The sequence below is a fragment of the Phyllobates terribilis genome, unplaced genomic scaffold (genome assembly GCF_046119375.1).
Source record: "Phyllobates terribilis strain yellow unplaced genomic scaffold, ASM4611937v1 Scaffold_2__4_contigs__length_985480577, whole genome shotgun sequence".
Lineage (NCBI taxonomy): Eukaryota > Metazoa > Chordata > Amphibia > Anura > Dendrobatidae > Phyllobates > Phyllobates terribilis.
The window spans coordinates 980,154,974-980,227,062 of record NW_027362762.1 but is presented as its reverse complement, the minus strand read 5'-3'; the positions used below and the strand labels follow the sequence as shown (position 1 = coordinate 980,227,062).

Genomic DNA, 72,089 nt, shown 5'->3' with positions numbered 1-72,089 from the left:
CTCTGTACACTATACCCCTCCTCTCCTGTACACTATATACCCCTTCTCTCCTGTACACTATATACCCCCTCCTCCTGTACAGTATATACCCCTCCTCCTCTGTACACTATACCCCTCCTCTCCTGTACACTATATACCCCTCCTCCTGTACACTATATACCCCTCCTCTCCTATACACTATACCCCTCCTCTCCTGTACACTATATACCCCTCCTCCTGTACAGTATATGCCCCTCCTCTCCTGTACACTATACCCCTCCTCTCCTGTACACTATATACCCCTCTCCTCCTGTACAGTATATACGCCTCCTGTACACTATATACCTCTCCTCCTGTACACTATATACCCCTCCTCTTCCTGTACACTATACCCCTCACCTCCTGTACAGTATATACGCCTCCTGTACACTATATACCCTTACTCCTCCTGTACACTATATACCCCTCCTCCTGTACACTATATACCCTTACTCCTCCTGTACACTATATACCCCTCCTCTCCAGTACACTATATACCTCGCTGTGATTCTACCTCACGGCGTCTATGTCGCTCTGTCACTTTCTCTCCTCAGTGTCGCGCACGCGCTGTGGAGGTGGAGTCTGTCGCTGTGGAGACGCCTCCTGTACACTATATACCTCTCCTGTGCACTATATACCCCTCCTGTACACTATATACCACTTCTCCTGTACACTATATACCCCTCCTGTACACTGTATACCCCTCTCCTGTACACTATATACCCCTCCTGTACACTGTATACCCCTCTCCTGTACACTATATACCTCTCCTCCTGTACACTATATACCCCTCCTGTACACTGTATACCCCTCTACTGTACACTATATACCCCTCTCCTGTACACTATATCTCTCCTGTACACTATATACCTCTCCTCCTGTACACTATATACCCCTCCTCCTGTACACTGTATACCCCTCCTGTACACTATATACCTCTCCTCCTGTACACTATATACCCCTCCTCCTGTACACTATATAACCCTCCTCCAGTACAGTATATACCCCTCCTGTACACTGTATACCCCTCTCCTGTACACTATATACCCCTCCTGTACACTATATACCCCTCCTCCTCCTGTACACTATATACGCCTCCTGTACACTGTATACCCGTATCCTGTACACTATATACCTCTCCTCCTGTACACTATATACCACTTTTCCGTTACCTATATACCTCTCGTCCTGTACACTATATACCCCTCCCCCTCCTGTACACTATATACCCCTCCCCCTCCTGTACACTATATACCCCTCCTCCTCCTGTACACTATATACCCCTCCCCCTCCTGTACACTATATACCCCTCCTCCTGTACACTATATACCCCTCCTCCTGTACACTATATACCCCTTCTCCTCCTGTACACTATATACCCCTCCTCCTGTACACTATATACCCCTCCTGTACACTATATACCCCTCCTCTCCTGTACACTATATACCCCTCTCCTCCTGTACAGTATATACCCCTCCTCCTCCTGTACACTATATACCCCTCCTCACGTACACTATATACCCCTCCTCACGTACACTATATACTCCTCCTCCTCCTGTACACTATATACCCCCTCCTGTACACTATATACCCCTCTCCTCCTGTACACTATATACCCCTCCTCCTCCTGTACACTATATACCCCTCCTCCTCCTGTACACTATATACCCCTCCTCCTGTACACTATATACCCCTCCTCCTCCTGTACACTATATACCCCTCCTCCTCCTGTATACTATATACCCCTCTCCTCCTGTACACTATATACCCTCCTCCTCCTGTACACTATATACCCCTCCTCCTCCTCTACACTATGTACCCCTCCCCTGTACACTATATACCCCCTCTCCTGTACACTATATACCCCTCTCCTCCTGTACACTATATACCCCTCCTCCTCCTGTACACTATATACCCCTCCTCCTCCTGTACACTATATACCCCTCCTCCTCCTGTACACTATATACCCCTCTCCTCCTGTACACTATATACCCCTCCTCCTCCTGTACACTATATACCCCTCCTCCTCCTGTATACTATATACCCCTCTCCTCCTGTACACTATATACCCTCCTCCTCCTGTACACTATATACCCCTCCTCCTCCTCTACACTATGTACCCCTCCCCTGTACACTATATACCCCCTCTCCTGTACACTATATACCCCTCTCCTCCTGTACACTATATACCCCCTCCTCCTGTACACTATATACCCCTCTCCTGTACACTATATACCCCTCCTCTCCTGTACACTATATACCCCTCCTGTACAATATATACCCCTCCCCCTCCTGTACACTATATACCCCTCCTCCTCCTGTACACTATATACCCCTCTCCTCCTGTACACTATATACCCCTCCTATACACGATATACCCCTCCTCCTGTACACTATATACCCCTCCTCCTCCTGTACACTATATACCCCTCCTCCTGTACACTATATACTCTATCCTCTTGTACACTATATACCCCTCCTCCTGTACACTATATACCCCCTCCTGTACACTATATACCCCTCTCCTGTACACTATATACCCCTCCTCCTGTACACTATATACCCCTCCTCCTCCTGAACACTATATAACCTCTCCTTTACACTGTATACCCCTCCTGTACACTATATACCCCTCCTGTACACTATATACTCCTCCTGTACACTATATACCCCTCCTCCTCCTGTACACTATATACCCCTCCTGTACACTATATACCCCTCCTGTACACTATATACTCCTCCTGTACGCTATATACTCCTCCTGTACGCTATATACCCCTCCTCTCCTGTACACTATATACCCCTCCTCCTGTACACTATATACCTCCTCCTGTACACTATATACCCCTCCTCTCCTGTACACTATATACCCCTCCTCCTGTACACTATATACCTCCTCCTGTACACTATATACCTCCTCCTGTACACTATATACCCCTCCTCTCCTGTACACTATATACCCCTCTCCTTTACACTGTATACCCCTCCTGTACACTATATACCCCTCCTGTACACTATATACCCCTCCTCCTCCTGTACACTATATACCCCTCCTGTACACTATATACCCCTCCTGTACACTATATACTCCTCCTGTACACTATATACTCCTCCTGTACGCTATATACCCCTCCTCTCCTGTACACTATATACCCCTCCTCCTGTACACTATATACCTCCTCCTGTACACTATATACCCTCTCCTCCTGTACACTATATACCCCTCCTGTACACTATATACCCCTCCTCCTGTACACTATATACCCCTCCTCCTGTACACTGTATACCCCTCTCCTGTACACTATATACCCCTCTCCTGTACACTATATTACCCCTCCTCCTCCTGTACACTATATACCCCTCCTCCTGTACACTATATACCCCCTTCTGTACACTATATACCCCTCCTCCTGTACACTATATACCCCTCCTCCTGTACACTATATACCCTCTCCTGTACACTATATACCCCTCCTCCTGTACACTGTATACCCCTCCTCCTGTACACTATATACCTCTCCTCCTGTACACTATATACCCCTCCTCCTGTACACTATATACCTCTCCTCCTGTACACTATATACCCCTCCTCCTGTACACTATATACCCCTCCTCCTGTACACTATATACCCCTCCTGTACACTATATACACCTCTCCTGTACACTATATACACCTCTCCTGTACACTATATACCCCCTCCTCCTGTACACTATACCCCTCCTCCTGTACAGTATATACCCCTCCTCCTCTGTACACTATATACCCCTCCTCTCCTGTACACTATATACCCCTCCTCCTGTACAGTATATGCCCCTCCTCTCCTGTACACTATACCCCTCCTCTCCTGTACACTATATACCCCTCTCCTCCTGTACAGTATATACGCCTCCTGTACACTATATACCTCTCCTCCTGTACACTATATACCCCTCCTCTTCCTGTACACTATACCCCTCACCTCCTGTACAGTATATACGCCTCCTGTACACTATATACCCTTACTCCTCCTGTACACTATATACCCCTCCTCCTGTACACTATATACCCCCTCCTGTACACTATATACCCCTCCTCCTGTACACTATATACCCCCTCTCCTGTACACTATATACCCCTCCTCCTGTACACTATATACCCCCTCTCCTGTACACTATATACCCCTCCTCCTGTACACTGTATACCCCTCCTCCTGTACACTATATACCTCTCCTCCTGTACACTATATATCCCTCCTCCTGTACACTATATACCCCTCCTCCTGTACACTATATACCCCTCCTCCTCCTGTACACTATATACCACTCCCCCTCCTGTACACTATATACCCCTCCTCCTATACACTATATACCCCTCCTGTACACTATATACACCTCTCCTGTACACTATATACACCTCTCCTGTACACTATATACACCTCCTGTACACTATATACCCCCTCCTCCTGTACAGTATATACCCCTCCTCCTCTGTACACTATACCCCTCCTCTCCTGTACACTATATACCCCTCCTCTCCTGTACACTATATACCCCCTCCTCCTGTACAGTATATACCCCTCCTCCTCTGTACACTATACCCCTCCTCTCCTGTACACTATATACCCCTCCTCCTGTACACTATATACCCCTCCTCTCCTGTACACTATACCCCTCCTCTCCTGTACACTATATACCCCTCCTCCTGTACAGTATATGCCCCTCCTCTCCTGTACACTATACCCCTCCTCTCCTGTACACTATATACCCCTCTCCTCCTGTACAGTATATACGCCTCCTGTACACTATATACCTCTCCTCCTGTACACTATATACCCCTCCTCTTCCTGTACACTATACCCCTCACCTCCTGTACAGTATATACGCCTCCTGTACACTATATACCCTTACTCCTCCTGTACACTATATACCCCTCCTCCTGTACACTATATACCCTTACTCCTCCTGTACACTATATACCCCTCCTCCTGTACACTATATACCCCTCCTCCTGTACAGTATATACGCCTCCTGTACACTATATACCTCGCTGTGATTCTACCTCACGGCGTCTATGTCGCTCTGTCACTTTCTCTCCTCAGTGTCGCGCACGCGCTGTGGGCGGGCAGAGTTCGCGCGCTCACTGTGGAGGTGGAGTCTGTCGCTGTGGAGACGCCTCCTGTACACTATATACCTCTCCTGTGCACTATATACCCCTCCTGTACACTATATACCACTTCTCCTGTACACTATATACCCCTCCTGTACACTGTATACCCCTCTCCTGTACACTATATACCCCTCCTGTACACTGTATACCCCTCTCCTGTACACTATATACCCCTCCTCCTGTACAGTATATACCCCTCCTGTACACTGTATACCCCTCTACTGTACACTATATACCCCTCCTGTACACTATATACCCCTCCTGTACACTGTATACCCCTCTCCTGTACACTATATCTCTCCTGTACACTATATACCTCTCCTCCTGTACACTATATACCCCTCCTGTACACTATATAACCCTCCTCCAGTACAGTATATACCCCTCCTGTACACTGTATACCCCTCTCCTGTACACTATATACCCCTCCTCCTCCTGTACACTATATACCCCTCCTGTACACTGTATACCCGTATCCTGTACACTATATCTCTCCTGTACACTATATACCTCTCCTCCTGTACACTATATACCACTTTTCCGTTACCTATATACCTCTCGTCCTGTACACTATATACCCCTCCCCCTCCTGTACACTATATACCCCTCCTCCTGTACACTATATACCCCTTCTCCTCCTGTACACTATATACCCCTCCTCCTGTACACTATACACCCCTCCTTTACACTATATACCCCTCCTCTCCTGTACGCTATATACCCCTCTCCTCCTGTACAGTATATACCCCTCCTCCTCCTGTACACTATATACCCCTCTCCTGTACACTATATACCCTTCTCCTGTAAACTATACCCCTCCTCCTGTACACTATATACCCCTCCTCACGTACACTATATACCCCTCCTGTACACTATATACCCCTCTCCTCCTGTACACTATATACCCCTCCTCCTCCTGTACACTATATACCCCTCCTCCTTCTGTATACTATATACCCCTCCTCCTCCTGTACACTATATACCCCTCTCCTCCTGTACACTATATACCCCTCTCCTGTACACTATATACCCCTCCTGTACACTATATACCTCTCCCCCTCCTGTACACTACATACCCCTCCTCCTCCTGTACACTATATACCCCTCTCCTCCTGTACACTATATACCCCTCCTATACACGATATACCCCTCCTCCTGTACACTATATACCCCTCCTCCTGTACACTATATACTCTATCCTCCTGTACACTATATACCCCTCCTCCTGTACACTATATACCCCTCTCCTGTACACTATATACCCCTCCTCCTGTACACTATATACCCCTCCTCCTCCTGAACACTATATAACCTCTCCTTTACACTGTATACCCCTCCTGTACACTATATACACCTCCTCCTCCTGTACACTATATACCCCTCCTGTACACTATATACTCCTCCTGTACACTATATACTCCTCCTGTACACTATATACCCCTCCTCCTGTACACTATATACCCTCTCCTCCTGTACACTATATACCCCTCCTGTACACTATATACCCCTCCTCCTGTACACTATATACCCCTCTCCTGTACACTATATTACCCCTCCTCCTCCTGTACACTATATACCCCTCCTCCTGTACACTATATACCCCCTCCTGTACACTATATACACCTCCTCCTGTACACTATATACCCCCTCTCCTGTACACTATATACCCCTCCTCCTGTACACTATATACCCCCTCTCCTGTACACTATATACCCCTCCTCCTGTACACTGTATACCCCTCCTCCTGTACACTATATACCTCTCCTCCTGTACACTATATATCCCTCCTCCTGTACACTATATACCCCTCCTCCTGTACACTATATACCCCTCCTTTCCTGTACACTATATACCACTCCCCCTCCTGTACACTATATACCCCTCCTCCTATACACTATATACCCCTCCTGTACACTATATACCTCTCCTGTACACTATATACACCTCTCCTGTACACTATATACACCTCCTGTACACTATATACCCCCTCCTCCTGTACAGTATATACCCCTTCTCTCCTGTACACTATATACCCCTCCTCTCCTGTACACTATATACCCCCTCCTCCTGTACAGTATATACCCCTCCTCCTCTGTACACTATACCCCTCCTCTCCTGTACACTATATACCCCTCCTCCTGTACACTATATACCCCTCCTCTCCTGTACACTATACCCCTCCTCTCCTGTACACTATATACCCCTCCTCCTGTACAGTATATGCCCCTCCTCTCCTGTACACTATACCCCTCCTCTCCTGTACACTATATACCCCTCTCCTCCTGTACAGTATATACGCCTCCTGTACACTATATACCTCTCCTCCTGTACACTATATACCCCTCCTCTTCCTGTACACTATACCCCTCACCTCCTGTACAGTATATACGCCTCCTGTACACTATATACCCTTACTCCTCCTGTACACTATATACCCCTCCTCCTGTACACTATATACCCTTACTCCTCCTGTACACTATATACCCCTCCTCTCCAGTACACTATATACCTCGCTGTGATTCTACCTCACGGCGTCTATGTCGCTCTGTCACTTTCTCTCCTCAGTGTCGCGCACGCGCTGTGGGCGGGCAGAGTTCGCGCGCTCACTGTGGAGGTGGAGTCTGTCGCTGTGGAGACGCCTCCTGTACACTATATACCTCTCCTGTGCACTATATACCCCTCCTGTACACTATATACCACTTCTCCTGTACACTATATACCCCTCCTGTACACTGTATACCCCTCTCCTGTACACTATATACCCCTCCTGTACACTGTATACCCCTCTCCTGTACACTATATACCTCTCCTCCTGTACAGTATATACCCCTCCTGTACACTGTATACCCCTCTACTGTACACTATATACCCCTCCTGTACACTATATACCCCTCCTGTACACTGTATACCCCTCTCCTGTACACTATATCTCTCCTGTACACTATATACCTCTCCTCCTGTACACTATATACCCCTCCTGTACACTATATAACCCTCCTCCAGTACAGTATATACCCCTCCTGTACACTGTATACCCCTCTCCTGTACACTATATACCCCTCCTCCTCCTGTACACTATATACCCCTCCTGTACACTGTATACCCGTATCCTGTACACTATATCTCTCCTGTACACTATATACCTCTCCTCCTGTACACTATATACCACTTTTCCGTTACCTATATACCTCTCGTCCTGTACACTATATACCCCTCCCCCTCCTGTACACTATATACCCCTCCTCCTGTACACTATACACCCCTTCTCCTCCTGTACACTATATACCCCTCCTCCTGTACACTATACACCCCTCCTTTACACTATATACCCCTCCTCTCCTGTACGCTATATACCCCTCTCCTCCTGTACAGTATATACCCCTCCTCCTCCTGTACACTATATACCCCTCTCCTGTACACTATATACCCTTCTCCTGTAAACTATACCCCTCCTCCTGTACACTATATACCCCTCCTCACGTACACTATATACCCCTCCTGTACACTATATACCCCTCTCCTCCTGTACACTATATACCCCTCCTCCTCCTGTACACTATATACCCCTCCTCCTTCTGTATACTATATACCCCTCCTCCTCCTGTACACTATATACCCCTCTCCTCCTGTACACTATATACCCCTCTCCTGTACACTATATACCCCTCCTGTACACTATATACCTCTCCCCCTCCTGTACACTACATACCCCTCCTCCTCCTGTACACTATATACCCCTCTCCTCCTGTACACTATATACCCCTCCTATACACGATATACCCCTCCTCCTGTACACTATATACCCCTCCTCCTGTACACTATATACTCTATCCTCCTGTACACTATATACCCCTCCTCCTGTACACTATATACCCCTCTCCTGTACACTATATACCCCTCCTCCTGTACACTATATACCCCTCCTCCTCCTGAACACTATATAACCTCTCCTTTACACTGTATACCCCTCCTGTACACTATATACACCTCCTCCTCCTGTACACTATATACCCCTCCTGTACACTATATACTCCTCCTGTACACTATATACTCCTCCTGTACACTATATACCCCTCCTCCTGTACACTATATACCCTCTCCTCCTGTACACTATATACCCCTCCTGTACACTATATACCCCTCCTCCTGTACACTATATACCCCTCTCCTGTACACTATATTACCCCTCCTCCTCCTGTACACTATATACCCCTCCTCCTGTACACTATATACCCCCTCCTGTACACTATATACACCTCCTCCTGTACACTATATACCCCCTCTCCTGTACACTATATACCCCTCCTCCTGTACACTATATACCCCCTCTCCTGTACACTATATACCCCTCCTCCTGTACACTGTATACCCCTCCTCCTGTACACTATATACCTCTCCTCCTGTACACTATATATCCCTCCTCCTGTACACTATATACCCCTCCTCCTGTACACTATATACCCCTCCTTTCCTGTACACTATATACCACTCCCCCTCCTGTACACTATATACCCCTCCTCCTATACACTATATACCCCTCCTGTACACTATATACCTCTCCTGTACACTATATACACCTCTCCTGTACACTATATACACCTCCTGTACACTATATACCCCCTCCTCCTGTACAGTATATACCCCTTCTCTCCTGTACACTATATACCCCTCCTCTCCTGTACACTATATACCCCCTCCTCCTGTACAGTATATACCCCTCCTCCTCTGTACACTATACCCCTCCTCTCCTGTACACTATATACCCCTCCTCCTGTACACTATATACCCCTCCTCTCCTGTACACTATACCCCTCCTCTCCTGTACACTATATACCCCTCCTCCTGTACAGTATATGCCCCTCCTCTCCTGTACACTATACCCCTCCTCTCCTGTACACTATATACCCCTCTCCTCCTGTACAGTATATACGCCTCCTGTACACTATATACCTCTCCTCCTGTACACTATATACCCCTCCTCTTCCTGTACACTATACCCCTCACCTCCTGTACAGTATATACGCCTCCTGTACACTATATACCCTTACTCCTCCTGTACACTATATACCCCTCCTCCTGTACACTATATACCCTTACTCCTCCTGTACACTATATACCCCTCCTCTCCAGTACACTATATACCTCGCTGTGATTCTACCTCACGGCGTCTATGTCGCTCTGTCACTTTCTCTCCTCAGTGTCGCGCACGCGCTGTGGGCGGGCAGAGTTCGCGCGCTCACTGTGGAGGTGGAGTCTGTCGCTGTGGAGACGCCTCCTGTACACTATATACCTCTCCTGTGCACTATATACCCCTCCTGTACACTATATACCACTTCTCCTGTACACTATATACCCCTCCTGTACACTGTATACCCCTCTCCTGTACACTATATACCCCTCCTGTACACTGTATACCCCTCTCCTGTACACTATATACCTCTCCTCCTGTACACTATATACCCCTCCTCCTGTACAGTATATACCCCTCCTGTACACTGTATACCCCTCTACTGTACACTATATACCCCTCCTGTACACTATATACCCCTCCTGTACACTGTATACCCCTCTCCTGTACACTATATCTCTCCTGTACACTATATACCTCTCCTCCTGTACACTATATACCCCTCCTCCTGTACACTATATAACCCTCCTCCAGTACAGTATATACCCCTCCTGTACACTGTATACCCCTCTCCTGTACACTATATACCCCTCCTGTACACTATATACCCCTCCTCCTCCTGTACACTATATACCCCTCCTGTACACTGTATACCCGTATCCTGTACACTATATACCTCTCCTCCTGTACACTATATACCACTTTTCCGTTACCTATATACCTCTCGTCCTGTACACTATATACCCCTCCCCCTCCTGTACACTATATACCCCTCCCCCTCCTGTACACTATATACCCCTCCTCCTCCTGTACACTATATACCCCTCCCCCTCCTGTACACTATATACCCCTCCTCCTGTACACTATATACCCCTCCTCCTGTACACTATATACCCCTCCCCCTCCTGTACACTATATACCCCTCCTCCTGTACACTATATACCCCTCCTCCTGTACACTATATACCCCTTCTCCTCCTGTACACTATATACCCCTCCTGTACACTATATACCCCTCCTCTCCTGTACACTATATACCCCTCTCCTCCTGTACAGTATATACCCCTCCTCCTCCTGTACACTATATACCCCTCTCCTGTACACTATATACCCTTCTCCTGTACACTATACCCCTCCTCCTGTACACTATATACCCCTCCTCACGTACACTATATACTCCTCCTCCTCCTGTACACTATATACTCCTCCTCCTCCTGTACACTATATACCCCCTCCTGTACACTATATACCCCTCTCCTCCTGTACACTATATACCCCTCCTCCTCCTGTACACTATATACCCCTCCTCCTCCTGTATACTATATACCCCTCTCCTCCTGTACACTATATACCCTCCTCCTCCTGTACACTATATACCCCTCCTCCTCCTCTACACTATGTACCCCTCCCCTGTACACTATATACCCCCTCTCCTGTACACTATATACCCCTCTCCTCCTGTACACTATATACCCCCTCCTCCTGTACACTATATACCCCTCTCCTGTACACTATATACCCCTCCTCTCCAGTACACTATATACCCCTCCTGTACAATATATACCCCTCCCCCTCCTGTACACTATATACCCCTCCTCCTCCTGTACACTATATACCCCTCTCCTCCTGTACACTATATACCCCTCCTATACACGATATACCCCTCCTCCTGTACACTATATACCCCTCCTCCTCCTGTACACTATATACCCCTCCTCCTGTACACTATATACTCTATCCTATTGTACACTATATACCCCTCCTCCTGTACACTATATACCCCCTCCTGTACACTATATACCCCTCTCCTGTACACTATATACCCCTCCTCCTGTACACTATATACCCCTCCTCCTCCTGAACACTATATAACCTCTCCTTTACACTGTATACCCCTCCTGTACACTATATACCCCTCCTGTACACTATATACCCCTCCTCCTCCTGTACACTATATACCCCTCCTGTACACTATATACTCCTCCTGTACACTATATACTCCTCCTGTACGCTATATACCCCTCCTCTCCTGTACACTATATACCCCTCCTCCTGTACACTATATACCTCCTCCTGTACACTATATACCCTCTCCTCCTGTACACTATATACCCCTCCTGTACACTATATACCCCTCCTCCTGTACACTATATACCCCTCCTCCTGTACACTGTATACCCCTCTCCTGTACACTATATACCCCTCTCCTGTACACTATATTACCCCTCCTCCTCCTGTACACTATATACCCCTCCTCCTGTACACTATATACCCCCTCCTGTACACTATATACCCCTCCTCCTGTACACTATATACCCCTCCTCCTGTACACTATATACCCTCTCCTGTACACTATATACCCCTCCTCCTGTACACTGTATACCCCTCCTCCTGTACACTATATACCTCTCCTCCTGTACACTATATACCCCTCCTCCTGTACACTATATACCTCTCCTCCTGTACACTATATACCCCTCCTCCTGTACACTATATACCCCTCCTCCTGTACACTATATACCCCTCCTGTACACTATATACACCTCTCCTGTACACTATATACACCTCTCCTGTACACTATATACCCCCTCCTCCTGTACACTATACCCCTCCTCCTGTACAGTATATACCCCTCCTCCTCTGTACACTATATACCCCTCCTCTCCTGTACACTATATACCCCTCCTCCTGTACAGTATATGCCCCTCCTCTCCTGTACACTATACCCCTCCTCCTGTACAGTATATGCCCCTCCTCTCCTGTACACTATACCCCTCCTTTCCTGTACACTATATACCCCTCTCCTCCTGTACAGTATATACGCCTCCTGTACACTATATACCTCTCCTCCTGTACACTATATACCCCTCCTCCTCCTGTACACTATACCCCTCACCTCCTGTACAGTATATACGCCTCCTGTACACTATATACCCTTACTCCTCCTGTACACTATATACCCCTCCTCCTGTACACTATATACCCTTACTCCTCCTGTACACTATATACCCCTCCTCTCCAGTACACTATATACCTCGCTGTGATTCTACCTCACGCCGTCTATGTCGCTCTGTCACTTTCTCTCCTCAGTGTCGCGCACGCGCTGTGGAGGTGGAGTCTGTCGCTGTGGAGACGCCTCCTGTACACTATATACCTCTCCTGTGCACTATATACCCCTCCTGTACACTATATACCACTTCTCCTGTACACTATATACCCCTCCTGTACACTGTATACCCCTCCTGTACACTGTATACCTCTCCTCCTGTACACTATATACCCCTCCTCCTGTACACTATATACCCCTCCTCCTGTACACTATATACCTCTCCTCCTGTACAGTATATGCCCCTCCTCTCCTGTACACTATATACCTCTCCTCCTGTACACTATATACCCCTCTCCTCCTGTACACTATATACCCCTGCTCTCCTGTACACTATATACCCCTCCTGTACACTATATACCCCTCTCCTCCTGTACACTATATACCCCTCACCTCCTGTACACTATATACCCCTCCTCCTGTATACTATATACCTCTCCTCCTGTACACTATATACCCCTCCTCCTCCTGTACACTATATACCTCTCCTCCTGTACACTATATACCCCTCCTCTCCAGTACACTATATACCCCTCCTGTACACTATATACCCCTCCTGTACACTATATACCCCTCTCCTCCTGTACACTATATACCCCTCACCTCCTGTACACTATATACCTCTCCTCCTGTACACTATATACCCCTCCTCCTCCTGTACACTATATACCCCTCCTCCTCCTGTACACTATATACGCCTCCTGTACACTATATACCTCGCTGTGATTCTACCTCACGCCGTCTATGTCGCTCTGTCACTTTCTCTCCTCAGTGTCGCGCACGCGCTGTGGGCGGGCAGAGTTCGCGCGCTCACTGTGGAGGTGGAGTCTGTCGCTGTGGAGACGGTGACGTGCTGGTGACGTCGCTGTGGCTCAGTGTATAAGTGTCCGGGCGCAGCGCAGTCCCCGTTAGTCAGGCGGCGGTAGAGCGTGGTCCCCGGAGAGGAGGAGAATCTGCTCACCGACAGCATGGGTTACGGGGTAAGAGCGGAGCGCGGCCGGGAGGTGCTCGGCCTGTAGTGCCGGGTTATGGGGAGGTGATGGCTGGAGTCTGTCATGTCAGGTTCCGCAGAAAGGGAAATAATGTGGCTGTGGGTCTGGGCAGGGTGATGGCTGCGGTGGCTGCGTGGGCCTGGGCAGGGTGATGGCGGCGGGGGCCTGGGCAGGGTGATGGCGGCGGGGGCTCTGGGATCTGGATAGAGTGATGGCGGCTGTGGGGTCTGGGCAGGGTGTTGGCGGCGGTGGCTACGGGATCTGGATAGGGTGTTGGTGGCGACGGGGGCCTGGGCAGGGTGATGGCGACGGGGGCCTGGGCAGGGTGATGGCGACGGGGGCCTGGGCAGGGTGATGGCGGCGGGGGCCTGGGCAGGGTGATGGCGGCGGTGGCTCTGGGATCTGGATAGAGTGATGGTGGCTGTGGGGTCTGGGCAGGGTGTTGGTGGCGGTGGCTACGGGGCCTGGGCAGGGTGATGGCGACGGGGGCCTGGGCAGGGTGATGGCGACGGTGGCTGCGGGGGCCTGGGCAGGGTGATGGTGATGGCGGCGGGATCTGGGCAGGGTGATGGCGGTGATGGCTGCGGGGGCCTGGGCAGGGTGATGGCGGCGGTGGCTACGTGATCTGGGTAGGGTGATGGCGGCGGTGGCTATGGGATCTGGATAGAGTGATGGCGGCTGTGGGGTCTGGGCAGGGTGTTGGCGGCGGTGGCTACGGGATCTGGATAGGGTGTTGGCGGCGGTGGCTACGGGGCCTGGGCAGGGTGATGGCGGTGGTGTCTGCGGGGGGTCTGGGTAGGGTGATGGCTATGGGATCTGGGCAGGGTGATGGCGGCGGTGGCTATGGGATCTGGGCAGGGTGATGGCGGCGGTGGCTACGGGATCTGGGCCGGGTGATGGCGGCGGGGGCCTGGGCAGGGTGATGGCGGCGGTGGCTACGGGATCTGGGCTGGGTGATGGCGGGGGCCTGGGCAGGGTGATGGCGGCGGCGGCTACGAGATCTGGGCAGGGTGATGGCGGCGGCGGCTACGAGATCTGGGCAGGGTGATGGCGGTGGGGTCTGGATAGTGGGTGCTGGGTTTTGGGCAGAAGGATGGGAGGGGGTTGATTGGTTTTCGCTATCTGGTTCCTTTTGTCTCCACTTGTTACTTAGGGTTGGAGGGTGAGGCTGGAGATCCTGTGAGGTGCGGCGGCGCCGCCTCCTCTACCTGGTTTTGTGAGATGCACCACTGCCTCCTCCTGGTTCTGTGAGGTGCACTGCCACGTCTGTATTGGTGGCGTCTTACTCTTGGGTGCCCCTCTGGGCTCTCTGTAGTGGTGGCGTCTTACTCTTGGGCGCCCCTCTGGGCTCTCTGTAGTGATGGCGTCTTACCCCTGGGTGATCCCTCTGGGCTCTCTGTAGTGATGGCGTCTTACCCTTGGGCGCCCCTCTGGGCTCTCTGTAGTGATGGCGTCTTACTCTTGGGCGCCCCTCTGGGCTCTCTGTAGTGGTGGCGTCTCACTCTTGGGCGCCCCTCTGGGCTCTCTGTAGTGATGGCGTCTCACTCTTGGGCGCCCCTCTGGGCTCTCTGTAGTGATGGCGTCTCACTCTTGGGCGCCCCTCTGGGCTCTCTGTAGTGATGGCGTCTCACTCTTGGGCGCCCCTCTGGGCTCTCTGTAGTGATGGCGTCTCACTCTTGGGCGCCCCTCTGGGCTCTCTGTAGTGATGGCGTCTTACTCTTGGGCGCCCCTCTGGGCTCTCTGTAGTGGTGGCGTCTTACTCTTGGGCGCCGCTCTGGGCTCTCTGTAGTGATTGCGTCTTACTCTTGGGCTCCCCTCTGGGCTCTCTGTAGTGATGGCGTCTTACTCTTGGGCGCCCCTCTGGGCTCTCTGTAGTGATGGCGTCTCACTCTTGGGCGCCCCTCTGGGCTCTCTGTAGTGATGGCGTCTTACTCTTGGGCGCCCCTCTGGGCTCTCTGTAGTGGTGGCGTCTTACTCTTGGGCGCCGCTCTGGGCTCTCTGTGTAGTGATGGCGTCTTACTCTTGGGTGCCCTGTAGTGGTTGGGCCCTCTGCTTGTCTGAGTCTTCCTGGCAGTGAGTCGTTGGCAGCAGTGAGAGTCTGCATTGCAGAGGGGCGATGTGCTCTAGAGGCGGCGATGCTGCCAGGGACGGAGCGTGTGCCAGCTACTTCACTCCTTTCACTTGTAAATTAGTGTTGGCGCCTCATCTGCCCCTTGACACTGGCAGCTGCTGGGGGCCGCGTGTCCCTGTGGAGTGCGGCCTATTCCCTGCCTGAAGGACAGAGGGGGCACAGACTTCACTCTGTGGAATGGGGGGGTCCTGTTCTGCATGGGTTAATGGCTTTACATCTGCTTTATCTGCAGTCTATAGTCGGGGGATGGGATCAGCCGCTGGTGCGGGCTTTCCTTCTGGTGACTATGTTCTTCCTGTGTTCCCTGTTAGGGCGCAAAGCTACAATGACCTTGTTGTGTCATTGCTAAGTTATATAGTGGAGGGCATCCCCTGCAGATGTTACTATCACCAGTGGATGTCTGTGCCATGTAGTAGTGGCATAACATGGGTGATTTGTTGTGGGGTGAGCCTTTGTTGGGGTACTCCTATTATGTGCCCCACACTTCACCTGGCTGCTCCCAGATCTCCTAACCCTAGTTCTGGGACTTGGTACCACCCAGGCACTTCTGTCCCTTGTCTACCCCCCTCTACTGCTTCTGTCCCATGACCGCCCCTTCTCTGCCACCTGGTGCTCTGTACTCTGGATAGCCTATGGTTCCTGTGGTGTGACCATATACTCTTGCTGGTGGTCTCATGCATTTGCAGCAGGCACATCACTTTTTGGGTTATGGCTTTTTCTCTGAAGGTCATATTCATCTGTAACCTAAACTTCACCCAGAGATGGTGCATGCAGCCCATGCTGTGATGCTTTAGTGTCATGCAGCCCATGTATGAGTTCCTAGAACAGAAGACTTCTGAAGCCGTTGACTGGTCCTGTAGGTGCTGTTTCCACGGTGTGATATCACCCTGGCTCCTGAGGCTGCAGTCATTCTCTCCTTCTGACCTCAGGCTCCTGGGCTGGAACACTAATTGCACACAGGAACAGTGGACGCCTCCAGTAAAATGCCCCAAGGCAATCCTCTCCATTGATGGTCAGAAAACGCTCAGACTTTTGAGTGGCAGCAATGCTGCCTGCCCCAGTAGGAGTCGTTCTGGCAGCCATTTTGATTATCACCCAGTATTCCCAGAGTGATGGATAATTTTCTTTGTTCATCCAACAAGTCACCATGGATTGAGATTTTTTTTTTTTTTTAATGGTCTTTGGCGCAATCTGTGGGAAGATGAATCTCATATTGGTATCAATTTTGTATTGTCTACGTATTTAAGATCGTTTGATTCTTTCTTCTTTTTTAGAAAGTCCAGCCTTCCTGAAAATAGCTTCTGCGTTTAAACTGGAGAGAAATTCATCTAATGTTAGCAATCACATCTCTTGTTCCTCTGCCCTTTTTTTTTTATTTAACCCATGGGCGGCGCTAGCCCTGACTAAAAGCGAGGAATCACACCCATGTGACTATATACTTATATCATACCTACTCGTTTAAAGTGCTATATACTCATGATATTAGTGCCAATTTTAATGAAAAAAGCATGTTGGTGATGCACATTGCATCACTAACACGGCAATGGAGGCTGTTTACATAGTAGACAGGACATCACGGGTTCCTTTTAAGTATTCTTCCTGGTCTTGCCCCCCTGATGTTCACTTTCTATCTCTGTATATATCTTTTGATGATTAAAGTTCTTTGTCTGCCCTAATGGCTCTCTTTAGTCTTTTACTGATGTTTGTGTCCTGCTTGTTAACGTTTTACTTTATTTGTCTTTCTTCACTAATCTGTAGGGTCTCTTCTGTTAACCCTGGCTGCAGAGGTCTCTTCTGCCTCTTGTTTATGGTCTTACTAGCTTCTTCAGTAATAATCTGAGGAATTATGGACACACATAAAAGACTACTTTCTTTCATCCATGTCTAATGATGTAAGTCGGTTGTGCAGACCGTTCTAAAAAACTTAAGGTCTGTTGGTCAAATCAAAGATGGAACCTGCCTGTTTAGTCCTTTTGCTCAGTTTGACACTAATCTTTGATGTGAAAAATTCATGATCTGTTCCACGGTCAGCTTCTGGCTCTCTTTTTCACAGTAATCATCGACTACCTCAATCTTTGGTGAACATATGTCAATCTGATTCTTAAAGGGAACCGGTCACATCCTAGTTGCTATGTACACGGCTCCCATTGCTTTGTTAGTAATGCAATGTGCATCACTAGAAGCTTTTTACATTAAAATCGGTGGTAGTATAATTATTTTATAACATTATAATACACTTTGTCCTACCTGCTGTATTCTGTTATAGGGGTGTGATCCTCTCATTCAATCACTGCTGGCGCCGCCCATGTATTTGAATATTGCTCTTAGCAAGCTTGTGTCTAGATCGGAGGTGACTTTTTTTTTTTTTTTTTTTTTTTTTTTTGTGCTCCTCACTTTAGCCTCCGATCTAGACGCTTCACTGCTGAGGAGACTAGATCGGAGTTGTTGGAGTGAGGACCTCAGTAATCCCCTCCGATGGAGAGAGTTCAGCACTGACACCGCTAGATCGGAGTTGTTGGAGGGAGGACCTCAATAATCCCCTCCGATGGAGATAGTTCAGCACTGACACCACTAGATCAGAGTTGTTTAATGGAGCAAGCATCAAGTAAAAAAAATGGGGTTTTTTTCTCCTCCAATCCCCCTCCACAACAGCACACTTGGAGGTAGCCTCCCCATCCTAATTAGGGACAGGAAAACAAGAGGTTAAATAGCCCCTACCCAATACCATCCACAGTGTTTTCCGGTCCCTATGGGATGAAGAGGTTACCTAGAGGGGCTGCGCCTCCTGTAGCTCCCCAGCCAGTGTCTCCTCTGTCCTCCATGGCAGCGTTCTGGCGTACATGCAGGATGTGCTGGAAGTCTGGCATTCCCTTATGGAAGAAGTCAGGGGAATGGTTCGGCAGGAAATGCAATCCTCCCTAGCCTCCATCTTGCAGTCATTTTTGCAAGGCAGAGTGGAGGGCCCATCTCCACTGAAAAGCGGAACGTATATGGTTAGGGATACATCTGATTCCGAAGAATTTGGATCCATCGAGGAACCTGAGGAAGGTGTTCTAAGAAGTATTACTTTTCTGCCGAAAATATGGAAGAATTGTTGTTGCAGATGAGACACTATGCAGGTGGAAGAGGAGAAGACCTGTACAGTTCAAGACAAGATGTTTGGGGGTCTGAAATCCAAGAAGTTGGTGTTTCTGGTGCATGACAACATTCAGAGTCTGATAATGGATGAATGGGAGTCGCGTGAAAAGAGGCTTGGTGTTACTGGAGAAATGAAAGATTCCCTCTGGATGAAAATATGGCTAAACTATGGACGGAAATTCCGAAAGTGGATGTGCGAGTGGCAAGGGTAGCGAAGAAGACAACCCTTCCCTTTGAAGACTCGTCCCAGCTGAAGCATCCAATGGATAGGAAGATGGACAGTCTGCTGAGGAAGACATGGGAAACATTGGCTGCTTTTCTGAAGATGAATATCGCTTCGACTTGTGTAGCACGTTCCATGTTCCTCTGGCTACAACAATTGGAAGAACATTTCTGGAAGGGTACTCCTCGGGAGGACCTCTTTGCATCTCTTCCTTTGCTACAAAAAGCCACTGAATTCCTAGCTGATGCCTCAGCGGAGTCTGTCAAGATTGCGGCAGGATCGGCAGCCTTATCTAATTCCACAAGAAGAGCTCTATGGTTGAAGATGTAGAGTTGAGGACAATGCATCAAAGTCTAAGCTTTGTTCCATCTCGTTTAAAGGAGAGTATATGTTTGGAGCAGTCTTGGATGAGCTGTTGGAGAAAGCATCTGACAAGAAGAAGTCTCTGCCAGAGCCGAAGATTTCAAGGAACTTCAGCAAGAGACCATTTCTCCGCCCTCAGCAGCAAATATTTCAGTATAGAGGCAAGGGTAAACCAGTCGCTGGAGCTACCCAAAAGGGGGAAGAGGGAAGAATATCTTTCAACGTTCAAGGCAAGACAATAACGCCAAGAAGGTAGGAGGCAGGATTGCAAGCTTCCTTCCACAATGGCAGCTGATATCTACGGACGGGTAGATCCTGGACATGGTGGCGGTAGAAGCCAAAATAGATTTTGCTACCTACCTTCCAAGAAGGGTAGAAGTAAATTCCTTACCTTCTGCAAGATTACAAAAGATCCTAATGACAGGTCTTCAGAATCTTCAAAATTCAGATGCTATATCACCAGTGCCTCGCATGGAACGATGAGAAGGTCCTTATTCTCGAGTGTTTCTGTTGAAAAAGGCTTCAGGTTCCTACAGGATTATTATTATTATTATTATTATTATTATTATTATTTATTATTATAGCGCCATTTATTCCATGGCGCTTTACATGTGATAGGGATATACATAACAAAAGCATTTACATAATCTTAACAAAACGAGTCAGCGACTGGTACAGGAGGAGCGAGGACCCTGCCCGCGAGGGCTCACAGTCTACGAGGGATGGGTGAGGATACAGTAGGTGAGGGTAGGATAATCCTCAATCTAAAACATCTCAACCAATATGTGAAATACAGAAGGTTCAAGATGGAGTCGATAAGGTCCACGATCGCGCTGATTGGGGAAGGATTTGTCATGGCAACAATAGACCTGCAAGAGGCATACTACCATGTGCCAATTCACCCGGCTTACAGAAAATCTGAGGAATTTCCTGCAAGTCAGAATCAAACGGTACTCCATTTTCAGTTCGATGTACTCCCCTTCGGCATTTCGTCGGCACCCTGTTTGTTCACAAAGATCATGGCAGAGGTGGTAGCTTGTCTAAGAAGGTGGAATATCCGCATCGTCCCCTATTTAGACTATATTTTTTTTTTTTAGTGATGGCTCCTTCAGTTCCAAGTTTGGAAAAAGACCTTCAGATGATCCTCCAGATTCTGGAATCGTTGGGATGGCTGAAAAATTACAAGAAGTCAGATCTGATTCCCTCCACCAGGAAGACCTTCTTGGGAATTCTCCTGGACTCTCAGCAGCAAGCCTTTTTTTTTTTTTTTTTTTTTTTTTTTTGCCGAAACCAATTCAGTTAAGATCGAAAGTTTATGCGCTGAAAAACCAGAGCAGAGTCTCAATAAAATTCGACATGTCCGTCCTTGGGACCATGACCTCATCTATTCAAGCTGTACCTTGGGCTCAAGTGGATTCGAGGGTCCTTCAAAACTACATCCTTTTCTGTTGGGACAGATCTCCAAGTTCCCTCACCAGTGGGATTCATCTGCCAGAGAAGGTAAAAGCATCTTTAAGGTGATGGCTCTGTCCAGAAAATCTGGAGAAAGGTTCGACATTTATTCAACTTCCCTTTAATATCCGTCAAAACAGACGCAAGCAAAATGGGGTGGGGAGCAGTAGTCTCCTATGTGGCCTTTCAAGGAGTCTGGTCACGAGAAATCACAGAACAATCCTCGAACCTAAGAGTTGAAAGCGGTGGAAGAAACCCTATGGCGGCCAATTCTCTACTTCAGGGATCACATGTCAGGGTCTACTCGGACAATGACAACTGTAGCCCACTTAAGACATCAGAGAAGTACAAAAAAATGGAAATTGCAAATGATCTCAAAGGATCTTCCACTGGGTGCAGCATCATCTATTATCAGTTGTCAGAGCCCCTGACAATATCAGGCAGATCTATTGAGAAGGAAAGACATTCATCCAGGGGAGTGGAGTCTGAACTCAAAGATATTTCATTTGATTGTACAAAAGTGGGGCTATCCAGAGGTGGATTTGTTTGCGAACCAGAAAAAATGCGAAAGCTTTTTTTTCTCCTTGGACCTGAGGATTCAGCAACAGGGATAGATGCATTTGCAAACCCTTGGGAAGTCTGACTCGCATATGCTTTTCCCCCTGATTCCATTGCTACCAAGGACCTTAGAAAAGATCAGGTCTGAAGGAGTCAAGACTAGTCTAATGGCTCTAATGTGGCCAAAAAGATCATGGTTCGGAACATTGACCAGTCTAAAAATGGAGGATCCGTTGATGCTGCATCAGGGCCCGATTTACCATCCAGCCTCTCAAAATTTGTCTTTAGCGGCTTGTCTTCTGAGACCGCCCTCTTAAGAGCCAGAGGCTTCTCAGTGGAGGTGATCCATACACTGCAGAAAACGGGTCACAAATTCCATCTATGAAAAAAATCTGGAAAGCTTTCAAACTATAGTATGACCCTCATCCATTAGATCCCTTTTGGCTGGACATGGTCAGAATCTTGGACTTCCTGCAGAACGGTCTGTCTGAAGGATTGAGACCAAGCACAATTAAGGTCCAAGTCTCTGCTTTAAGCTCCTATTTTGATACTGATTTGGCCCAGAGCAGATGGATTAGGAGACTCATGACAGCTGCTACTCGGATAAATCCAACAAGAGCTAAAATTATTCCACCTTGGGATCTCAATATACACTGCTCAAAAAAAAAATGAAGGGAACACTCAAATAACACATCCTAGATATGAATGAAATATTCTCACTGAATACTTTGTGTGATTTTGTTGTCAGCACATTCAACTTTGTACAGAACAATCATCAATGGAAATCACATTTATTAACCAATGGAGGCCTGGATTTGGAGTCACCAAATGTGGCCTCCACGTGCCTGTATGATCTCCCTACAACGCCTGGGCATGCTCCTGATGAGGTTGCAGATGGTCTCCTGTGGGATCTCCTCCCAGACCTGGACTAAAGCATCTCCAACTCCTGGACAGTCCTGTGGTGCAACGTGACGTTGGTGGATGGAGCGAGACATGATGTCCCAGATGTGCTCAATCGGATTCAGGTCTGGGGAACTGACGGGCCAGTCCATAGCTTCAATGCCTTCATCTTGCAGGAACTGCTGACACACTCCAGCCACATGAGGTCTGGCATTGTCCTGCATTAGGAGGAACCCAGGGCCAACCGCACCAGCATATGGTCTCACAAGGGGTCTGAGGATCTCATCTCTGTACCTAATGGCAGTCAGGCTACCTCTGGCGAGCACATGGGCTGTGCGGCCCTCCAAAGAAATGCCACCCCACACAATTACTGACCCACTGCCAAACCAGTCATGCTGAAGAATGTTGCAGGCAGCAGATCACTCTCCAATGCGTCTCCCGACTCTTGTCACGTCTGTCACATGTGCTCAGTGTGAACCTGCTTTCATCTGTGAAGAGCACAGGGCACCAGTGGCGACTTTGCCAATCCTGGTGTTCTGTGGCAAATGCCAAGCGTCCTGCATGGTGTTGGGCTGTGAGCACAATGCCCATCTATGGATGTCGGGCCCTCATACCACCCTCATGGAGTCGGTTTCTAACTGTTTGTGCAGACACATGCACACTTGTGGCCTGCTGGAGGTCATTTTGCATGGTTCGGATAGTGCTCCCCCTGTTCCTCCTTGCACATTCCTTGTGACATTCCTTGTGCCATACTGGATGAGCTGCACTACCTGAGCAAATTGTGTGGGTTGTACTGTAGACACCGCCTCATGCTACTGTATCTCTAGGGGTGAGAGCAATGGCAAAATGGAAGTGACCAAAACAGCCAAAAAGGATGAGAACAGAGAAATGGTCTGTGGTCCCCACCGGCAGAACCGCTCCTTTTATAGGGGGTATCTTGCTAATTGCCAATCATTTCTACCAGTTGTCTGTTCCATTTGCACAACAGCAGGAGACATTGATTCACAATCAGTGTTGCTTCTTAACTGGACAGGTGGATTTCACAGAAGTGTTATTGACTTGGAGTTGCATTGCGTTGTTTAAGTGTTCCCTTTTATTTATTTTTTTTTTTTTTGAGCACTGTAGTTCTTCGAGGCCTAGCTATGCATCCTTTCGAGCCAGTAGCTGAGGCACACCATAGACTAATTGTCTTGGAAAGCAGCATTGCATATAGCTCTGACTACAGCCAGGAGAGTGGGTGAAATCCAAGCCCTGTCTATCAGAGACTTATTGTCGTATTTTGGAGGACAGGATCATCCTCCAGTTGGAACCTTCTTTTCTTCCCAAGATGTCGTCTGATTTTCATATGTCTCGGCTCATAATTCTCCTGTCCTTTTGCCAAAAACCATCAAATGGCAAGGAAGAATTCCACGCATTGGACGTAAGAAGGACTATAATCCACTACTTAAGTCCTGATCCTTCCTCCAAGTTTCAGTCTGACTCATTTGTTCAATATGGAGGCCCCAACAAAGGGATGAAAATTGCAAAAAATGCGCTAACAAATTGGATTGAAAAAGCAATTTGTGAAACATACATAGTTCAAGATTTGCCTCCTCCGGAATCCTTGAAAGCTCATTCCACTAGAGCTATGTCGGTCTCTTGGGCTGAAAAGGCTAGTGCATCCATCGAGCAGATCTGCAGGGCAGCTACGTGGTCGTCTGTCCATACCTGTGCTAATTATTCAACATTACATCTAATCTATAAAGACCTAGCATTTGGAAGGAAAGTCCTTCAGGATGTTGTCCCTCCCTAAGATTCATTCTTTGGTATTACTCCCAGTGTTCTGTTGTGGATGGGATTGGAGAAAATAGAATTCAACTTACCGGTAACTGTTTCTAAGACCCTCCACAACAGCACGGGTAATTCCCGCCCTTTTTTTGTTGATGGAAAAATCCTTAGTGTTAATAAAATATTTAGATCATTCATACTGTGGTCCTTTGAAAACACTGGGGATGGTATCGGGGAGGGGCTATTTAACCTTTTCCTGTCCCTAATTGGGATGGGGAGGCTACCTCCAGGTCATGGAGGGTCTTAGAATTAGACTTACCGGTAATTTGGTTTCCTTTTTTTTTTTTTTTTTTTTTTTTTTTTTTTTTTTTACACTGTTATATTGGAGGCAATGGCGAGGGCTCACACCCCCTATGACTGACTGACTGGCGAGGGCTCACACCCCCTATGACTGACTGACTGGCGAGGGCTCACACCCCCTATGACTGAATACAGCAGGTAGGACAAAGTATATATACTGTTATAAAATAATTATACTACCGCCGATTTTAATGTAAAACGCTTCTAGTGATGCACACTGCATCACTAACAAAGCAATGGGGGCCGTGTACATAGCAACTAGGATGTGACCGGTTCGCTTTTAAAGGCCCCATTGGATGATATTCATGTGTAGAGTCTCCGTTTGTGATTTTTGGAAGGTGTTGATCTGTCATACAAAGTCAATAAAGCTTCCGGCAGCCTCGTTGTTTTCACAAAATGCAATGATTCCATGTTGGCTGTAGCCCATTTTGGCATTCAAGTCTCTCATGATAATGAAGTCTTGTTTTGGCACCCTCCTGGTGGTAGAGGAGTTGTTCTGTCTGTGCAATCCTGCCAGTGACCTTGTACAAGGTCATTGTTGGAGTTGGACTCTCCAGGCATTGTCTGAGTAAATTATTAACCTTTGAGAGGCCGCAGTACAGGACTACCAAGTGGTGCGGGGGAGGATGGGTTGGGACTGGCATCTGGGCACTCTCCTCCTAGAGTGCAGGGATAGAGCGCACTCTCCTAGCAAACCTCCTACTCTGCACCTCAAATAACAGGCGCATGTCCTGATGCCAGACTCTGGCCCCCACAAATCAGTCCTCCAGCACCCCAATAACAGGCAATGGACTGTCACCGGGGTACACCTATTATAGGGGTGCACTTGGGTACAGGGTGGCTCATAAGTCCTTGTTCTGCTCTGACCATTATACGTCTTCCTGGATTGGTGATTTGTACAGGACTGGAGCCAATCACAAATACCACAATCATTAGTCGTCGTCCCCCACCTATCTGTTGCAGTCCTCACTGGGGGTTATTATAGGATAGAGGGCTGCACAGGCTGTGTATAGTGGCCTCTAAGGCTTTACTCTGGGATTAACCTTGTGAGTGCTGCCATGCCATGTGACTGACTTGTGGTTAACCTTGTGAGTGCTGGCATGCAGAGTTGCGCCCCAGAGGTCTGTTTCTTGTGAATCTGTCTATCTATGGCACACTGTTCTGCAGGATGTGATCCCAGGGTTGGAGGTGTTGAGCAGCATTAACCCTGTGTTGGTTGATTATACAGTGGAAGCTGTAAGGGTACATGCCCATGATCAGGAATAGTAGCGTTTTTTGATGCGTTCTAAACATGTGTTTTGATAGATAAGCAGATTTACCTTATTTATTTTTACTCACTTATATAGCGCCATTAATTACACAGCGCTTTACAGACATCATCGCTGTCCCCATTGGGGCTCACAATCTACATTCCCTATCAGTCTTTGTAGTGTGGGAGGAAACTAGAGAACCCGGAGGAAACCCACACAAACACGGGGAGAACATACAAACTCCTTGCAGATGTTGTCCTTGGTGGGATATGAACCCAGGATCCCCAGCACTGCAATCTAGTAAAAGTGTATTGACATTAACATGCTGCGGCTCGTAAACCCGCAGCACAGGTGAGGTTACGCAGTGTTAAACGGAAGCACAGTGGGCACGGGATTTCTATAGGTGCCATCCACTGTGCTTGCATTGTAGAACGTAGCGAAAATACGATGCGTTCAAAAAGCTGCTATTCCTGATCGTAGGCATGTAGCCTTACAGGCAGAAGAACGAGCTGCCAGCTTCTTACTCTGCTGTCTCCCCGCAGGCCGGACGTGATAAGTATGAGCCTGCTGCCACTTCTGAACATGGCGGCAAGAAGAAGGGCAAAGGAAAGGACCGGGATATGGATGAGCTCAAGAAGGAAGTCACTATGGTGAGTGAGAAGTCTCCTCCATCTGACTGACGTCTCCTTGCCTGGGGCTGCAGATCATGCCCCTCACCCTCTCTCTCCTCTATAACAGGAGGACCATAAGATGAGCTTGGAGGAGCTTCACCGCAAGTATGGCACGGATCTGACCCGGGTAAGATGGTAACTGGCCAGGTGATGCCTGAAGTGTAGTCTCCCCTGTGTGTGGTTGTATCACGATGTTCTTCTGTTACAGGGGCTTACAACAGCCCGAGCAGCTGAAATCTTGGCACGTGATGGTCCAAATGCCTTGACGCCACCCCCCACCACTCCAGAGTGGGTAAAGTTCTGCCGACAGCTGTTTGGAGGCTTCTCTATGCTGCTGTGGATTGGCGCCCTTCTCTGCTTCATGGCATATGGTATTCGGTCTGTGACGGAGGATGAACCACAGAATGATGATGTGAGCGGCGCCACCTTCTTCAGAGTTCTCACGTGTCGTGCTCTGTGTATAACGTCGTCCTCTACTCTCCACAGCTCTACCTCGGTGTTGTCCTGTCCGCTGTCGTCATAATCACCGGCTGCTTTTCTTACTACCAAGAGGCTAAAAGCTCGAAGATCATGGAGTCCTTCAAGAACATGGTGCCTCAGGTGCGTCCTGTATACCATCGGCCGCCGAGCCGGTGTCTAGTAATGCGCTGGTATCCTGACTTGTCTTCTATCCCAGCAAGCCCTGGTCATCCGCAACGGGGAGAAGCTGAGCATCAACGCGGAAGACGTCGTCCAAGGAGACTTGGTAGAAGTGAAGGGTGGTGACAGGATCCCGGCCGATCTCCGTATCATATCTGCCCATGGTTGTAAGGTGAGCGGGAGCCGCTCCTCGCAAATCTTTTACCTCGCTGTTGTCAGCTGCTTCACAATTTTTTTCCGATCCTGATAGGTGGATAATTCCTCCCTGACTGGAGAATCTGAGCCACAGACCAGATCTCCTGACTTCACGAACGAGAACCCCCTGGAGACCCGAAACATCGCCTTCTTCTCCACCAATTGTGTGGAGGGTGAGTGTCTGTGGGTAGCTGTCAGGTGCAGTTTGTGACTTGCCAGGTCTGATGTGACTGTTCCAATCCTCCCTACACAGGAACCGCTCGTGGTATCGTCATCAACACCGGTGACCGCACAGTCATGGGACGTATCGCCACGCTGGCGTCTGGTCTGGAGGGTGGTCGTACCCCCATCGCTATTGAGATTGAGCACTTCATCCACATCATCACCGGCGTGGCAGTCTTCCTGGGCGTCTCCTTCTTCATACTATCACTCATCTTGCAGTACACTTGGCTGGAGGCCGTTATCTTCCTCATTGGTATCATTGTCGCCAACGTGCCTGAGGGTCTCCTGGCTACAGTTACTGTGAGTAGGGAGGGGGACACTGGTAGGACTGCTGGTCGGACCACTGGTCGGACCACTCAGCAGTTCCTCTAAACTCCTGCTTGTCTTCTATAGGTGTGCCTTACACTCACCGCTAAGAGAATGGCCCGGAAGAACTGCCTGGTAAAGAATCTGGAAGCCGTGGAAACCCTCGGATCTACCTCCACCATCTGTTCCGACAAGACTGGGACCCTCACACAGAATCGTATGACGGTGGCACACATGTGGTTTGATAACCAGATTCATGAAGCAGATACTACAGAGAATCAGAGCGGTACGATGTGTGTTTGTGTGTGTTCAGGGATGTTTGAATGGATGGTGGGGTGCTGGGAGTCTTGGGGGTGCTCTAAGATGGTGCTGATCTGGTAGTCACAACTGTAGCAAATGATACAAGTGTGGGGGTTGTCTTGGGAATGCTGTTAGAGGTAGTTGAATGCTCTGGGTCTCTGCTGTAATATGTGGTGGGGTACATCTTGTCTTGGGGACACTATGTAAGATGATACTAGTAAAATGTCCAAGGGAGCCAGCGAGTGTATTGAGGGCTCTAAGGTGCGGTTCTTGGTTTCTCATCCCCCTCTGCCTCTTCTCCCCCCCCCCCACTTGCAGGTGCCTCCTTTGATAAGAGCTCGCCCACATGGACCGCCCTGTCCCGTGTCGCTGGCCTGTGTAACCGTGCTGTGTTCCAGGCCGGGCAGGAGAACACTCCTATCCTGAAGGTGAGTCTGCATCCCAGTATGTTGTTCTGGGGGGGGGGAGGGGGGGTCTCTGGATCTGCGTCCCCCTCACCTGCCTCCTCGCTGTCCTTCTCCTGTAGCGGGATGTGGCCGGAGATGCCTCCGAATCTGCTCTGCTGAAGTGTATAGAGCTCTGTTGTGGATCTGTGAGGGACATGAGGGAGAAGAACCAGAAAGTGGCCGAGATCCCCTTCAACTCCACCAACAAGTATCAGGTGAGATGCTCATCGCCTGTGTATACCGGGTCTGTCCCGTCATCCGTACAGAGTAAGCGGGCTTACTGCTGGCTGGTGTGACCGGCTCGCTCTTCCCAAGGCCCAGATCGGATGAACGCTGCTCTGCGGCTGGGTGGAGGTTGGGGGAGGACAAGAGGCGTCTGTCAGATCTGCTTAAAATAAACCGGTAATCTTAAGTGTGAGCCGATGTGCAACGTGCTGCGGGGCTGAGCTCCTCTGCAGCCGTCCTGTGTCTGTGCATGGTGACGGCCGTCCACCTGATCCGCTGACTTACCAGACTAGCGTTCAAAATCAAACTTTATGAAAGATAATACATTGGAGTCAAGGATCTGAGCGCACACGCGGATTCTTCCTATCCATAAAATGTAGTAAATTTCACACAAAAAAATACAGTAAAAGTTGTTTTTGTAGCATAATAATAATGCTGTTTTAAAGTGCATTTTTTTCAGTAGCAATTTCAGATTTTGTTATCGTATACATATGAAATGTCCCTAACCCTTTCACCACATGCGCCGTACATGTATGGTGCATGGCATGTCTCCCGCTTTGGCGCGGGCTCCAGCGATGAGCCTGCACCTTCCCGGGGACATTACAGCTGATCTGATCATGTGCCCCTAACAGCCGCAGGTGAAATCGCCATCAATCTGACAGTGGAATTTAACATGGGTGCGGCGGAAGGACGTCGCTAGTCCTGCCCATGTCACATGACCACGGGTCGCCTATGGGTTGGCATGACAAACCAGGGTCTGCAGGAGACCCCTGCGATTGTAATTGCCGGGATGCTATGAGCGTTTATTCTTTTTGGCATGTGCGCTCCCTCCCCCATTAGCCTCGGGTGATTCTAAGTAGTTAGCCGGTCCACTCCTGACCCATAAATTGTAGGCTTTCAGCCCAGGAAAGGTGACAAAACAGGACAGGGACCCAACAATGAAGGACGCCTTGACGCTGGCTGTTGGGTACACATATATTGGCCAATCTATGCGCTAAGTGCTTTCCTTTACTGTAATTTTTCATATTAATTTTACAGAAATTGAAATCTTTCATGTGGACATTGTGAAGCGCTTTCGTGTTTCTATTGCAGTAATGCAGTTTCAGTGTCTTAGCGCAATCACTCTTGGCAATTTAGGAGGCAACTTTGACCCTTTTTTCATAAAAAAATTAATCCAATCGGTAAACGGCATAACAAGAAAAAAAATATCAAAACGCCAGAATTAAGTTGTGTTTTTTTTTTTTTCTCTTTTTTTGGTCTCCGGAACATTGCAATAATGGGCGATCCAAACATTGGATCTACCCCAAAATGGTGTCCATAAAAACGTCAGCTAGGTGCACAAAAAATAAGCCCTCACCCGGCCCCAGATCCCGACAATTGTAGAAGATACGGGTCTCAGAAAATTGCAACTTTTTTTTTTTTTTTAATAAACATTAGGATTTTTTTTTTTCCCCCACTTGTATAGGTTCTGCTTTTTTTATGTTTTGGTATCTACAAACTCTTAATGACCTGGAGAATCATAATGGCAGGTCAGTTTTACCATATAGTGAACGTAGTAAAAAAAAAAAAAAAAAAAAAAAAAAAAGTGAAATTGCATTTTTTTTTTTCTTGCAATTTCGCTGCACTTGCAATTTTTTTTTCCTGTTTTCCGATACACGATATGGTAAAATCATTGGTGTCGCTCAAAAGAACAGCTTGTCCGGCAATAAACAAGCCCTTAAATGGCCATATTGGTCGAAAAATAAAAAGTTTTACTCCTCTTCTTCCAAGAGCCATAAAACACAAAAGCGCAAAAACTTTAAAAGGGCCGTGGTGTGAAGGGGTTAATCCTTGTTTGGCAATTGTAAACCTTTCTTTTGGCACAAATGCCTCCAGTATAAGATCCATACTCCAGGACATATGCCAAATGCCCGGACCTGGGCTACAATTCAGGGAAATGCCCCTTTCTTGAGTGGAGCAGTCGTGCAGGACGCAGCCCCCCCCCCGCGGCTGTGCCGTGCATTTTGCCCATCTCGGCAAGGAGACTGCTCCCGCAGAGCAGTACATGTACGGCGCCGTGATCGGACGGGCTCACGCGGAGCACCGCCGCGATCACCTGCGGGTGTCCGCTCTGTGTAGGAGCTTACACCCCGCAGCACTGCCCATGATCAGTGCTAGCACCGATCGCGGCCGTTTAACCCCTCTGATGCCGCTGTCAGTAGTGACATCACAGAAGGAGTGGGCTCCCTCTGAGATCCCATCAGCACAACGCCGATCTGATCGCATTCAGTTGATGGTCTCCATGGTGACCTCCAATCCCAAGATGGCCGCAGGGTGCTTCAGGGTCCTGCAGGAAGGTGGCCTGTCCGCGCCTGCTCAGAGCTGAGACGCCTCCTTCCTGCCTGTCGGACGCTGATCTGATGCTCCGCACTGCAAAGCTACAAAGTAAAAAAATGAATTCTAAAAAATCACAAAAAGGAAAAAAATCTATTTATTGGCTTAATATATTCTATTTATCTGTGTAAAAAAAATAAATAAACAAACAAAGTACACATATTTGGTATCGCTGCGCCCGTAACGACCCGACCTATATAATTGTCCCACTAGTTAACCTGTTCAGTGAGCACCGTAAAAAAAAAATTAAAGCATAGGTTTTTTTTTTGCCTTGATTATCATACCGCCGAACAAAAAGTGGAATAAAACGCAATCAAAAAGATGTCTGTAAATAAAAAATGGTACCGCTGAAAACATAATCTCGTCCCGCAAAAAACAAGCCGCCATACACCTTCATCAGCCGGAAAATAAGTTATAGCTCTCAAAATAAAGCGATGCAAAAAATATTTTTTCGATTAAAAGTTTTTGTGTAAAAGCGCCAAAACCTAGAGAAAAAAAACTATAAATGTAGTATCGCTGTAAACGTATTGACCCGAAGAATAAAGCATTATCAATTTTACCACACGCGAAACTGCATAAAAAAAAAAACCTCAAAAAACAAATCCTGAATTGTTGGTTTTTGTTCATTCTGCCTCCCAAAAATCGGAATAGAAAGCGATCAAAAAATGTCACGTGCCTGAAAATGGCACCAATAAAAACGTTAACTCGTCCCGCAAAAAACAAGCCGTCACATGACTGTCTGCCAAAATATGGAAAAATTATAGATCTTAAAATATGGCGATGCAAAAACTTTTTTTTTACAATAAAAAGCGTCTTTAGTGTCAATCCTAAAAACCTGATATAAATCCGGCATCGCTGTAATTGCACCGACCCGAAGAATAAAGTCGTCTGATCACTTATACTGCACGAGGAACGGTGTAAAAAATAAATAAAATCAATTTTTTTCTCACTGCTGATTTGTTCATTCTGCCTCCCAAAGATCGCATTAAGGCTCTGCGCACATTTATCCTGTGCTCTATGCTGAGCGCTTACACCGGGGTTTGTGTAAATCTCTGAAATGCGTGATTCAGACAGAAACCCGGTGGAAGATTCCCTGTAATGAGGCAGATGGAGGCACCGTGGATGCCGTCTGGCCTGTGATCCCACGGTGTCCGTCTTTTTATTAGGCGTGCATAAAAGTGCCGTCGGCCAGTTTTGTTCACTTCTGAAAAGGACACCTCTGAACAGAGGCCAGATGGAGTTCAGAGTAACTCTGCTGCCTCATTATAGTGAATGGATCGCTTGGGGATTTCACCTGAATCACGTCACTTAGAGATTTAGATGGAAGCCCCGATATAAGTGCTCAGTGTAGAGGGCAGGATAAACGTGATCCAAAATGTTCCCAATAAAAGCTTCAACTCCATTCACAAAAAAAAGCAAGTTTTCACTCGGGTCTGTCATCTGTTAACAATAATATAGGGGTTTCCACATTACTGGTAGCACAAAGGCTATGGAAAAAACAAAATGCCTCCTTGTCCTCCAAAAGAAATCCAACTAATTCTGCGCTCCCAAATCCAAATGTCCCCCTCCCTTCTGAGCTCCAGTGTGTGTCTAAACCTCAGTTAGCGTCCACATGTTTGGCATTTCTGTAGCGATGAGAGCCTGCCTAATTTACGGGTGCATGTCTCCAGAAGCACGAGCCAGGGCTGTGGAGTCTGTAAGCCAAACCTCTGACTCCCTCATACACTGCTCATGTTTAAGTGATAAATTTACTGTAGGACAGATTCACCTCAGCTAAGAGTCCAGACCCTGAGATCAGGAATAGGACAGACATTTATAGGACATTTCAGAACTTTCCCAAATTCTTATGAAAAAATATTCCCCACAAACTGCATTGTACTACTGCACCCAATTTATTATATATTTTAGGAGTCTGTACATTTTATACCAACTACACCAAAATGGGCTCTGACTCCACAGCCCTCGCACAAGCTGGGCACCACGTACTGGTCACTACAACGTACTGGTCACTACAACGGCAGTTTGCACTCTTCACTTAGCAACATCCACTGCTGCTTGTGGAAAACACCCATGGAGTCAAAATCATCACTACACCTGTAGATAAATTCACAAAGTGGTATAATTTCCAAAATGGGGTCAATTGAGGGGGGAGGATTCTGCACTTCTAGCACTTAGGGGCTGTGTATATGGAGTCCGCAAACTATTCTAGGAAAATCTGCGCTCCAGGAGGCAAATTGCGCTCCATCCCTCCTGAGTCTCACCGTGTGCCAAAGCAGTACTGTACAGTCACATATCAGGTACTTCTAAATTCAGCAGAAATGGTGGGACAAATTTTGGTGCCATTTTTACCCATTTCCCAGTGTGACAATGTAAATCTGGTGCTGAAACAACAACATTTCCGTGTTAAAAATGTAATTATTTTTTCTTCACTGCCCACTGGTATAAATTTCCGTGACACACCTGTGGTGTCAATTGATCACTGCACCCCTAGATGAATTCATTGAAAGGTGTAGTTTGTAAAATTGGGTCACTCAATTCCTGTGACGCACCTGAAGGGTTTATAAACTTCTTGAATGTGGTTTTGAGCACCTTGAGGGGTGCAGTTGTTAGAATGGTGTCACTTTTGGGTATTTTCTGCCATAAAGGCCCCACAAGGTCACTTCATATGTGATGGGGTCCCAAGGTATGAAAACATTAGATATTTCACTGAAAGCTAAGCGTGATTGTCGTACTGTGACTATATTTGTGGCCGATACAGAGCACAGACGGGTCCCTGCAGATAAAGGCATAACACGGAAGTTTTCTTCCAGACAAAGTCGTCTGATTAAGAGAGAAGCTGCTAAAATCCCATTACAAAGCAGCAGACTGGTGTGTAAAGCTGCTGGAGACCCCGAACCTCAAGGTGCAGGATCAGCCAGAGGCTGCCATTGTGCATAAACCTATTATTTGGCCGCCCCTATACAGCGCTTACAAGCAGAGACCCTGACATACATGAAGACTCCTTGTAAACCAGCCATGTTTACTGATGAGGCTGTGCAACCCTGGAAGGTCCAGATGCCTGTAATGGTGGATGGCTACCATGTCCCCTCAAGACTGTGACATCTTCAAGGAGGTGGTGAAGTCATGCTTGGGCTTGAATCATGGAGGGAGCTGTTCGGCCCTTTAGGGTCCCTGGAGGTGTAAAAATGACTTTGTCAAAGTATATAGTTTCTGACAGACCACTTTCTTCCATGATACAAAAAGCAAAATCCTCTTCATGCTGACAATGTCCCATCTCATGCTGCAAAGAGACCTCCGAGTCATTAGCTGCTATGGGCATAAAAGGAGAGAAGCTCATGGTGCAGCCACCACCCTCCCCTGACCTCAGTCCTATTGAGAACCGTTTGAGATTTCTTAAGCTAAATATCTGAGGGTGGGAGGCCGATCACATCAAAAACAGCAGCTCTGGAGGGGATTCTGACATCAGGTAAAGAATTACAAGCCGAAACTCTCCAAAAACTTCAATGGATGCAAGAATTGTGAAGGTGAAATCTCAGAAGGCTCCGACGTTACATGGACCTCGGCCGGTCACCAGAAAAAAAGGCTATTAAGCTGCAGGTTAATCGGTACTAACCAGCTCGGCTCTCGCACCAGCCCAACGCTGGATAACCTGGAACCTAACTACAGGGTCGGCCATTTATATGGATACACCTAAATTTAAATGGGAATGGTTGGTGATATCAACTTCCTGTTTGTGGCACATTGGGAAGGGGAAAACCTTTTCCCGATGGGTGGTGACCATGGTGGCCATTTTGGATCCAACTTTATTCTCAATGGGAAGAGGGTCATGTGACACATCAAACTTATTGATAATTTCATAAACAATGGTGTGCTTGGTTTTAACGTAACTTTATTCTTTCATGAGTTTTTTACAAGTTTATGACCCCTTATAAAATGTGTTCACAGTGCTGCCCATTGTGTTGGATTGTCAATGCAACCCTCTTCTCCCACTCTTGACACACTGATGGCAACACCGCAGAAGAAATGCTAGCACGGGCTTCCAGGTCCCCACCCATCTGGAAAGGTTTTCCCCCTCCCATATACTAATGTGCCACAAACAGGAAGTTGATATCCCCAACCATTCCCATTTAATTTAGGTGTATCCATATAAATGGCCCACCCTGTAGTTGGCCAACTTCATTGCTAACCAGTCCAAATTATGACTCCAGACCCCGAAGATTAATTGGACTTGCGCCCCAGTTAGTCTTGATTGTGATAGATACTATAATTTAATTTAGCTTATTTTGCTAAGGTAAGTCTACCAGTCCATCCTGAGACTCCTGGCACTGGACTTACAATGGTCTCCTTCTGATTAGCACACCTTCTACACCTCCTACCAAGAGGACAAACTGTGACAAGTTCAATATGCTATCCAAGTATGAGTGGTGGGCTGGAAATCTGCTGGACTCACCAGCTACCCTCATGACTGTATTTTATTAACACCCCCTACTTGTTTGATATAATCACCACAGACCGCTGGTATCATCCGGAAGCCATCCTTGCCAATACCAGCAGTATTGCTAGTAAAGAGTAGTGAAGCTTTGAGACTGTGTAGTGAAAACAAACCTACAAGCCAGCTGGCTAACCAGGCACGGCTCTCAATATTGTAGATGCCCCTGATACCCCATGAAATAACAGCGTGAGTCAGAAGCAGCCAAAGAAAACTGTAGACCTGAGGTGGCCGGCTAATCCAACAACTACGAAGCATCCAGGAAATGCTCAGGCAAGCCAAACACCAGACATGAGGTGGCATGCCAACCATGAGACCTGAGGCAAGACCTGAAGTGTCAGGCCAACCATGAGACCTGAGGCAAGACCTGAAGTGGCAGGCCAACCATGACATGTTTTAAGCTTCATACTGAGAAAATAAACATTAAGCACTACTGAGATCTGAATTCAGAACCTCCGGCTCACAAGACGGGCACCCTAGCCTAGCCACAGCAACAGCACAACCTAAACGAGAAACGCCAGGCCACGTGAGATGCTAGAAGCCCCAGGCCAGACTTCAAACATGAGGCAGTAGGTACTGAAACATTAAATCTAGATTCTCTAAAACTAATAACATTTCAGCCCCCAACTGGACCCCTGTGCTCTCTGCCATTCTTGCTGGAGGTTGCTATAGGTGTTCCATGCTAAAGCTCCTACATCCAAGGGACCGGAAACCACATTGAAGGAGGAAGTGGGAGTTGCTTTTTTATTTTGTGCTCTTGACTTCCTGTTCAGTGTTTGGGGCAGATTCCACTATCTCAGGTGCTGTAATTGGGTAGGGGGGAAAAATACTTTTATCACTGGGAGGTATGTCCAATAAAATGTGATTTGCACATTATACTGACTCGTTTGCATTGACTATTAAGGAAAATCAGAGAAATAGCATTTGCATAATAACTTGGGGTACTGCTCTGAACATTCCTCAAGTCTTATCCTCTTTGGTACAAGCCAGTGATTTGTGGACCCCCGAGGCTTGCGCCGCTTATCCTGCTCCCGTTCTCTCCACAGCTGTCCATACACAAGAATGCCAACCCCTCCGAGTCCCGTTTCCTGCTGGTCATGAAGGGCGCCCCCGAGAGGATCCTGGATCGCTGCTCCACCATCCTGCTGCAAGGCAAAGAGCAGCCGCTGGATGAGGAGCTGAAGGACGCCTTCCAGAATGCGTACCTGGAGCTAGGAGGCCTGGGAGAACGAGTCCTGGGTGAGGCCCGCTCCTCCATAGCTTCATCTACCATGTTTTTTGCAAGTAGTGGTCTAATTTCTTGCCTTGTCTCCTCAGGTTTCTGTCACTTGGTTCTCGATGATGACCAGTTTCCTGATGGCTTCAGTTTTGATACCGATGATGTGAATTTCCCCACAGAGGGTCTGTGCTTTGTGGGCCTCATTTCCATGATTGACCCTCCTCGTGCCGCTGTGCCTGATGCCGTCGGCAAGTGTAGAAGTGCCGGCATCAAGGTGGGCGACGTCCCTTGTGCTAATGCGCTTGTACTCGAATGAAGCCTTTTCTATGGATTTACCTTCATTTTACTGTCAGGTTATCATGGTCACCGGTGACCACCCCATCACTGCCAAGGCCATCGCCAAGGGAGTGGGTATCATCTCTGAGGGTAACGAGACTGTGGAAGACATTGCAGCCAGACTGAACATCCCAGTGAACCAGGTGAACCCCAGGTACGTGTTGTGGGACACAAGTCCTCTTGTGTAACCACTGCAGCTAGTCTCCTCCTGTCTTGGCCGCTGCTCTTCTCCTCACTGGTTACTCATCTCCCCATATTCTTCTTTGTTAGGGATGCCAAGGCCTGTGTCATCCATGGTTCGGACCTGAAGGATATGGCCCCCGAGCAGATTGATGACATCCTCCGATACCACACAGAAATAGTCTTTGCTAGAACCTCCCCTCAGCAGAAGCTGATCATTGTGGAGGGTTGTCAGCGGCAGGTACATGTCATCCTCCTTTTTCATACAGACGTGGAGTAAGGTTGCGAGTGCAGGGCATGAATGATCGTCTGTCTTGCAGGGCGCCATTGTGGCTGTGACTGGTGATGGTGTGAACGACTCCCCAGCTCTGAAGAAGGCTGACATTGGTATCGCTATGGGCATCGCCGGCTCTGACGTCTCTAAGCAGGCGGCTGACATGATCCTGCTGGATGATAACTTTGCTTCCATTGTGACTGGTGTGGAGGAAGGTGAGTGCCAGCTCCTGGGAGGAAGCTTTACAGCATGTCGCCCTGCCGCTTCAATGATCTCCCTTTTCTTACAGGACGTCTTATCTTTGATAACCTGAAGAAATCAATCGCCTACACCCTGACCAGTAATATCCCTGAGATCACACCGTTCCTCATCTTCATCATCGCCAACATCCCTCTGCCTCTGGGCACCGTCACCATCCTCTGTATAGATCTGGGCACTGACATGGTAGGAGCTCTGTGGTGGTGGTGGTGGTGGTGATGATGGCCACTGACTAAGGGTCACTAATTGTGTTCCTCTTCTCAGGTTCCTGCCATCTCTCTGGCTTATGAACAAGCAGAAAGCGACATCATGAAGCGTCAGCCTAGAAACCCCAAAACAGACAAGCTGGTGAATGAGCGCCTTATCAGCATGGCGTATGGTCAGATCGGTGAGTAACTGCTTGAGGTGTGGACCGTCGCTGCTCCAGTGCAGCTGTTGCTCAGGCTCTCCCATGGTCACTCACTTCTTCTCCTGTTCAGGTATGATCCAGGCCCTCGGAGGTTTCTTCACCTACTTTGTCATCCTGGCGGAGAACGGCTTCTTGCCGTCAACGCTGCTCGGCATCAGAATGAACTGGGATGACCGCTGGATGAACGATGTGGAGGACAGCTATGGGCAGCAGTGGGTGAGTGCCCTCTATATATGGGGTCCATGTGGTGGTCTCCGTGCTGCAGGATCTTCATCTTCCCTTCTCCCGACAGACGTACGAGCAGAGGAAGATCGTGGAGTTCACATGTCACACGTCGTTCTTCGTCAGTATCGTCATTGTGCAGTGGGCCGACTTAATCATCTGTAAGACCCGGAGGAACTCTGTGTTCCAGCAGGGCATGAAGTGAGTCAGGGTCTGGGGTGGTCAGTGGTGGAGGACCGCTGCCAGGCCACGGGCTGTAACACGACTTCTTCTCCATAGGAACAAGATCCTGATCTTTGGGCTGTTTGAGGAGACAGCTCTGGCTGCTTTCCTGTCCTACTGCCCGGGTATGGACAAGGCACTGCGCATGTACCCGTTGAAGTAAGTGATGGCCGATGACTGGTGCCACGCTCATATCTTGTGCAGCTCCTAATTACCCCCTCATCTTTCAGGCCGACATGGTGGTTCTGTGCCTTCCCGTACTCGCTGCTAATCTTCATCTACGATGAAATCCGCAAGCTGATAATCAGACGCAACCCTGGAGGTGAGAGCTGGCCTTTGATCGGCAGGAAACTGCTGTTATAGATTCCCTTCCAGGCTCACGTGTGTGTACTAAGGCTTTACAATGCCTGCGGTGGGGCACTGTGACCTCATCTCGCATTTTGGTCATGCAGTTGCTGACAATTTTCTAATATATATATTTTTATTTTTTTTTCAGGTTGGGTGGAGAAGGAAACCTATTATTAAGTGTGTAACTTGCCCTGCCATTTCACAGATCTCCCTCCTGCCTGCACACCCTCGTTCCCTGCGTGCACCTGTCTGGCCTGTTTCCCGTGAGCGAAGATGCATTTTGGCGAGGGGCGCAGAGTCGCCTGTGTGCGTCCTGCTCTGAGTTCCCATTGTGCCTTCTTTGGTTTAGTTTTTGTAAGGGAGCACGTCCACAGAGATTATTTATATATATATATCTGCATTTTTACAAATAAAGGTGGGTTTCACAGGGCCCTGTGGCGGTCTTGGAGATCCTTGCTGCATCCCTGTGGCATGCTCAAAGGTCTCGGCCACGTCCTTGTATAACTCCACAAATCCTAATCCTGTACGGAGCTTACCTCGTGTCTTACACCGATCTCATCTGGAGCTTCCAGCTTGATGACCTGATGTAGACGATCACTTGGCCCGGTAGTTAAGAGCGTCACGTGGCAGGCAGAACGGCGAGTGCAGCGCTGGATATGATGTGAAGTACAGGAATGATTTGCAGATATCAGGACCAGACTCCAGGTGACCTCAGGCTTCTCCATATCATTACTGTGGATAAAGCCCCTGGTGGGCCGCAGACTGTAGCGTGGACTCCGCTTGTGACGGTGACTGCAGCTGCATATTGGTCATCTGGGGAATGTGGACAACGAGCTTCTGTTCAGCGTCAACGTTCTGTCTTCTTACTCCTTCTCACGGTGTGCAATCTGACCTACAGCATAAACCTCTTCTGACTTCAAAAATAAGCAGTCTGGTCTCTGTAGTATAACTTGTTCATTGAGCTACAGATGGATATACACGAACCGAAATGTATGAATGTGGTGAAACTACAAGAATACAAATAACAGTATAAGTATCGAGCTTAGACTATCCCATAACTATGACATTTACAATGAACAGGGAAAGCACACAGCAAGATGGAGCTTGTACATGTGAATACATGACCTAGTATACAGAGTTGTTGTAAAATCAGACATTGATAACACAATACCACAGGAACAGAGATTGTCCCCTTACCCTAGATAAAATATATCTGGTAATGGAGTAATGCAGGGAACAAGACACACACACACATGTCTGGAGAACTTGTCTATGAAAGAGGACCTTCTGACCCAGCATGCATTGAACTCTCCCACAATGTAACGGACTGGTTTACAGAAAAACAACATGTTTAAATTGTATTACATCACCAGCAGGTGCTGTTAGGGCATTAGATGTCACTAACAGAGTATTACAGCTTGTTAAAGTGACAACAGTAATTTAACGTCCTCTTTTACCCTGATGGGCCGAGCAGCCGCCATCTTCTGATTCCTGTGGAAGCCACATTGCGACTGAGAAGCAGCCTGTGTGCAGAGGTTTGAAGCTAGTGGGATGGGCCGATTGTGGGGGTGGTGGGGTGATATGTGGAGACATGTCACACTGGGTTGTAGGATGGTTCAGCTTCTCTACTTGACCTAAAAGTGGAATATTTACACGACCACTAATCAGGGAACGAGTGTTCCTCCTTTCAATCCTTGTTTCACGATCATTGGCTTATGTACATGAGCGAGAGCTGCTCAGGACTGCACCGATACACTGTAACGAGCCTGCTGTGTGGAGTAAGTGACTGGGGTAGGAGGATAGATGTGCGGCTGCAGGTAACGCGCAGGTCTCTTCTCCACAATCCACTGCTTGGTAATAACCTGTTAGTAAGGTTTCCAGAAGGTGAAGTCTGGATGCCGGCCCTTTAATTTGCACATGGTGGTCTGAGATCAGCAGTTGTTTAGAGGGGCGTGCACTCCTTTCAGGGACATACTGATAGAACAGGGTGACCATAGCCGCCCCTTATACATCGGCAATGGTGAGGGATGTAGTTCTCTGGCTGCTGCTGCTGGGATCAGCGGCTACACCTGCCCGGTACGGAGTGGCATGTTCATCACAGCCACCCTGCAGGGTCCTGCTCAGCACGAAGCGTTCACCTCCTGGGCTGCTGGCGGTGCGGGGGTTAATGGGAGCATAGTGACTCATTGTGCCCCCTCCTCTGTACCAAGCCGGTGAGGTGTGGCGCGGCCCTCCCACCCTAACAGGACCAGAGTCACTGGGGGAAAAAAAGCAACCGGGCAGAGACCCCATCAAGGACGTATGGTCACTAGACGGGTTTATGGTGGATATACAGTCACTAGAGAGAAGGAGCATATAGTCACTACAGAGTGGCTCACGGTCACTAGAGAAGGGGTGTATGGTCTCTACAGGGTGTACTGTCATAGATGGGGCATTCAGTCAGTACAAGGGGTACAATACAGTCAATAGAGGGGGTGTAGAATCATACGGTCTAGATGGGGTGTACGGTCACTAGAGCAGGGGCGTATGGCCATTACACGTACTGTCATAGAGGGGACCTACGGTGAGTACAAGAGGTACAAGTACCACAGATAATGGTGCTGAAAATGATGACAGCGACAATTCCCACCAGAGAGCGGAAAATTTCTCCCTGACGTGAGAAAATTCCCAGAGAGGAAGATGTGTGCAGACACCGGAGATCTGGGAGGGGGGAAGGTGTTGCATCCTTGTGTCCCCATATATAACACGTTACTGCAGCTGCCATAAAGTAATCGCCTCATAAATATTGGCCTTTGTGCAGGTCTGTGACTCCTAGCAGCAGGTGAAGCCATCTCAGGCTGGAAATGCAGGAAAGTCTCTAAATAATGCATTGGGGTGCATGATGGGTGAAGGGTTAAAGCTCCGGCCACAGGCAGGAGTAGCGGTGATGTGCTGGACACAGGCAGGAGTAGCGATTATGAGCTGGACACAGGCAGGTGTAGGGTGAAGCGCCGGACACAGGCAGGTGTATCGATTATGTGCTGGACACAGGCTGGTGTAGGGGTGATGTGCTGGACACAGGCTGGTGTAGGGGTGATGTGCTGGACACAGGCTGGTGTAGGGGTGATGTGCTGGACACAGGCTGGTGAAGGGGTGATGTGCTGGACACAGGCAGATGTATCGGTGGCGCGCCGGACACAGGCAGGTGTAGCGGTGATGCCAAAGAACACATTGACCTAAAGAGAAGTGGCAGGACATTCTATGGACAGATGAGAGAAAGATTGTTGTTATTGGGTGTAAAGGCCGCAGTTTGTGAGACCACCCATAAACACTAAATTCAGGACACTATGAAGACTATAAAGCATGGAAGTCTGGGGATGTTGTCATATTATACAGCTGGGCCCATTTATCGCACACCAGGCACCATGGACCAGTGTAAATATATTAAACTACTGGTAGAGCTCATGTTGCCTAATGCTGAAGAAATGCACCTAAAATGGGGGCAAACACACAAGCAAGTGGGTGACCTCCTAGCTCCGGTTTAAAAAGATTGATGTTATGAAGAGGCTGCCCGATCCCCAGACCTCAATCCGATGGAGAATTTGTGGAGTGACGACAAAAATGCAATGCGAAAAATGCAAGATCTGTTGTATGTCGTCTGGTCAGCGTGGGCTGGAATGTGTCTGTCCACAGGGGTTTGATGTTAGGTGACCCCATGCCGCACAGATGTAAAGCCATAATCAGAAAAAAAGGTCAAACAAAGAAATATTAGATCAATGATTGACAATAAAGCCAAGTCTGGAAACAAATCTCAGTTTATCCTGTAAAGACTCGGGTCTGTAAATGACAACGCAGAAACGGCCATCAGGTCCAGGACAATGTATTTTGGTTCCCTAGGCAGATGAAGCCAATGGTGCACCCACCCCAATTCAAAGGAATGGGTCAGAGATGTGGGCCCACTGGGGTTGATGTGCAAGGCTGAATTAGAGGTGTTGTGTATTGTGATGACCGAGGAAAGGTAACAGGACCCCTAATGCAACTCCCCCTCCGATGGGTCAGGTAAGAAGAGCTGATGACCACTTCCACTAGAATTGCTGACTTTTGTTACCTTTTTCACAAAAAAAAAAAAAAAAAAAAGTGGTGTACTTTAGGAATGTGACTTAAAAGGGAGTACAATTTCAAAGTTAGATACAGAATCGATGATTTTTTTGAGGACCATTTACACAATACAGGGGGAAAAATAGCGATATTAATTCCTGACATCCTATACTTTAAATGTAAAATCTAAGTCATGGAAACGAATATAGCATAACTATAATGGGGGTCATTTGGTTTCAATTAAGGTGCCCAGCATTTGTCAGATACCCTAATGGAAAATAAACAAACCCCCATAATAGATAAAGGGATACGTCTGATGGTTTTTGCATCCGTCATGCTACAAATACAGCTTGCACAAAACTTATAGTGGTTCTGGTGATGTATTGTCATGCCAGGTGTGGGAAAGACTTAGTGCAACACAGAGGGGGAAAAGGTAAAGAAAGCCCAGACACTAGGGAAAGGGGGAAGTGGAGACCTAGTCTGGTCTAGCGTCACCCGGTCTCCCCTAACGTCCCTATATTGTCTCCTCAGCGATCGCCGCACGCGTGCCTTGCCCTACTCTCCCTGGCATATGGCTACGGCTAGGGATGGAAGTAGATGAGCACTAGTCAACCTCCACTAAAACTCTATAGACAACAAGGGTAGACAAAACGGGAAATAGCTTAGCTTTAGATAAACTCCAAATAAGCACACGGCCTCAAGCTCCAGAGAGGACGAAGTACTGCTCCTGCTAAGCTTCACAGGTAGAGATGGATTTAGCCAGCGACTCCCTCTCAGACACACCAGGTATATATACACCCAGGCAGAGAGCTAATTAGCAAGAGAGAGGTAGCCGCCCAGTCCTAAAGACAGCCTCATATCTAAGAGGCGGTCTGCAATGCCAAACGTAGAGATCTGCAACTCACTGCACGGCGACTGTCACCTCTGACACACCTGTGACATGTATTCATGTACTGATGGTGGTTCTGATGACATTCATGTAGTGATGGTTGTTCTGGTGCTGTATTCATGTAGTGATGATGATTCTGGTGATATATTCAACACCAGAACCATCATAAGTACATGAATATGAAACTAAAATCAGCATAAGTACATAATTAGAGCACCAGAGCCATAAATAGTACATGAACATGGCACCAGAAACATCATTAGCAAATAAAAACGTCACCAGAATCACAATTTGTACATGAATGTATCACTAGAACCACAATCAGTACAGGAATATATCAACAGACCCACCATCAGTACAGGACTATGTCACTAGAACCACCATCAGTAAATGAATATGTCACCAGTACCACCATAAGTATATGAATACATGACCAGAACCAAAACTACTTGGATACAAGAACCAAGATTAGTACAGTGATCAATTGTAATGTCAAGTCAGCCCCATAAACAATTGTATTGCATGAACCTACAACACTACAACTCCCAGTAAGTCCTTAACAATGATAATAACAACTCCCAGTATCTCCTTAACAACCATCATCAGAGTGCGGACCATATAGGAACCACAGGACTGATGACACGCAGGTAGTATCACAAATCAACATTTACATCCAGGTACCTTATAGGTGACATTTTCTCTGGAGTCGTATCTTTTCATCTCCATCTTGTCCATGATGACTTTTCATATCCACCTCTCACCTCTGCAGACTTCCCTCTACTCCAGTCTTCTGCAGGACATGCCCACACAGTGCCCTTAAAAATAAGACTGTTATTAAAATGCCCTTTGCATAAAAATATCTGTTCATATTATTGTAAGGGGTACAGGGTAGTAGTTGTGGCGAGGGTCTGCTGCTGTGCTCCCACATCCTGACTCCCCACAAAAGAGAAAATAGTGCCCCATCTGTCGTAGGGTCTGGGTGTAGTGTATCACTCACGGTCCCGGATCCAGACATCACCACACGGTCAAGGACAGACTCTGCTTTCATTTATAACAGTCCAACATTACTTAACACTTGCACAGTCTCAATAGCAGATACAGTACAGCACATGTTCAGTTGTTCATCCTGAGCTCTCTGTTACCTCAGGCTCTGTCATGCCTTCCTCTTCCAATACAGTTTTCATGCTTCCTGACCCACTCTTCTGCTGGTTCAGCATCCCATCCGGCTCCCCTAGTGAGGTGAAGGAGGTATGCACTTTTCTGCCTAATACGGGCCGTAGGCCCCGGATTTGCTGGGATTTCCCACTGAACAAAGTGGCGGCCATCTGCATACTGTTTGTCCTCCCCTTCAGCGGGCTTCTCGTACTTTCTCATGCTTCTGGCCTAATCTGCTTCTCCTCAGATCTCTCCAGCACTCACTTAGTGTTCAGTAGTAATAGTTGCAAAATTTATGTGACTACACCAGGAAGTAGTCCTTCTATTGATAACTTCACTCCCCCTCCCAACTGGGAAAACCCCTGGACCTAATAACTATACATTACAGTTACCTTACTTCTTACACTGCAGTGCCCCCTACTGCATTTCCTAATCTTATTTTCTACATCTAAGTCCTAATTCTTTAACCATAATCTTATAATATCAAAGCATACAAAGTAATCTTTCACTGAAATGCCCCCTTCTGCATTTCTTAATAACCACTAGGGTCCAGGACAGTGTTGTAGTTAGTGTCATTAATTTTCCTGGCAACCTGATAACTGCCTTCCCACGTTTGGCATGGGAAGCAATAATCAATAAGTAAGTATATCATCTGTGAGGCAATGGCAGAGAAGGAGATAGACAAAGATCAGTAGAATTATTTGTAGCTGACTGCCAAAGGGTGTCGAGGTGACAGACCGCTAGTGGCAGCGCTAGGTACTGCGACACATGTCGCCCTGTTATGGCGCTGTGTGCAGTGTCTGGTTGCCCCTTTGTATCCATTGCGCCCGAAAGTCAGGACTGTATGTTGGTTCGGTGAGCGCGGAGGGAGGGGTGTCTGCACGATGGAGGCAGGCGTCACCCCTAGGTGATGTATAGAGGGGGTCATCTAGCCTCGTCTTGGAGGGGTAGAGCTAGCCGCGTCACAGTGGGCGAAGCTAAGTCCAGCTACGGAGCTTGTACTCAGTGTCATGGTTGCACGGCTGCACCCCTGGATGCAGCTGACTGATGGCGTGCGGCTCCTGTGAGTGCTGCGTTCTTTATATTAGGCCACGGCTCCACTGTCAGTATTTGGTCAGTATTCGGTCAGTATTTTTTCTCAGGAGCGGGTGATAAATGCAGAATTGGTGACTTGTTTCTATTCTACCTTTTTATTGCTCACAGTATAGAGAGTAATCCATTGCTTACAATCCATCACTTAGTGTTTTGTAGCAGAACCTCGTCCTTTAATTCCCGGACTGACGGGGCATTGACGCCACTGGGGGATTCCAGACATCTGGAGGGATCTCGCTTCATTTGCAAATCTGCAGACAATTCCTCTTTACTGCTCTGGGTCCGGGCCCCAATGCGTGGCCCTAACTCATCCCAGAGGTCCTCTATAGGGTGTAAACCAGGTGATTGGCTCGGCCATTGCAACAGGCGAGCGTTTTTCTTTGCTAACCAGTTTTTGACTAAATTGGATGTGTTCTTAGGACTGGGGTGTCGCTAGAGTCAAAGATTCGGGGCTCCGGCCCAGAATGTTTTGCCAAGAGCCCCGAATCTGCTGCCAGACTGCAGTGGGGGGCGACAGCGAGTCGGGTGAAAGTTCCTCTGCCTGTGCACTGACCGCTGCCGCCCCTCACTGCAGCGTTCCCTGCCTGTTATCAGCTTTCCCTCGCTGTGGGAGAGATGAGTCCCACTGCCTGCAAACAGGAGGACACATACCACACAGTGCTGCCTCTAGTGTCGGCTCAGGGGGGTGAGCGGCTGCAGTCACTGGACCAGGGGAGAGCAGAGGGAGCACTGCAGGGTGAGGCAGGAGGCTGTGATCTGCCCAGTGTGACCGCTCTGATATAGGAGGTTAGAGTGTGTGTGTGTGTATGAGTGTGTATGTATAAGTGTGTATATATGAGTGTGTATATCATTGTGTGTATGTATGAGTGTGTATATTATTGTGTGTATGTATGTGTATATCATTGTGTGTATGAGTGTGTGTATAATTCTGTGCATGTATGAATGTGTAATACACACAATGATATACACACTCATACATACACATTCATACACACAATGGTAGAGTGTGTATGTATGAGTGTGTATATCATTGTGTGTGTATAAGCGTGTATATCATTGTGTGTGAGTGTGTATGTATGAGTGTGTATATACGCACAATGATGACTGTGTGTATCATTGTGTATATTTCATTGTGTTTGTATGAGTGTATATTATTGTGTGTATGTATGAGTGTGCATATCATTGTGTGTGTATGAGTGTGTATGTATGAGTGTGTATATACGCACAATGATGAGTGTGTGTATCATTGTGTGTATGTATGAGTGTGTATATCGTTGTGTGTATTTCATTGTGTTTGTATGAGTGTGTATATTATTGTGTGTATGTATGAGTGTGCATATCATTGTGTGTGTATGAGTGTGTATGTATGAGTGTGTGTATCATTGTGTGTATATCACTGTGTGTATATCATTGTGTATGTATGAGTGTGTATATCATTGTGTGTATGAGTGTGTATATCATTGTGTGTGTATGAGTGTGTATGTATGAGTATATCATTGTGTGTATGAGTGTGTATGTATGAGTGTGTGTATCATTGTGTGTATATCACTGTGTGTATATCATTGTGTATGTATGAGTGTGTATATCATTGTGTGTATGAGTGTGTATATCATTGTGTGTGTATGAGTGTGTATGTATGAGTATATCATTGTGTGTATGAGTGTGTATGTATGAGTGTGCATATCACTGCGTGTATGAGTGTGTATATCATTGTGTGTATACACGACTACATCACCAGATCCACGAGCAGTACATGACTACATCGCCAGAACCACCGTCAGTACACAAATACGTAACCAGAACTAAAATCAGTACAAAAATACGTCACCAGAATCACCGTCAGTACACAAATATATCACCAGAATCACCGTCGGTACACTACTAGATTACCAGAACCACCGTCGGTACATGACTACATCACCAGAACCAAACCACCATCAGTACACAACTACATCACTAGAATCACCGTCAGTACACAAATATATTACCAGAACCACTGTCGGTACACAAATACGTCACCAGAACCATTTGTACATGAATTAATTACCAGGACCATCAAATCACCATCAATACACAATGCCATGACCAGAACCTCCTTCAGTACATTGCTATATAACCAGAACCACCATCTGGACATGACTACATCACCAGAACCAACGTCAGCACATGAACACATCACCAGAACCACCATCCACACACTAATACATCCCAGAACCCTCGTCAGTACACGAATACATCACCAGAAGCACTGTCAGTATGAGACTACAACACCAAGCTTAGTCCAGCGCTCAATTGCAATATCAGGTCAGCCCCATATGCAATTGTATATGTTCTTAATAATGGTAAGGAGATACTGGGAGTTGCTATCAATCATCATCGGACTGCGGATCACCCTGCTTGTTCACCGCACCTGCGGTTTTGCTCCGATCTGCTTGCTCTCTGCACCTGCGGTTTTGCTCCGCTCTGCTTGTTCACCGCACCTGCGGTTTTGCTCCGTTCTGCTTGTTCACCGCACCTGCGGTTTAGCTCCGCTCTGCTTGTTCACTGCACCTGGGGTTTTGCTCCGCTCTGCTGGTTCACCGCTCCTGCGGTTTTGCTCTGCTAGTCCACCGCACCTGCGGCTCTGTTTCTGTATCCCAGTCTGTACTGGTCCCTATCCAGCCTGCGTTCATACCTGCCAGTATCTGCCTGTCTGCATTCCAGCCGTGCCTGTCAGCACCCGCCTGTCTGCATACCAGCCACACCTGCCAGTACCCACCTGCCTACATACCAGCCGTGCCTGCTAAGTACCCACCTGCCGTCATACCAGCCGTGCCTGCCAGTACCCACCTGTCCGCATACCAGCTAACCTGCCTGTTCCTGCATTGCCCGGTGTGGGTCAACAGCTGTGACCGGGGTCTGACCTGGAGTAGCACCTGGTCCCTCTGCTTGGTTCCTCCCTGGTTCACGAAGTCGACTGAGCCGCCGTGCAACCTTGGTCGGACCGGTTTGATACTTAGTTACGCCCCTCCAGGCACTCCTCGGTTCATGGTCCAGTGGGATCACTAATCACGCTCACGCCAGTCATTCCGGGCGCGAGCGCAACAGTTTGCTCAGGCCATGGTTCCTGTTGAGCCCCATGGCCCTTCGCTCTCAGAGACATTTGAATCCTTGTCTGGCGAAGACGTGCACTAAGAAATTTTTTTTTCTCAAGCTGAGGTTCAGGCGATTTACGCACCAGCCCAAATGGAGCTAACAGCACTCGTTCCTGCGGATCCACCACGGTACTATGGGGATCCAAAACGAAGCCGTGCATTTGTGGAGCAATGCATGCTGCATTTCAAATTCTATGCTCACTATTTTCCTACCGATCGGGTGAAAGTAGCATTCATGATGTCCTACCTAGCAGGTGATGCCTTGAAATGGATTACCCCCCCCTATGGGAAGCATGGGATCCTATCGTCTCTGACCTGCAGGCTTTCCTGGTGGCCTTTCTAATGGTCTTCTATGACCCTAATCCTGAAGCTTCTGCTAAAGCTTCCTTTCCCAATATCCTGGAGCAGCCCCGATGGGTGATGTGTGTAGGTAGCCTACCAGTTCTCCAGCCTGAAGAGACTGCTGCCCACGCAGAATCCACACATGATGACAATGCTCCACAGAATACTTCCCTTCCCAACCTCAAGAGGCAGTCCAGACGTGCAAGGCATAGAGGTAAACCGTCGCGCCGGGTTCTGTCCTCCCAAAGACCTCCTGTTCCCCAGCCTGTGGAGGCAGCTATCCGCACAGAGTCCATGAAGGATGACTATGTTCGTCAGGCAAAGCAGAGGCCAGAACTCAGTCACAAAGTCGGATTGCGGTCCCGCTGCGGTTGTTTGGGACCCCCGGATGGTCTTTGTCCAGCGAAGGTTGGAGAATCCCAAGACATAAGGCCTGTGGGAGAGGCTGCCCTTTGCGTTAGTGTTTCCTCTCCATAGATGACCATGACTGTCTCCGTGGCAAGTGAAGGCCTCGGATTAACCGGAAGTTTCGGGCGTAAAGCCTTGAAGAGTCGGTGTCTGATTCCCGTCCGACAACTCCAGAAGCCGGTTTGGGCATTGTCAGCAGAAGGACGAGCCCTACTCAGAAACAGTCAAAATATGTCTGTACAAATTAAGCTCCAGATTGGAGCATTACACATGAAGAAGTTCACATTTCAGGTGCTGTCTGGTTTACCCACAGGTCGTCCAGAGCCGAGAGATCTAGTGCCCGCTCAGGTCTGGAGATCCTGCATGGTGTTTCCTGGGGGACTGCTGAGGTGCAAGGGGTGTCCAGTCCCCATATCTTCAGGACAGTCAGCAGTTTCTTCTTCTTCACCAGATCTGCTAGTCGCTGACTCGCTGTGCGCTGAAGTCTCCGAAGGAAGGGAAGCGGAGGCAATGTCCCCACAGTCTTAACGATTGTACCAATGATCTGGCTTTGGGCACTGCCCCGCCTCGCAGCCATCTCATCTCAGAAACACGACTGAAGTTGGTCCCTAAGCAAGGATCCTCCATCTTTAACAAATGTGGTAATAAGTCCATCAAGGTGGTGGCTACCTCCAAGTCTCTGCACCCCTCCAACCAGGCGGAGGACCTCCAGTTGCCTCCTGAATCCTCTGGGGTGCTATCTGATAGCAAATGGAGAGAGACTTTTCTGCACCCTGTACCTGGTACTTCGCCCACTTCATCCAGTAAGCTTGGCAAAGTGTAAATCAAAGCGGTGGTTAACCCCGAGTCTTTGCACCCCTCCAACCTGGTGGAGGACCTCCAGTTGTCCCGTGAATCCTTTGGGGTGCTACCCGATATTAATAAGTGGAGAGAGACTTTCCTGTGTCTTGTTCCTGGTACCTCGCCCACTTCATCTGTTGCTGAGGATGGCCCGATGGAAGGAAGCATCCTAGTTACCAAGATGATGAGACCAGCTTTGTTCCCTCTAGTGGACAGAAGAGGGAATCTTCTTGAGGAGAAGGATCGGCCTCCAAATTCTCTGCAGAAAATACTTGCTGGCTGGAAGAAGAGGGGGTGTAAAGGGGGGGGTACTGTAACATCCCTGGCGGCGTGCTTGCATGGTGCACCACCTCCCACCATGCAAGACCGCAATCTTACCTGTCAGTCCATGCTGCACTCTTTGCTCCAGTACCTGCTGTGTCTATGTCTCTTCTCTGATTGCTTAGGGCGTCGGCGCGGCTTTCTGCCTGTTTATTATAGGTACTGTGTGCACAGTCCTAATGCGTCCCCAGCCTATTGCTGTGAGTCACTGGATACTTAAACCCCCTCCACCCAGTAGGAAGTGCCTGAGCAACACTTTCACTCAGTTTGTCTTTTGCAACTGAGTTGCCAGGTCCTGTCCTGTATCTAGTCTGTTCTGCCACCCTGGGGGCTGAGTACCCAGGAACGCTACCTGTATCTCTGACTTCTAGTCTGTTTCTGCCACCCTGGGGGCTGAGTTCCCAGGCTCGTTCCTGTATCTTGTTCCCGGTTCAGTTCCTGTCTGAACAGTGTCCTAGCCCGTTACTTGTTTCTCTCTATGTCCGTACCTTCCCTTTGCCTGCAGTGTCTGAACCTGCACCTAACTCCAACTCGTTGTCTCTGTACTTCTGTTTGTGAGTTTTGTGTCCACTCGCTACTTCATTGTAAGTACCTTGTGTGTATCTGGTTCTGTTTGTCCCCTTTCCCTGCCTCCGTCTCTACCTCCTGTGTTCTAACCATCTCCCTGTATTTTCCTGTCTGTTCCATGTGAACAGAGCCCTGTCCTGTCTGCCTTCACCTTCTGTTCTGCTCTGCTTGTTCACCGCTCCGGCGGTTCAGCTCTGTTCCGCTTGTTTACCTCACCTGCGGTTCTGTTCTGCTCTGCTTGTTCACCGCTCTGGCGGTTCCGCTCTGCTTCGCTTGTTTACCGCACCTGCGGTTTTGCTCCGCTCTGCTTGTTCTCCGCACCTGCGGTTTTGCTCCACCCTGCTTGTTCACCGCACCTGCGGTTTTGCTCCGCTCTGCTTGTTCACCGCACCTGCGGTTTGCGGTTTTGCTCCGCTCTGCTTGTTCACCGCACCTGCGGTTTTGCTCCGCTCTGCTTGTTCACCGCACCTGTGATTTTGCTTCGCTCTGCTTGTTCTCCGCACCTGCGGTTTTGCTGCGCACTGCTTGTTCTCCGCACCTGCGGTCTTGCTCCACTCTGCTTGTTCTCCGCACCTGCGGTTTTGCTCCGCTCTGCTTGTTCACTGCACCTACGGTTTTGCTCCGCTCTGCTTGTTCACCGTACCTGTGGTTTTGCTCCACTCCGCTTGTTCACCGCTCCTGCGGCTTTGCTTTGCTAGTCCACCGCACCTGCGGCTCTGTTTCTGTATCCCAGTCTGTACTGGTCCCTATCCAGCCTGCGTTCATACCTGCCAGTATCTGCCTGTCTGCATTCCAGCTGTGCCTGTCAGCACCCGCCTGTCTGCATACCAGCCACACCTGCGAGTACCCACCTGCCTACATACCAGCCGTGCCTGCTAAGTACCCACCTGCCGTCATACCAGCCGGGCCTGCCAGTACCCACCTGTCCGCATACTAGCTAACCTGCCTGTTCCTGCATTGCCCGGTGTGGGTCAACAGCTGTGACCGGGGTCTGACCTGGAGTAGCACCTGGTCCCTCTGCTCGGTTCCTCCCTGGTTCACGGAGTCGGACTGGGTTGATACTTAGTTACGCCCCTCCAGGCACTCCTCGGTTCATGATACAGTGGGATCACTAATCACGCTCACGCCAGTCAGTCCGGGCGCGAGCGCAACAAGTTAAATGTATCTGTCTAGTAAGTTTCTTCTGTTAATCCCTTTTTATTTTGTCTGTTTATTCTGTATTTTATTGTCCCCCTTGGTAAAATCTTTTGTATATTTTTCATGAACACTGCTACCCTTTTGGATTCAATATAAAATTGAATAGTTCCGTCTCTTGTGCTCTGTAACCGTCCTTCCCCCGAAGCCATACGCTACCAGAAAGCAGGTGTCCGATCAGGCCTGTATTATATTTTAAAACTGATCGGTGGTGGCAGCGAATAATCTTAATTGGGTTACGGTGAAGCTGGCAGTGATCGTATTTGACCAAGAAGGAGAGTGATGGGGGGCTACGCCAGATGACCTGGCCTCCACAGTCACCAGACCTGAACCCAATCGAGATGGTTTGGGGTGAGCTGGACCGCAGAGTGAAGGCAAAAGGACCAACAAGTGCTAAGCATCTCTGGGAACTCCTTCAAGATTGTTGGAAGACCATTTCCGGTGACTACCTCTTGAAGATCATCAAGAGAATGCCAAGAGTGTGCAAAGCAGTCATCAAAGCAAAAGGTGGCTACTGTGAAGACCCTAGAATATAAGACATATTTTCAGTTGTTTCACACTTTTTTGTTAAGTATATAATTCCACATGTGGTAATTCATAGTTTTGATGCCTTCAGTGTGAATGTACAATTTTCATAGTCCTGAAAATACAGAAAAATCTTTAAATGAGAAGGTGTGTCCAAACTTTTGGTCTGTACTGTATATATATATATATATATATATATATATATATATATATATATATATATATACACACACACACACAAACCAGAGAAACCGGACCAGTACCTCCTAGTGTGAACTGGTGCCAGCTGCCGTAACTATAAAATATATCAAAAGAATGCAGCAGCGCTTCATATGGCCAAGATGCGTCTTAACAATGAAAATAGCGAAAATATTAGATCTAAACTGTTTTGCTCAGCAACAAGTACTTACAAAAAACAAAGATTTTTAGCGCATAAATTGGCCAATTCATGTGTGCCCATCAACTACGGCAAGGTAACCTCCCTAGGAGGTGCTGGTCAGGTTTCTCTGGTTTGTATTACCCTAAGGGGGTGTAATTGCCTCTTGCCTGATTCTGCACTCCTCCCATTAACCAGCAGGTGTTGCATGAACAGCTCTGCTTGCCCTTTAAATGTAGGTGTTTTTATCTTAGTTTTTATATATATATATATATATATATATATATATATATATATATATATATATATACACACACATATGTATATACAGTGCTCAAAAAAATAAAGGGAACACTTAAACAACACAATGTAACCAAGTCAATAACACTTCTGTGAAATCTACCTGTCCAGTTATGAATAGTGTTGAGCATTCCGATACTGAAATATCGGGTATCGGCCGATATTCGCGGTATCGGAATTCCGATACTTAATTCCGATACTTTTAGAATATCGAATACCGGAATCGGAAGTTCCCATAATGCTTGCGCTCTGCAGTGTCTCTGAAGGATGACAAGCTGGATGGTAGCGCTCAGCTGCGATCCAGCCTGTCATCAGAATGCCATCCCAGCGTGAGAGAATTCTCCTGATTGTTTAAAAGCCGGCGGGCGGTAAAAAGCCGCCGGCTTTTAAACAATCACACAGCCCCATACTGCTTCCCGGCAGCCTCCCACCTCGATCCTCCGCTCCCCTCGCCACCTCCCATCCCGATCGTAAGTTAGGACCGGGCGGGGAGTGCAGCACCAAGGAGCGGGGAGCGAAGGACCCGGGCGGGGAAGCCGGCAGTGAAAAGACTTCACCGCCGGCTTTCCCGTTCTGTGCTGCGCTTTCCCGCCGGTTATTTCAAATGAACAGCTGAGGTATCAGGTGATGCCGATCAGCTGTTCATTTGAAGTCGCCGCGTTGCCCTCAGAGGGTTCATGTGAGTTCATGCTTGACTGCATGAACTCACATGAACTTTCCCACAGTCGCACAGGTCAGCCTCACCTCCCAGACCGGTCATGATTGGTGTGTGCGGGTGTCTGTGCGGTGTGTGTGCGGTGTGTGCGGGTGTCTGTGCGGGTGTGCGCGGTGTCTGTGCGATGTCTGGGGGTGTGTGCGGTGTCTGTGCGATGTCTGGGGGTGTGTGCGGTGTCTGTGCGATGTCTGCGGGGGTGTGCGGTGTCTGTGCGATGTCTGCGGGTGTGCGCGGTGTCTGTGCGATGTCTGTGCGATGTCTGCGGGTGTGTGTGCGGGTGTCTGTGCGATGTCTGGGGGTGTGTGCGGCTGTGCGCGGTGTCTGTGCGATGTCTGTGCGATGTGTGCGGTGTCTGTGCGATGTCTGGGAGTGTGTGAGTGCAGGCAGACATAGGCCGATGTGACACTACTACTCCCATCGGCCTATGTCTGTCCCCCGTCCACTCGTGCCAGCAGGATCAGCTCGATGGGAGCAGTAGTTCCCATCAGCCTGATCCTGCTATATAAATTGCCCTACTGTGTCCCCAATAAATGTTAGATACATGTCATTGGTGGCCAGTGGTTACCTACAATAAATTAGTTCATACATTACCTGTCCCCGCCGATCGCCACCTAAAATAAAGTAAAAAATAAAAAACTACACCTATACTCACCTAGACACCTAATTCCCCGAAGCCATCGATCTCCTGTAATAAAATAATAAACCACAACCTTATCCTTACCCCTCCGTAGTAGTCCACGATGATCTCCAGTTTAGAGCAGCCACATAGAATGTGACCGCTCTGAACCGCTGCCGCCGCTAGAATGACGGAGCCGTAAAGCAGCCCCGTCATTGCATAAGCGGGTTCGCCGGAGTTCAGGCAGCGCTGCTCCGGTTAGCTCCTTTACGGCCCTGCTGTATCGTGAGAAATTCCCACGGTACAGCAGTGCCATAAAGGAGGTCTCCGGAGCAGCGCTGCCTGAATGCACTCCGGTGACCTCAGTCAGTGGCTCCCGCTGCCGGGAGCGGACGTGTTCCCGGCAGTGTGAGCTTACAGCAGCCATGACAGCTGTCACCATCTCCAGATGTGACAGCTGTGCATGGGAGATCAGCGCAGGAACGTGGACAGGTAACTATTTTTTTTTAGTAAACTAAGAATTAAATAAAATTGTGTGTTTTATTTCAAATAAATTATTTTTTTCTGGGTGTAGTGTGTTTTTTCTTTTTAACACTTTGTAGGTTAGTAATGGGGGTGTCTTATAGACGCCCATCATTACTAACCTGGGCTTCATGGCAGCTGGCGCTGACATGAACCCCACCACTATTACCCCCTGCCACCGCACCAGGGCAGCGTGGAAGAGCGAGGCTAAGTGCCAGAATTGGCGCATCCTATGAATGCGCCATTTCTGGGGCGGCTGACGGCTGGTGTTTCTAGCCTGGGAGGGGGCCAATATTCATGGCTCCCTTCCTGGGCTATTAATATCAGCCCCCAGCTGTCTGCCTAGCCTTTGCTAGCTATTAAATTAGGGGGTACCCCATGTCATTTTTTGGGGGGGTCCCCCATTTTAATAGCTAGTAAAGGCTATGTATTCAGCTGGGGGCTGATATTAGTAGCCTGGGAAGCTCCGTGGGTATTACCCCCTTCCCAGGCTTCAAACATCTGCCCCAGCCGTCCGCTTAACCTCCGCTAGAGCCTAAAATTATGGGGGATCCCACGCCAATTTTTTTTTAAATAAATCCTTTATTTTAACACTAAATGACATTTGAGGAGTTAATAAAGATGCAGTCCCTAAATTATTATTTATTTTTTAATTAATTTTTCCCAAAAATTTTGACGTGGGCTTTGCCATATTTTTGTATGCCAGCCAGGTACAGCATCCAGCTTCTATGAACGCGTCATTTTCCGGGGTGGCTGCGGACTGCAATTTGCAGCGGGGGGGGGGCAGAAAGCTTGGGCCTCCCTGCGCTGCGGATTCCAGCCCCCAGCTGCCTAGTTGTACCTGGCTGGACACAAAAATAGGGAGAAGCTCCACGTCAATTTTTTTTTAATTATTTCAGGAAATTCATGAAATAATTTAAAAAAAATTGCCGTGGGGCTTCGCACTATATTTGTGTCCAGCCAGGTACAACTAGGCAGCTGGGGGCTGGAATCTGCAGCGCAGGGAGGCCCAAGCTTTCTGCCCCCCACAGCAAATTGCAGTCCGCAGCCACCCCGGAAAATGGCGCGTTCATAGAAGCGCCATCTTCTGGCGCTGTACCCAACTCATCCAGGGCCCTGGTGCGGTGGCTCACTGGGTAATAAAGGGGTTAGGGCCAGCTTGGCATTATCAGCTGGCCCTAAGCCCGGAATTCATGGGGTCACGCCAATATTAGACATGACCACCATGAATTTCTAGTAAAGTATTTAAAAAAAATCACAAACACCCAGAATAAAATCCTTTAATTGAAATAAACACACAATTCTTTATTGTTCTAAATTAAACCATACTTACCATCACGCCCATTCCAGCTGAAGCCAACGATCTCCTGTAATAAAAATAAAATAATAAAGCAACCTCATCCTTACCTTTCCATGGTTCCCACGACAGCTTCAGCTCTGCTACATCGAGATGACAGGCTGGACCGCAGCAGAAAGCTGCCATCCAGCCTGTCATCCCGCAGACACTGAGAAGCGCAGGCATGCTTGCGCTCCTCAGTGTCTCTCTGTGACGGCATCCAGATGAGCCGAGGTCATGTCCAATGAACTCAGCTCACCTCATGTACGTCACTGACAGCGTGGGAAAATTCTCACGCTGAAGCGCTGAGTGCAGGAGAATTTTCCCACGCTGTCAGTGACGTGCATGAGGTGAGCCAAGTTCATTGGACATGAACTCGGCTCATCTTTATGCCGTCACAGAGAGACACTGAGGAGCGCAAGCATGCCTGCGCTTCTCAGTGTCTGTGGGATGACAGGCTGGATGGCAGCGTTCTGCTGTGGTCCAGCCTGTCATCTCGATGTAGCAGAGCTGAAGCTGTCCTGGGAACCATGGAAAGGTAAGGATGAGGTTGCTTTATTATTTTACTTTTATTGCAGGAGATCGTTGGCTTCAGCTGGAATGGGCGTGATGGTAAGTATAGTTTAATTTAGAACAATAAAGAATTGTGTCTTTATTTCAATTAAAGGACTTTATTCTGGGTGTTTGTGTTTTTTTTTAACTTTGACTATGGGGTTAGTAATGGGGGTGTCTTATAGACGCCTCTCCATTACTAACCTGGGCTTGATGTCAGCTGGCATTATAAGCTGACATCAACCCCAGCCCTATTACCCCACTGCCACCGCACCAGGGCAGCGTGGAAGAGCGAGGCTAAGTGCCAGAATTGGCGCATCCTATGGATGCGCCATTTCTGGGGTGGCTGACGGCTGGTGTTTCGAGCCTGGGAGGGGGCCAATATTCATGGCACCCTTCCTGGGCTATTAATATCAGCCCCCAGCTGTCTGCCTAGCCTTTGCTAGCTATTAAAATAGGGGGGACCCCACGTCATTATTTTGGGGTCCCCCATTTTAATAGCTAGTAAAGGCTAGGTATTCAGCTGGGGGCTGATATTAGTAGCCTGGGAAGCTCCGTGGGTATTACCCCCTTCCCAGGCTTCAAACATCTGCCCCAGCCGTCTGCTTAACCTCCACTAGAGACTAAAATTAAGGGGAACCCCACGCCAATTTTTTTTTTAATAAATCCTTTATTTTAACACTAAATGACAAGTACAGTAAGCAACACTGTCACTGTACTTCATATATATGTGACTGACATGTTTCTATCTATCTAATCTATGTATGATTCTCTATTCCTTCTATTCTAAATTGTCGGGTACCGCTGCTGAATTGCCGGCCGGCTTTCTTAAAGAGACGGTGCATGAAAACACTATTATTTTTTTAAATAAATCCTTTACACTAAATGACAAGTACAGTAATCAACACTGTCACTGTACTTCATATATATGTGACTGACATGTTTCTATCTATCTAATCTATGTGTGATCCTCTATTCTGTCTGTTGTAAATTGTCGGGTACCGGTGTATGCGCTGATGAATTGCCGGCTTTTCGCATAATACATTCTACATTATTCTTAGTTGTTTTCCTTCATGTAGAATTAACCTACAAGGAAAGAAAGGGTTTATTTTCATTCCGATATTAGTGTCCCATTGACTTGCATTGGTTTCCGGTATCGGAATCGGCGATATCCGATACTTTTTGAGTATCGGTCCGATCCAATCCGATACGATATTTCCTGATATCGGAAGGTATCGCTCAACACTAGTTATGAAGCGACACTGATTGTAAATAAATTTCTTCTTCTGTTGTGCAAATGGAACAGACAACTGGTAGAAATGATCGGCAACTAGCAAGATACCACCTATAAAAGGAGCGGTTCTGCCAGAGGGAACCACAGACCATTTCTCTGTTCTCATCCTTTTTGGTTGTAGCTTTGGTCACTTTCATTTTGCCATTGCGCTCACCCCTAGAGGTACAGTAGCATGAGGTGGTGTCTACAGTACAACCCACAGAAGTTGCTCAGGTAGTGCAGTTCATCCATGGTGGCACATCAGTTCGAGCTGTGGCAAGAAGGGCAGCTGTGTCTGACAGCGTAGTGTCAAGAGCATGGAGCAGATACCAGGAGACGTGGAGGGGGCCGTAGGAGGGCAACAACCCAGCAGCAGGACCGATACCTCCGCCTTTGTGCAAGGAGGAACAGGAGGAGCACTGCCAGAGCCCTGCAAAATGACCTCCAGCAGACCACAAATGTACATGTGTCTGCACAAACGGTTAGAAACCGACTCCATGAGGGTGGTATGAGGGCCCGACTTCCACAGATGGGGTTTTGCTCACAGCCCAACACCATGCAGGACGCTTGGCATTTGCCACAGAACACCAGGATTGGCAAAGTCGCCACTGGCGCCCTGTGCTCTTCACAGATGAAAGCAGGTTCACACTGAGCACATGTGACAGACGTGACAGAGTCTGGAGACGCCATGGAGAGCGATCTGCTGCCAGCAACATCCTTCAGCATGACCGGTTTGGCAGTGGGTCAGTAATGGTGTGGGGAGGAATTTCTTTGGAGGGCCGCACATGTATACATGATGGTCACCCTGGTGATATGGTGGTGGAGGATGAGGAGAAGGAGGAGGACGACATAAAAAAGACGATATCCTGAAGCGTATACCCATGTCTGGGGGTGAAGGTGTGCATGGGAATAAACCAAAAAAAAAACCCACTGGATTTGAGTTTATGTTACGCTGCTATCATCTGGTGGTGTTGAGAAGTCCTTGTTCATTTTGATAATAGTCAGCCGGTCAGCATTTTCAGTTGACAGGTGGATGCGCCTATCAATTATAATACCACTGGCGGCACTAAAAACCCGCTCTGACAAAACGCTAGCGGCAGGGCAGGCCAGGACCTCCATGGTGTAGAGACAGTTCATGCCACGAGTCAAGCTTGGATACCCAATAGTTGTAAGGCACAGAGGAATCATGGAGGAAGCTGGTACGGTCATCAAGGTACTCCTTCAGCATCTTCCAAAATGTTTTCCTCCTTGTTAGAATACCTCGCGTATCAGGGCCTGGGCGCTGGGAGGGTCTGAGAAAAGTGTCCCAGACCTTTGACAGTGTTCCCCTGCCTCATCTGGTTTATATCTCCCTCGCCTGTACTCCTTGGTTGTCCAAGGAACTGTGACCTCTGCCGCCAGTGTTATCAGATGGGCCTTCTGGTACTGCAACATTTTATTAGACCTCTCCGCCACAGGAAGGAGAGATAGAAAGTTCTTCTTGTAGCGTGGGTCTAGAAGTGTGACCAACCAATAATTACTGTTGCCCAAAATGCGTACAACGCGAGGGTCACGGGAAAGGCTGCGGAACTTATACTCAGCCATGTGTGCCAGACTGCCAACAGCCAAGACTTCCCTGTCCCCACCAAGAGGACGACTGTCCATGCTCTCCTCCTTCTCATCCTCCTCCTGGTCCTCCTCCTCGTCCTCCTTCTCCTTCCTCTCTTCAGGCCATCCACACTGAACAGACGGGATGAATGTGGTGTGGGTAGTACCGTCAGTAGCGCAGGAAACCAGCTCCTGTTCCTCCTCCTTCTCCTCATTATGACCAAATCCGCATTGAGAGATGAGGCTGGGCTGTGTAGCATCACCTTGTATAGTTCCTTGCTCCATCTAATCGTGCTCCGCCTGCAAAGCCTCCTCTTTACTTGTGAGCAGCGAGGGTTTTGGTAGACAGAGAAGCGGGATGGTGACGCTAATTATGGCGTCATCGCCGCTCCTCAAAGTTTTGGAGAACCACACAGATGTCAGACATCCATGCCCACTCATCAGCTCTTATGTGCGGAGGCTGACGGGTGTGTTGAAGCTTGTACTCAACAACTGCCCTCTGCTGCTCACAAATCCTTCCCAACATATGCAACGTTGAGTTCCAATGCGTGGTGACATCGCATACCATTCGGTGACCTGGAAGCTGCAAACGCTGCTGAAGCACTTCCAGGGCGGCAGAAGCTGTATCTGACTTTCAGAAATGGGCACACATGTGGAGTACTTTCACAAGCAGCTCAGGCAGATCCGGGTAGGTTTTGAGAAACCGCTGAATCACTAAGTTGAGCACGTGGGCTAGGCATGGTACGTGTGCGAGGTTGCCAAGCTTCAGAGCCGCCACCAGGTTCTGGCCATTGTCACACATGACCATGCCTGGCTGTAGATTCAGGGGTGAGAGCCACAGATCTGCCTGCTCGTGTACAGCTTTCAACAACTCTGCAGTGGTTTGTGGTTTGTCACCTAAGCAGATTATCTTTAGCAGAGCCTGTTGCCGCTTGGCCGAGGCAGTGCTGCAGTGCTGACAGCTTGCAACTGATGTGGTAATTTCGGACATGGAGGCTGAAGAGGAGGAGGTGCAGGAACTGCTGTAGAAGGTGAATGCAACCCTGATTGAACCAAGGCCTGCAATCCTCTGCATCGGTACCACGTGTTCCGTCCCAAAGTCCATCTTGGTCCCAGCTTCCACAATATACACCCAGTGTGCCATCAGGGAAATGTATCATCCCTGGCCACAAGCTGTTGTCCACGTGTCTGTGGTTAGGTGGACCTTCCCAGTAACTGCGTTGGTCAGGGCATGGGTAATGTGCTGCAACACGGGCTTGTGTAAGGCGGGAACGGCACACCGGAAGAAAGAGTGGCGGCTGGGGACCGAGTACCGAGGGATGGCCACCGCCATGATGTTGCGGAAAGTTTCTGTCTCCACAAGCCTAAACGACAACATTTCCAGTGCAAGCAGTCTGGAAATGTGTCAGTTTAGTATTATGGCCTGTGGGTGGTTGGCTGCATATTTGCGCTTGCATTCCAAGGACTGGGGTAGGGACAACTGAACGCTGCTCTGGGAGAAGTACATTGACGTGGTTGCTCACGGTTGCAAGTATACAATGACAGGTGCAGGGTGGGAGGCACCATTGCCTGAGTCATGGACAGCGGATTGGCGTGCACGCACAACAGGGGAACAGGCAGTGGTGTCACCCGCAGACAATGTTTCTGGACACTGGCGTTTGGCCCAACTAGTCAGGTGCTTTGCTGTCATGTGCCTGAGCATGCTGGTGGTGGTCAGGCTGGAAGTTTTCTGCCTTTTTGGGGTTAAGTGGACAGTCTTTAAAATAGAGCCAGACTCGAGAAGACCTAACAGTTGGACTGACAACTTCCCTCGTGTTGGTGTTCTAGGGAACAGTTGTCCGCCTCGTGTCTGTGGCCACCCCACTGCTTGTTCCTGTCTGTTGTGGTGCTACGACTCCCTACTCTCTGCGCTGCTGTTCTCGCTCTGCATGTCACCTTGCCAGGTTGGGTCAGTTAATTCATTGTCCACCACCTCGTCTTCCACGTACGCACCCTGGTCCTCCTCCTTACTTTCTGGCAATTGTGTCTCATCCTCATCATACACCTCTTGCGACAGTAATTGCACTTTCCCACCATCACCTTCTTGTGACCGTGGCTGCTCAAATAATTGGGTATCGCTACATGCGATCTCCTCATGTCCCACTTGAAGCTGGCTGGGCAAGAGGCCTGAATCTATAAATGAAAATGTGAACAGCTCTTTGAAGTGTCCAAGTGTAGGATCACTTGTCTCCGGGCACTCGGCATGATGGGAGGAAGAAGGATTAGGGTGAGGAATATGTGTTCCAGACTCGGAAGACAGGGTGGTGGTGGTGGCAAACTGACTGGAAGCATTATCTGCTATTCAACCAACAACCTCTTCACACTGCTCTGGCTTCAATAGTGGTGTTCCATGGCCCCCCTAGAAAGTGGGACAGGAAGGTAGGTCGACATGATGTGGGTGCTTGTTGTACTCCCTCAGCAGGAACAGTTTCATCTTGCCCACGGCCCCAGCCTCTGTGTGCACCATCACGTCCCCTTCCCCATCCCTTACCACATCATGCCTTGCCCATTTTAAATGAAGTTTAATATTTTGCAGCTTGCAATTATTACCGCATAATTGACCACCTCAGATAATGGACAAGTGTCTCTGCTTCCACAATACAGCAATGCTGTTCAAATCAACCAAATCTGGCTGTATTCTGCCAACAAGCAAATGGAGCAGTAAAAATGGTGTATTATATTGCTTTTCCCAAAAAATTATTACGATTAAGAGCAAAATGAATATTATCAGGCCTGATATCTAGGGCTATTGATAGGAGTTCCAGCAGCAGAAATGGACCCTATTCTGTACTATACCAGCTCTGCACAATCTCTCCCTAACTAGTGCAATCAGCAGGATGAATACTCATCAGAATGAGCCCTTTCTGGACTGATAGAGTAGATTAATAATAGTGGTGTGGAATCTCTGTTTAAAATAATGGCCAAATCTCTCCCTAGCTCAGCAGCAGCAGCTCTCCCTACACTGTCTGATCCGGAGTGACTGTGACGAGCATGGCGGTGCCCGGTCTGATATAGACCTGATGACGCTGTGCGGCCAGCCAACCACTGTAATGCCACAACCAACATGGCTACGGCATTACAGTGAGTGGCAGACAATCCCTGCATGTTCATTGGCTCTGTAAAGAGCGCCAAACATGCAGGGAGGGGACCCGAGCTCCAGCCGAGCAACCCGGAAATACTAGCCGAGCACCGATCATCTTGGGCAGTGAGATGCTCGGGAGAGTAACGAATACTGGCGAGCATGCTCGCTCATCACTAGGCGTGATCACTTCAAGTGACCGGTGCAATACGAACACCAAATACAGCCCTGCCAGACTGGAGTCTGTGACTTCCGGTACCTCTAGACCTCCTGCAGTTACTAGACTTCCCAGCAGAGGTCAGTGCGGCTCCGCTTCCTCATTCCATGTCTCTCTCTTTCTTCCGCTTGCTGCTGGTGAATGACTCTCTCAGACATATCCCAGTGACTAATCATGGTCCATGCGTTTTGCTGCGGCTAATATGACCCGTCTCCCCCATGATCAGTGAGTTCAGCTGTGGTGGCCCTGGAGTGAGAGAATGGAGGGCCCCGGCCTCCTCACAGTCACATGACTCAAGGTCTTCACTGCGCTTATCGTCCCGGAGCCACTGCCGAAGGCCATGACGGGGTTAATGACAGCTGGAATGTAGATGGAAATTTAATAACCGCCTGTAAATGTCCATTCATAGAATAAGAGCTGATAACAGAGAATCTCCACCCCCACCCTGCACCGCACACAATGGCTGGGGGGCCGTCACCGCTCATAAACCACGTCATATACAGAATCAATCATCAGCCAACCAGAACCTGCCGGGAAGATCCAGTCCTGTCCGAGACCACCATATAATACAGGAGAGAAGCCGCCATATAATGCAGGAGAGAAGCCGCCATATAATGCAGGAGAGAAGCTGCCATATAATACAGGAGAGAAGCCGCCATATAATGCAGGAGAGAAGCCACCATATAATACAGGAGAGAAGCCGCCATATAATGCAGGAGAGAAGCCGTCATATAATGCAGGAGAGAAGCCGCCATATAATGCAGGAGAGAAGCCGCCATATAATACAGGAGAGAAGCCGCCATATAATGCAGGAGAGAAGCTGCCATATAATACAGGAGAGAAGCCGCCATATAATGCAGGAGAGAAGCCGCCATATAATGCAGGAGAGAAGCCGCCATATAATACAGGAGAGAAGCCGCCATATAATGCAGGAGAGAAGCTGCCATATAATACAGGAGAGAAGCCGCCATATAATACAGGAGAGAAGCCGCCATATAATGCAGGAGAGAAGCCGCCATATAATGCAGGAGAGAAGCTGCCATATAATACAGGAGAGAAGCCGCCATATAATGCAGGAGAGAAGCCACCATATAATACAGGAGAGAAGCCGCCATATAATGCAGGAGAGAAGCCGTCATATAATGCAGGAGAGAAGCCGCCATATAATGCAGGAGAGAAGCCGCCATATAATACAGGAGAGAAGCCGCCATATAATACAGGAGAGAAGCCGCCATATAATACAGGAGAGAAGCCGCCATATAATGCAGGAGAGAAGCCACCATATAATACAGGAGAGAAGCCGCCATATAATGCAGGAGAGAAGCCGCCATATAATACAGGAGAGAAGCCGCCATATAATGCAGGAAAGAAGCCGCCATATAACGCAGGAGAGAAGCCGCCATATAATACAGGAGAGAAGCTGCCATATAATGCAGGAGAGAAGCCGCCATATAATGCAGGAGAGAAGCCGCCATATAATGCAGGAGAGAAGCCGCCATATAATACAGGAGAGAAGCCGCCATATAATGCAGGAGAGAAGCCACCATATAATACAGGAGAGAAGCCGCCATATAATGCAGGAGAGAAGCCGCCATATAATACAGGAGAGAAGCCGCCATATAATGCAGGAAAGAAGCCGCCATATAACGCAGGAGAGAAGCCGCCATATAATACAGGAGAGAAGCTGCCATATAATGCAGGAGAGAAGCCGCCATATAATGCAGGAGAGAAGCCGCCATATAATGCAGGAGAGAAGCCGCCATATAATACAGGAGAGAAGCCGCCATATAATGCAGGAGAGAAGCCGCCATATAATACAGGAGAGAAGCCACCATATAATACAGGAGAGAAGCCGCCATATAATGCAGGAGAGAAGCCGCCATATAATGCAGGAGAGAAGCCGCCATATAATACAGGAGAGAAGCCGCCATATAACGCAGGAGAGAAGCCGCCATATAACGCAGGAGAGAAGCCGCCATATAATACAGGAGAGAAGCCGCCATATAATACAGGAGAGAAGCCGCCATATAATGCAGGAGAGAAGCCGCCATATAATGCAGAAGAGAAGCCGCCATATAATGCAGGAGAGAAGCAGCCATATAATGCAGGAGAGAAGCCGCCATATAATGCAGGAGAGAAGCCGCCATATAATACAGGAGAGAATCCGCCATATAATGCAGAAGAGAAGCCGCCATATAACGCAGAAGAGAAGCCGCCATATAATACAGGAGAGAATCCGCCATATAATGCAGGAGAGAAGCCGCCATATAATGCAGGAGAGAAGCCGCCATATAATGCAGGAGAGAAGCCGCCATATAATACAGGAGAGAAGCCGCCATATAATGCAGGAGAGAAGCCACCATATAATACAGGAGAGAAGCCGCCATATAATGCAGGAGAGAAGCCGCCATATAATACAGGAGAGAAGCCGCCATATAATGCAGGAAAGAAGCCGCCATATAACGCAGGAGAGAAGCCGCCATATAATACAGGAGAGAAGCTGCCATATAATGCAGGAGAGAAGCCGCCATATAATGCAGGAGAGAAGCCGCCATATAATGCAGGAGAGAAGCCGCCATATAATACAGGAGAGAAGCCGCCATATAATGCAGGAGAGAAGCCGCCATATAATACAGGAGAGAAGCCACCATATAATACAGGAGAGAAGCCGCCATATAATGCAGGAGAGAAGCCGCCATATAATGCAGGAGAGAAGCCGCCATATAATACAGGAGAGAAGCCGCCATATAACGCAGGAGAGAAGCCGCCATATAACGCAGGAGAGAAGCCGCCATATAATACAGGAGAGAAGCCGCCATATAATACAGGAGAGAAGCCGCCATATAATGCAGGAGAGAAGCCGCCATATAATGCAGAAGAGAAGCCGCCATATAATGCAGGAGAGAAGCAGCCATATAATGCAGGAGAGAAGCCGCCATATAATGCAGGAGAGAAGCCGCCATATAATACAGGAGAGAATCCGCCATATAATGCAGAAGAGAAGCCGCCATATAACGCAGAAGAGAAGCCGCCATATAATACAGGAGAGAATCCGCCATATAATGCAGGAGAGAAGCCGCCATATAACGCAGGAGAGAAGCCGCCATATAATACAGGAGAGAATCCGCCATATAATGCAGGAGAGAAGCCGCCATATAATGCAGAAGAGAAGCCGCCATATAATGCAGGAGAGAAGCAGCCATATAATGCAGGAGAGAAGCCGCCATATAATGCAGGAGAGAAGCAGCCATATAACGCAGGAGAGAAGCCGCCATATAATGCAGGAGAGAAGCCGCCATATAATGCAGGAGAGAAGCCGCCATATAATGCAGGAGAGAAGCCGCCATATAACGCAGGAGAGAAGCCGCCATATAACGCAGGAGAGAAGCAGCCATATAACGCAGGAGAGAAGCCGCCATATAACGCAGGAGAGAAGCCGCCATATAACGCAGGAGAGAAGCCGCCATATAATGCAGGAGAGAAGCCGCCATATAATGCAGAAGAGAAGCCGCCATATAATGCAGGAGAGAAGCCGCCATATAATGCAGAAGAGAAGCCGCCATATAATGCAGGAGAGAAGCCGCCATATAATGCAGGAGAGAAGCAGCCATATAATACAGGAGAGAAGCCGCCATATAATGCAGAAGAGAAGCCGCCATATAACGCAGGAGAGAAGCCGCCATATAATGCAGGAGAGAAGCCGCCATATAATACAGGAGAGAAGCCGCCATATAATGCAGGAAAGAAGCCGCCATATAACGCAGGAGAGAAGCCGCCATATAATACAGGAGAGAAGCTGCCATATAATGCAGGAGAGAAGCCGCCATATAATGCAGGAGAGAAGCCGCCATATAATGCAGGAGAGAAGCCGCCATATAATACAGGAGAGAAGCCGCCATATAATGCAGGAGAGAAGCCGCCATATAATACAGGAGAGAAGCCACCATATAATACAGGAGAGAAGCCGCCATATAATGCAGGAGAGAAGCCGCCATATAATGCAGGAGAGAAGCCGCCATATAACGCAGGAGAGAAGCCGCCATATAACGCAGGAGAGAAGCCGCCATATAATGCAGGAGAGAAGCCGCCATATAATGCAGGAGAGAAGCCGCCATATAATACAGGAGAGAAGCCGCCATATAATGCAGGAGAGAAGCCGCCATATAATGCAGAAGAGAAGCCGCCATATAATGCAGGAGAGAAGCAGCCATATAATGCAGGAGAGAAGCCGCCATATAATGCAGGAGAGAAGCCGCCATATAATACAGGAGAGAATCCGCCATATAATGCAGAAGAGAAGCCGCCATATAACGCAGAAGAGAAGCCGCCATATAATACAGGAGAGAATCCGCCATATAATGCAGGAGAGAAGCCGCCATATAACGCAGGAGAGAAGCCGCCATATAATACAGGAGAGAATCCGCCATATAATGCAGGAGAGAAGCCGCCATATAATGCAGAAGAGAAGCCGCCATATAATGCAGGAGAGAAGCCGCCATATAATACAGGAGAGAAGCCGCCATATAATGCAGGAGAGAAGCCGCCATATAATACAGGAGAGAAGCCGCCATATAATGCAGAAGAGAAGCCGTCATATAATGCAGGAGAGAAGCCGCCATATAATGCAGGAGAGAAGCCGCCATATAATACAGGAGAGAAGCAGCCATATAATGCAGGAGAGAAGCCGCCATATAATGCAGGAGAGAAGCAGCCATATAACGCAGGAGAGAAGCCGCCATATAATGCAGGAGAGAAGCCGCCATATAATGCAGGAGAGAAGCCGCCATATAATGCAGGAGAGAAGCCGCCATATAATGCAGGAGAGAAGCCGCCATATAACGCAGGAGAGAAGCCGCCATATAACGCAGGAGAGAAGCAGCCATATAACGCAGGAGAGAAGCCGCCATATAATGCAGGAGAGAAGCCGTCATATAATGCAGGAGAGAAGCCGCCATATAACGCAGGAGAGAAGCCGCCATATAATGCAGGAGAGAAGCCGCCATATAATGCAGGAGAGAAGCCGCCATATAATGCAGAAGAGAAGCCGCCATATAATGCAGGAGAGAAGCCGCCATATAATGCAGAAGAGAAGCCGCCATATAATGCAGGAGAGAAGCCGCCATATAATGCAGGAGAGAAGCAGCCATATAATACAGGAGAGAAGCCGCCATATAATGCAGAAGAGAAGCCGCCATATAACGCAGGAGAGAAGCCGCCATATAATGCAGGAGAGAAGCCGCCATATAATGCAGAAGAGAAGCCGCCATATAACGCAGGAGAGAAGCCGCCATATAATGCAGAAGAGAAGCCGCCATATAACGCAGGAGAGAAGCCGCCATATAATACAGGAGAGAAGCCGCCATATAACGCAGGAGAGAAGCCGCCATATAATGCAGGAGAGAAGCCGCCATATAATGCAGGAGAGAAGCCGCCATATAATGCAGGAGAGAAGCCGCCATATAATGCAGGAGAGAAGCCGCCATATAATGCAGGAGAGAAGCCGCCATATAATGCAGAAGAGAAGCCGCCATATAATGCAGGAGAGAAGCCGCCATATAACGCAGGAGAGAAGCCGCCATATAATGCAGGAGAGAAGCCGTCATATAATGCAGGAGAGAAGCCGCCATATAATGCAGGAGAGAAGCCGCCATATAATGCAGGAGAGAAGCCGCCATATAATGCAGGAGAGAAGCCGCCATATAATGCAGAAGAGAAGCCGCCATATAACGCAGGAGAGAAGCCGCCATATAATGCAGAAGAGAAGCCGCCATATAATGCAGAAGAGAAGCCGCCATATAATACAGGAGAGAAGCCGCCATATAATGCAGGAGAGAAGCCGCCATATAACGCAGGAGAGAAGCCGCCATATAATGCAGAAGAGAAGCCGCCATATAATGCAGAAGAGAAGCCGCCATATAATGCAGGAGAGAAGCCGCCATATAATGCAGGAGAGAAGCCGCCATATAATGCAGGAGAGAAGCCGCCATATAATGCAGGAGAGAAGCCGCCATATAATACAGGAGAGAAGCCGCCATATAATGCAGGAGAGAAGCCGCCATATAACGCAGGAGAGAAGCCGCCATATAATGCAGGAGAGAAGCCGCCATATAATGCAGAAGAGAAGCCGCCATATAATACAGGAGAGAAGCCGCCATATAACGCAGGAGAGAAGCCGCCATATAATGCAGAAGAGAAGCCGCCATATAATACAGGAGAGAAGCCGCCATATAACGCAGGAGAGAAGCTGCCATATAATGCAGAAGAGAAGCCGCCATATAACGGAGGAGAGAAGCCGCCATATAATGCAGAAGAGAAGCCGCCATATAATGCAGAAGAGAAGCCGCCATATAACGCAGGAGAGAAGCCGCCATATAATGCAGGAGAGAAGCCGCCATATAATGCAGGAGAGAAGCCGCCATATAATGCAGGAGAGAAGCCGCCATATAATGCAGGAGAGAAGCCGCCATATAATGCAGGAGAGAAGCCGCCATATAATGCAGGAGAGAAGCCGCCATATAATGCAGGAGAGAAGCCGCCATATAATACAGGAGAGAAGCCGCCATATAATGCAGAAGAGAAGCCGCCATATAATGCAGAAGAGAAGCCGCCATATAATGCAGAAGAGAAGCCGCCATATAATGCAGAAGAGAAGCCGCCATATAATGCAGGAGAGAAGCCGCCATATAATGCAGAAGAGAAGCCGCCATATAATGCAGAAGAGAAGCCGCCATATAATGCAGAAGAGAAGCCGCCATATAATGCAGGAGAGAAGCCGCCATATAATACAGGAGAGAAGCCGCCATATAATGCAGGAGAGAAGCCGCCATATAATGCAGAAGAGAAGCCGCCATATAACGCAGAAGAGAAGCCGCCATATAATGCAGGAGAGAAGCCGCCATATAATACAGGACAGAAGCCGCCATATAATGCAGAAGAGAAGCAGCCATATAACGCAGAAGAGAAGCCGCCATATAATGCAGGAGAGAAGCCGCCATATAATGCAGGAGAGAAGCCGCCATATAATGCAGGAGAGAAGCCGCCATATAATGCAGGAGAGAAGCCGCCATA

General features: G+C 48.3%; 1 protein-coding gene across 1 annotated transcript; it reads left to right on the top strand.

Moving 5' to 3' along the window:
* The first annotated feature begins 14,219 nt into the window (after positions 1–14,219).
* Positions 14,220–40,791, top strand: LOC141241499 (sodium/potassium-transporting ATPase subunit alpha-1-like). The gene is made up of 23 exons (XM_073668772.1): positions 14,220–14,377; positions 27,074–27,181; positions 27,270–27,329; positions 27,411–27,614; positions 27,689–27,802; positions 27,879–28,013; positions 28,092–28,209; positions 28,290–28,558; positions 28,652–28,850; positions 29,183–29,292; positions 29,391–29,525; positions 37,444–37,636; positions 37,715–37,890; positions 37,970–38,106; positions 38,223–38,373; positions 38,453–38,621; positions 38,696–38,850; positions 38,929–39,052; positions 39,144–39,289; positions 39,366–39,496; positions 39,575–39,676; positions 39,748–39,839; positions 40,014–40,791. The coding sequence occupies exons 1-23, from the start codon at positions 14,366–14,368 to the stop codon at positions 40,040–40,042; spliced, it is 3,069 nt and encodes a 1,022-aa protein (XP_073524873.1). The 5' UTR covers positions 14,220–14,365; the 3' UTR covers positions 40,043–40,791.
* The last annotated feature ends 31,298 nt before the right edge of the window (positions 40,792–72,089 follow it).

Excerpts from the sequence above, each read along its gene's own strand:
- LOC141241499 (XM_073668772.1), top strand. Across the intron at positions 27,182-27,269 it reads TCAAGAAGGAAGTCACTATG|GAGGACCATAAGATGAGCTT; the intron begins GTGAGTGAGAAG and ends CCTCTATAACAG. Across the intron at positions 38,107-38,222 it reads GTGAACCAGGTGAACCCCAG|GGATGCCAAGGCCTGTGTCA; the intron begins GTACGTGTTGTG and ends CTTCTTTGTTAG.